The sequence below is a fragment of the Protomyctophum bolini genome (assembly GCF_963924005.1).
Source record: "Protomyctophum bolini genome assembly, chromosome: 19".
Taxonomy (NCBI): domain Eukaryota; kingdom Metazoa; phylum Chordata; class Actinopteri; order Myctophiformes; family Myctophidae; genus Protomyctophum; species Protomyctophum bolini.
Genome location: NC_137880.1, coordinates 21,124,270 through 21,196,358, shown reverse-complemented (window position 1 = coordinate 21,196,358; position 72,089 = coordinate 21,124,270). Strand labels below are relative to the sequence as shown.

General features: G+C 41.4%; 6 protein-coding genes across 8 annotated transcripts in view; 2 read left to right on the top strand and 4 right to left on the bottom strand.

The window, feature by feature from the left end:
* dcbld1 (discoidin, CUB and LCCL domain containing 1) overlaps nt 1-17,676 on the bottom strand; it is a 34,564-nt gene extending 16,888 nt beyond the window's left edge. The window contains exons 1-6 of the mRNA XM_080790938.1: nt 17,446-17,676; nt 11,017-11,235; nt 7,780-7,920; nt 6,967-7,018; nt 6,298-6,370; nt 1,875-2,008 (exon numbers count right to left, since the gene is read on the bottom strand). Coding sequence (XP_080647064.1) covers nt 1,875-2,008; nt 6,298-6,370; nt 6,967-7,018; nt 7,780-7,920; nt 11,017-11,235; nt 17,446-17,518 — 692 coding nt within the window. The 5' untranslated portion in view covers nt 17,519-17,676. The remainder of the gene's footprint in view (nt 1-1,874; nt 2,009-6,297; nt 6,371-6,966; nt 7,019-7,779; nt 7,921-11,016; nt 11,236-17,445) is intronic.
* Nucleotides 17,677-19,244: 1,568 nt separating this feature from the next.
* gopc (golgi-associated PDZ and coiled-coil motif containing) lies at nt 19,245-33,732 on the bottom strand. 3 transcript variants are annotated; one of them, XR_013965876.1, is made up of 10 exons: nt 33,173-33,732; nt 30,543-30,707; nt 28,582-28,605; nt 27,509-27,684; nt 26,339-26,504; nt 25,934-26,029; nt 25,141-25,305; nt 24,038-24,212; nt 19,622-23,252; nt 19,245-19,575 (listed from the first exon to the last, which is right to left on the bottom strand). XR_013965876.1 is itself a non-coding variant. In XM_080790939.1 (9 exons), exons 1-9 carry the CDS (start codon nt 33,449-33,451, stop codon nt 23,134-23,136), a joined length of 1,365 nt encoding a protein of 454 aa, XP_080647065.1. In that variant the 5' UTR covers nt 33,452-33,732; the 3' UTR covers nt 19,245-23,133. The 3 variants fall into 3 exon arrangements, 1 of the variants encoding a protein (XP_080647065.1); XR_013965877.1 differs by lacking the exon at nt 28,582-28,605; XM_080790939.1 differs by having other exon boundaries at nt 19,245-23,252.
* A 129-nt stretch (nt 33,733-33,861) lies between these two features.
* On the top strand, nt 33,862-38,878 carry LOC308334611 (nephrocan-like; the record flags this gene model as incomplete). The annotated part of the gene is made up of 6 exons (XM_080791413.1): nt 33,862-33,892; nt 34,622-34,644; nt 36,395-36,480; nt 37,192-37,282; nt 37,388-38,112; nt 38,449-38,878. The coding sequence occupies 6 exons, from the start codon at nt 33,862-33,864 to the stop codon at nt 38,876-38,878; spliced, it is 1,386 nt and encodes a 461-aa protein (XP_080647539.1).
* A 1,793-nt stretch (nt 38,879-40,671) lies between these two features.
* Nucleotides 40,672-46,361, bottom strand: LOC308334610 (adenylate kinase 7-like; the record flags this gene model as incomplete). The annotated part of the gene is made up of 18 exons (XM_080791412.1): nt 40,672-40,707; nt 40,844-41,002; nt 41,267-41,484; nt 42,073-42,270; nt 42,489-42,554; nt 42,643-42,771; nt 43,241-43,346; nt 43,554-43,682; nt 43,870-44,019; nt 44,259-44,336; nt 44,625-44,715; nt 44,807-44,895; nt 44,996-45,079; nt 45,204-45,305; nt 45,417-45,511; nt 45,807-45,921; nt 46,025-46,189; nt 46,281-46,361. 18 exons carry the CDS (start codon nt 46,359-46,361, stop codon nt 40,672-40,674), a joined length of 2,091 nt encoding a protein of 696 aa, XP_080647538.1.
* Nucleotides 46,362-48,595: 2,234 nt separating this feature from the next.
* Nucleotides 48,596-48,811, top strand: LOC308334609 (26S proteasome complex subunit SEM1-like; the record flags this gene model as incomplete). The annotated part of the gene is made up of 1 exon (XM_080791411.1): nt 48,596-48,811. One exon carries the CDS (start codon nt 48,596-48,598, stop codon nt 48,809-48,811), a length of 216 nt encoding a protein of 71 aa, XP_080647537.1.
* A 1,880-nt stretch (nt 48,812-50,691) lies between these two features.
* tmem214 (transmembrane protein 214) lies at nt 50,692-68,590 on the bottom strand. Its single transcript, XM_080791086.1, has 17 exons — nt 68,321-68,590; nt 63,112-63,305; nt 62,472-62,622; nt 62,055-62,186; nt 61,095-61,174; nt 60,548-60,653; nt 59,377-59,458; nt 59,178-59,279; nt 57,997-58,138; nt 57,522-57,613; nt 56,900-56,948; nt 56,662-56,769; nt 54,374-54,491; nt 53,756-53,852; nt 53,466-53,634; nt 52,600-52,751; nt 50,692-52,151 (listed from the first exon to the last, which is right to left on the bottom strand). Exons 1-17 carry the CDS (start codon nt 68,505-68,507, stop codon nt 52,022-52,024), a joined length of 2,091 nt encoding a protein of 696 aa, XP_080647212.1. The 5' UTR covers nt 68,508-68,590; the 3' UTR covers nt 50,692-52,021.
* Nucleotides 68,591-72,089: the final 3,499 nt, after the last annotated feature.

Sequence of the window (72,089 nt, the reverse complement as noted above, 5' to 3'; positions counted from 1 at the left end):
TTTGTACCGATTATGATTGCATGATTCCTCGGCTACATTGTAAATGAAGGCCTGCCCCTTAGTTGTACCCCCAGTTTAAATAAAGGTTATGATGATGACGATTGTTAGATAGAAATAAAGGTTATGATGATGACGATTGTTAGATGTACCCAGGTTTGGCTACAATACATCATTAATATTCAGACAATATTTTTGACAGTTACATTTATTACGCTGTGTAAATTAAAAGTGGCACATAGTTAGTCTTGAAAATATCATCCTTTTGTTAGATGATGGCAGCAGCTGTAAAACGTATAATTTATGGAGGAAAACAAACCCTCTCTAGTCACAGCTCCCACTTGTGAAATGTATTTATGAGAGGAAGTCTCGCGTTGATGTGATTATCTTCAAAAATGCAGCAGCACTGACAGCTCTGAGATTAATAACTCCAAGTTCATTGAGGTTAATGCAATGAAACAATGAAGAGGCATTCTCCTTGCATAGACAACAGCAGCTGACATGAACTCACTTATAGAGGGCCAGATTAATGAGAGTAAGTGATTAATGGCTGATTAATGAGCAACATCTTTGTGCCCAGGGGGTTACCAGTGGAAACCAGACACTCCCATGTGACAGTGCAAGTGAGCGTGACAGTAATTGGTTGGTGGTCTTTGGCTTCTTGTGGAATAAACCTTTTCCCCTTCAGGCGGCAACACAAAAATGAAATGGAAAGGATTTAAATCAAGGTTATGCGGGTAACCACACATCATAATGACTCCAGGCTTCTTCTTTTTTTCAAAATCATGTCACAACTGTACAGAGTCAGAATGATTTGTCATATGACCTTCCATGACATCTGAGGCCATGGTTTGATATCCATCACTTATTAACTTACATTTGCATATATAAATACTAATGTGCTTAAAAAGACCTCCCCCATTGAACTGCAGAGACAGTTTGAGTGATGCTCTTTGAGGTTTGAAACCAATTACGTCTCTGGTACGTTGTCATGTAACTGCCGTGTGCCTTCATTACACCAACAACGGGCACATGTGCACAGTATCACACACAGTACACAGTCAATAAAAAAGGAAGAGCTGCAGAAATCGATTCCTTTACCATCCTAATGTCTGTCTTAGATATAAATCGTGGTCATTACAGGCCAGACAGGCCTGTGGTGGAATGCTCACCCTAGTGTTGTAAAGGACTTTGGGGACAGAGACAGAGGGACCGCTGACCATGACCCTGAGACACACAACAAAACCAACAGGGCATGATAGATGATGTCTGCAGTGCTACTTAAGGCCCATGTAGGAAATGCATTGCTTTATAAGGTCCTATTCTTCTCATTGAAGAGACTTACTTTTTTCCTTCTTTAAGATCACTGCCACAAAAGGATTGGACCTTGGGCTACAAAATAAAACTTGAGTATGAAAGTAAATCAAATATTCTTATTTTAAAAGCACACGTGACAATGTCAGTGAAATATATATCCCTGCACAATTTGTTTGTTGATTCATCTTGATCCTGACTATGGGTCCAACAGAATGTAATTTATTTGGTTTATTTATTCCATTAATTTAGTGGCGTATATATTTTTTATTTTAGGTTATACTTGTACATGTAACTAACAACTTCTGTCAATGTATAAATGTAAAATAAATCTGCTGTCGGGAGAAACCACCTTTCCTGAAAATGCAGAAAACCTTATATTTTTTTAAATGATGCAATACTGCCTCATCAAAGTTGGTATTTGTGACTTTATATATTGTCAATTTCTTGCATGAGACAGTTTGAGGGTCCAATGGAATTAAGGTTTTGTCCAAAGCACTTTATAATACTTTCATCCGGTTTTTTTAACCAACACACAGGCATAAAGGGTGTTCAATACTCACTCTTTGGACTGGACACCGTTGGCTTTGGTGGCGGGGTAGTGGCTCTGGCCTTTGTGTGTCTCCACAGACACCCATCCGCCTGTCTCATCCTGAATCACCCCAGCATGGACCGCTGCCTTGCACAGCACAGAGGTCTGCAAGACAGACAGAGACAAAGGTGAGGACAGCGGGTGGAACAGGCAGATAGGAATATACACAAGGCGAACACTACACAACCTCATTTGAGCTTGTTTGAAAGATTCAAATCTGACATTATGCATTCTGAATTGGGTACACTTTTGCGTGGAAAAAGGCACACTGCTATCTCATTCATCCAGGCCGACAATGACTATAATTACAATGTCAAGAAAGAATGCCAGACATTCTGTCTTGCTGGTGTGCTGTGAAGGAAGGCAGTGCTTAGTTGGGGAACATGGGATCTTTGCACTAACTACCTCCAGGAAAATCAGTCTAGGGCTAGGCCCACCCTGTAGGCCAAATAAAGAGTCTTCAGTGTCTGCAGGAGGTAGGGGAGGGGATACTTTGGACAGATTTTTAAAAGCCAAGAGGTCTTTCATACCACATATGCCTGTACCTGCTTTAAGCCTTGACCTGGAATTTTACCAATGCTCATCCAACAGATATTGCACTTTTAGCACTTTCTTGTGTGATCCTACAACACAAATGTCTTTCTGGTGTCTGTCTACTGAACTCAGATCAATGATTTCCAAAGGTGGACAATCAAGTTTGGAGTTGTAAAAAACAACAACATTGTTTGAATGTATTAATTGTCTATTCCATTAACCCAACTGTTATTGTTTAGCATTCTTTGTTTGAGCTCTATCATTAAATAATGAAAAGTGAAAAGTAGTATACTGCGGGTCTTCAGCCAAAAACGGTTCAAGACATTTTCTGTATGCCTTGCATAACTCCTTCACACATCTGCAGATTGCTGGTGGGACATGAGGATGCTAGTTTATAGTCATAAATGTTTACAATTAGCCATAAATGTTTACAAAACCGGAAGTGAAGTGGCCGGCGCAGATTATTTAATTAATAGGACAGAGAAATCTCATTGCACTTGGAACTTGGAATGCTTTTTCGAGTTTGTATTTCTGATAAGTACAGTGTATATAGAGAAGTTCACTGTAAAGAGATGGGAAACACAGAAAGAGAGTACAGGAGGGACATGCAGAAAATGGTCCAGCCGGCTGGGTATCGAGGAACCTGGGACTCGCTATCAGGTATTACAGCCCATGTGGTATGCCCCAATTGCCCCATAGCCATGTGGCTATCGGGTCGCCCCAGGGGATGCATTTATGGTAGGTGGAATCTGGTGAAATCACTCTTTAGGCTAGGATTAGGTTTAATGGTCTAGACCTCAATATTTCACAGGTCACAAAATAATTATCCACCATCCACCAATTTGATTGCAAGCAGGGGCAGAAAATGTGTGAGCAAGAGGGTTAAGGACAGAGAGGTTCAAGATAGTCAGAACAAACAGGCAGGCTGGACGTGAAGAGATCTAGATCATCCACTTCTTCATGGTTTTTACATTTATGTAATTTCTTAAATTTGCTTTTGAAAATTTATGAAATTCCTTAGATTTTTCTTCTGAAAAACAAATCTTTTGAAATAAACAAAATAAGTAGCTACTTACTAGCGACCCACAAAAATGTGTCTGTGACCCAAAATAGGGTCCCGACCCATTGTTTAGGAAACTGTGCACCAGACTCATTAACGGAAGCCACAGACAGACAGAGGGCCCCGCCGCCCCAGGTCTCAGACCAGCCTATAAAAGAGTTATCATCGCTAACAGTTGGGCTTACATTTTTATGCAACGTCTGTAAACAGGGCCCCTGTGCTTTATCTGGGGCAGCAGCTGTACTCGGGTCAGACTTAACATGCTGACCTCCCGTTTTATCTGGACCGACAGCTGGCTTGGGGTCAAAATTAACTGCCTCGTTAACTTGATCATTTATCCACGGAATGGCAGACACGAATATACAGCAGTTTAATTACTGGTTGTCTGGCTGGTGGACCACTGCCTTTTACACCGGAAAGCTTGAGTGTGTGATTCCATGTTCCTGATCATGGCCCAACGCCATTGGCTGGACCTACACTAATATATCGATATGAGATATGAGACTAGATATCTTGGATTTTGGATATCAAAATATCTTGATATGTCTTTTCCTGCTTTTAATCAATTAAGAAAGCTCATAATAAAGGTATTTATTAGTCAAAAACATTGTGATATTTGATTTTGTCTATTATCGCCCATCCTATATGACTGAGTAAAATTGATATTGAGTAATATGAAATTAGTAAGTAATATTACTCACTATTTCAGACAGAACGACAGCTGACTGATTGAGAACATGTGACTGCATTTCAATTAACAGTTGAATTCACACTTACTACTAGTACTGATACATGTTCACTGCATATGCCAGTGGTATACTGTAATGATTCAATCATTATGTTGTAGTTACTTAAACAATGGTTTTATTCCACAATACAATACCCATTTCTTGATTACTTCTACACCATTTGATTACAGTTATCTACAGTTGCACAATGTATTCTTGTTTCACTGATTGCATCGTCCGTGTTTGTACTGCACCAGGAATAGCAGTAAAGTGCTTTTGTATTTGCCCTGTAAAGTAGGTTGAAAGAAATGCTTGAACGTTTTGTCTAACGCCATATGCTATTGATTGAGTGCAGATTAACACCTTCTGTTGGTCTAGCAGTAATCTGGGTCAGACCCAAAAGCCTGGACCTTCTAGACAGTACAATAGCCCTTCATCAAAGCCTGGACTGATTGGTGTATAATAGCCACATGCCTCGACAATGGCTGACCCAGCTAGCCAAAGCCCATATGTAAAATATCAAAAGCCTATGGGCAATGGCCATGCTAGTGGCTAAACAATAGCAAAGCTGGAAAATCAATATAGGCCAAGATCATAGCTCTATATAGCCATATGTCAGTGGCTAGATTCCATGGACTCTCTCTCTCTGGGGCTATTGATGAAGAATTCATTAATATTCTTTGCAATAATACCAGAGGGGCTTTTATCGCATTCTCATATCCTTTGGTGTATTTTTACTTAGCCTGGTATCAAAATAACTTACAATACAGTGAAGCATCCATCACATCCCAAGTGTTAAGATTGTTTTAGTCAACAAATCAGTGAAGAGTGTGTGTCCAACGCAAAATATGATTTTCTCTTCACATTTGTCTTTGAATTGATAGGGGGAAAAGTCTGTGGTTTACCCACTTTATTCCTATCAACAAGACCTGAATGTTTTCTATACCAGAACACATTTATCTTTTTCTTTATTTTTTCAATCTGATTACTGTGTACTGCAAACCAAAAAGAGTTGCCCACCCCTGGCCTAGATGTTAGGCATTTGGCTGACTCTCACATGCAACCATACAATGAGCTTCCGTTACCAGGACACCAAAATATAGAAAGTGGGGGCAGTGCCAGTATAACAATAGGGAGAAGAAGAAGAGGTGGCTGACATGCAGGGCGCGCACACACACACACACACACACACACACACACACACACACACACACACAAACGACAATTTCATAGCATGCTCGCAATGTACATTGTGCTGTATTGTCTGTATGTTGTCGTAACAGTGGATTAGTTATAAAATAAGTGACTGCTAAAGACGGTGATTTACGTCGTCCCATGGTCTTTTCAGTGGTTTACGATACATGGCGCTCTTCTCCAACGTATGAATGGTTCTAGGTTTCTAAGCAACGGATACAACCGGAAAGAATTAGCCGGAAGTGAAAAGGCCGTCTGTCTCCATTTGCCTCAATGTAAATAGATTGCATTTATCTCGGATTCTTTTCCCAGTCATGCATTTTTGGTCAAAACAAGCTTTATTCATGGAACAAAACAGATGATCGCGGTTACAGTATCTATTTTCCGGTGGGAAAAAAACGATTGCGCGTAACTGGTTACTTATTTACTTAAATAAGGGTCTTAAATAGAATTCCATGCTAGAAGGCTTTCTTACTTTTATTTGTAGTTGTTACGTCCCCACCAAAGAGGTCCAGGTGTTATTTTGCGCAAAAGTGCATTATTGGCCATATCCCCTAATATAAGCCCTCAATGGGGGATTCGTTTTTGTGCTAATTCGATTGATTTTTGAGCGATTAGCACAACACCCCAATGCCCCATTCAATTCAATGCAATTCAATTCATGTGTTGAAAAATAACATTTTTTGAGGGGTTCTAGCCCATCCTATGCCCAGCTTTGTGTGTCTGTGTGTACCATAATTGTGACGATTAGATTTTTAGAATTCGCCTCAATTCGACACATTTTTAAGATTTTTCAAAAATATATGAGCTTGTAGATCTGCTATTTTTGATATCGTTTGAATAATGAGTTATAAGATTAAGTGAAAATGCAAACTTACATGACGGTATCCCTTAGAAATGTCCCCGGACACGTCCCCTGCCACTCCACGGCATCCTGCTGGACAGTACTTCCTGTTGTTGGAGACAACAATAGTAGCAGAGAGGAGCTGAGAGGGAAGCCCCATCCTGTCATGACTATCATGACATAGTACAGCTGCTAAATTCTAAACCACTTAAGCCCCACCATGTACTTTGTTCTGTGATGATAAGCAAAATCTCAGATCTAAGATTCATTGTGAGCGTTCAAAAATTTGGGAAATTGTTGAAAATGTTTAAAATAAATAATAATAAGCTTAAGACCGTTTTGTTCTACGTAAATTACACCCACTCATATCTCGACAGGCGTGAACTTAATTTTAAAAAATTACCTTTATAAATTACATGTGTGGTTTATTGTATGTTGATTTGTGAGATTATCTTGTTGAATAACAGAGGTTATTTTTCTTAATTTATCCAACACTCCTCAACTCCATTGAGAATCCACATTAGAAATCCGTGACGGAGGTAACTTCCGGGGGTGGCCTACAGAAATCCCAGATGATCCTGTAGCCCTTTAGTCTGGGCAATTTCCATGTATTTCACTTGGCAGTGCAGACACGGTGAGCCCAGCTGCCCTGATTTTGAGGAAGGTTGATCTTGCGCGTCAAGAACCTCAACAATTATCTCACCTATACTTTGGCGCTGAGAAGTGGGCCCCTTTATCCAGACATGTGAGGAGATCTGTGGGAAGAAGAGACAATAGGGGTTAAAAATAGTCTGGCTGCCAGACGTGACAGACAGAAATGACCACATCACAACAACAGGACACCAGCCACAACAGGATAACTACCCTGCTTCCTTCACTCCCTCTGGGACACACGCACGCGCACAGTATGTGTGCAAAGGACCACTGCTCTACTCTTTCAACTGATGAATGTGAGAGTGAACAGGGTGAACAGTGGCCACTATTGTTTTTTGTTGTTTCTTTTTTACTTTGAGATTTAAATTTGATCCTTTACTGTGGAAGATTGTGTGGCCCTTACATCAAGTTGAATGTATTGAAAGTCGATGATAACAGATTCAAGATTATCTGTGAGTTTCTTTGAAAAGGATGGAATCTTTTGGCTTTCGCCTTTATGTTTTTATAGAGGGATAGACAGTAGGCTGACAGGAAATGGGGAGAGAAGGGGGGGGTGATATGCAGTAAAGGCCGTGGGGATCGGGAGTCGAACCCGCGGCACACTGCCAGACTGGATTACCAGCCAAGATGCCTGGACTGCTGAGCCGCGGCCCAGGTCCTGATGACAATTTTGATCAACATTACAAACTTTAGTGCTTACATTTCTACGGCACAGTCACTGTATACAGCGGGTTAAAATTTCCCTGGAACGTCGCACAAAATATCCTTCAAAATGATGTGCGGCTAAACTGGGCTGATCATAGAACACATGCAGTACAGTAGTCAAACAAGAGGCGGGGGGTCTGTAGGAACAGACACACACCTCGGTTCTGGACCGTTGAGTAGGAGAGTAGAAAGCCTCTTCCAGATATGTGGGTCCCGCTGCGAAACTGGACGATGAGCTGGTTGGTATCTACGTTCAGGTCTATGGGGGGCTTCCGGCTGCCACAGAACGTATCGAACCCTGGAACCCAAGAGAAACCACCATCAAGGACAATGACAAACACTTGCTTTACTGAATAGGACAAGACTCTTGATTACATATGAACTATAAATGTCCCTAATGTCATCCCCTGGGCATGTCAAAATAGTATTGTCACTTGTGCCAGAGACCACCATAAAAGATTACGATTTTTCCAGAATGTTTCGAAAACAGCTGATGTACATGTTGTGATACGTCCCATTTTGAGCTTGTAGAGCGGCTACTGTATATTCGAATAGTATAAAACATGGTTAAAGTGGTTAAACTGTGATGTGGTCCCCGGACCCTACTTTGAGAACCAGTGGATTAGAGCTCACAGAGAGCTAAACAAGCTTGATCTGCCCCTGGGAGACCTTCTCCTGAAGCCCCCTCCCCCCAAACACCCTTCCTCTTCCATCTCCCCCTCGGGCAGAACTGCTACTTCACAGTTCACACATCACCTGCCACACTACACTGTGTGTGTGTGTGTGTGTGTGTGTGTGTGTGTGTGTGTGTGTGTGTGTGTGTGTGTGTGTGTGTGTGTGTGTGTGTGTGTGTGGTGTCAGGGCAGTCAGGCTCCTCTTCCTGCAGTGAAACCTGCCTGTAAATAATAATCAGTGAGGACAAGACAAAAGCATTAGAAGAGAAAAGAGCTGTGACCTGCGTCAAAGCCTCAGCCTGACAAGAGGTCCTGTATCATATTTCCATGTCCAGACAATAGGAAAGAGGCCAAGAGGGCTTAAAATGCAGTTTGTTGGATCTTTCTAGTTTTTTCACATCTTTGCTCACAAGCAGTTTGGTTCCATTTTAAGAGTAGAAAGTGTGCTAGCCTTAAAGAGAAGACTATCATGCTTTTAATGTGCATTTTAGTTAATAGCTTATGATGATTATAATGTATTATTATTATAATGAAGGTTATTGTTGTAACAAAAATACTTAAGTTCCCCTTCCTGGTTGTTTAAGCCTACTTCTCTCTGAGTTACTAACATTCCCATGATGTATTTTGAAGGGAAGCACAGGCCTGGCACATCCTTAACCTATATTTTCTGAGGTCAAGAGTGCCATTATGCCACAAGCGTAGTGAACAAGGACAATGCCACGACCACCGAAGACTGCAGTTAAAAACCAGGGAAGCAGGGTTGTAGTTTTCATGGCTTTCACTCCAGTGACAATTTTGGGGTATTTCAGAGTACTGCTCAGTATAATGGCTGCTAGTAATGGAACATTAACCCTAACACAAATGCTGTATACAGAGATAATGTAGAGTAGACTATAGAGATATATTATAAAAAACAGAATAATATTGTTATTTCAAGGCTAATAAGCTGGGCTGGGGGAGCAATCTGTCACTGCACTGTACTCCTACGGTCTGGGGTGGCACGTCCCAGTAGGGAAAGCCCTCCCGGTGGTACTCCTCACTGGCAGTAGGGTACAACAGAAAGTCTAAATGGGGATAAAATAAATAATTGGCTATTCGAAATAAATGTTATGTTCCTTGAATGATTGCATTGCAAGAAAAGTGCGAGTATAGGAAAAGGACCTGAAGCTTTTTTACATTACATTTGAAGTGAGTTAAAAAGTTAAATATGTGGAAATGGATCTGATTCACTGGATAGAAAATGTGAGGTACCCACACTAGTTACCCAGATCACATACTATGACTATGAGATTATTTAGGATTCCACCGCAAATGTGTTTGTAGAACGGATGTATGGTCCTGACTCATGTCTAGTCACTGTTATGTGTGGTAATAGGGCAGATTTACACTACTTACATTAGGTAATCACATTCGGGGGGGAAAGTGCGGCATAAACCCAACCCCCCAGTGGTCAGTGATAATATTGACTACATGAAAGTGGCCCTTGGTGCAAAAATGTTGGGGACCCCTTCTGTAGAACCATTAAGACTGGGGCAGCTGTGGCTCAGCAGGTGTCGTTTCTATAATCCATAGAACGCCCATTAAAACCTACCACATAATCACGACAACCTGGATTCAAGTTTGGCTCATGCCCTGTGTTGCATGTCAGCTTCTTTCTCTGCCCGCGCTTTCCTGTCTCTGACTGTACCGTCTTAAAACAATACCTTTACAAGTTTTTGAAAGAACCCCCCCCCCCCACAAAAAGCTAATTTTACTTTCAATGAACATAACATGAATCCTCAGGAGGAGGTGGGGTGTTGAGAGATATTCTGAAGACATGGTCAAGTCCTAACATCAAAGGCAGAATCTAGTCAAACATGCTGACCTTGAGGTTGAGACATTGCTTGTGGCCGGCAACTGGGTGGGCAGAGAGTTGCTTCGTCAGACACTGTGAGACCACCAAAGCCACTCATGCTTCCTCAGAGCAGAGCGAGAGAGGTTCAGAATCAGGGTTCGCATCCGCCCGTTACTGTGGTTAACCCCTTGTCCACCCCCAGCCCCGTACTTCAGTCCAGTCAGACAATTTTGAAGGGCCAGACCAAAAGTACAGTATATTATAACAGTAAATGAAAAGCTAGTATTACAACACCCTATTGAGCTCAAAACGAACCTTAGCTGACAACTTTAACCCCATTCTTTTGACCAGACGGCGCGCATACCTGTACCTCTTCCTCTGTGTGTTGTGTTACACACTTTTGTTATGCATGGTTTCTGTTCCAAAAAAACCAAAACCAATAAACCATACTTCTGCTTAGAGTTGAGAACCACTGACATGGTCTTAATTTAGTCAACACGTGGCATAAATTTACATCCCCATTGATTTTGTTGGCTCATGGCACACTGGAATTGCATAGAACAGAGCTAAGCCAATACAGTATAATCCTCTGCTCTAATTAAGTATTGAACGGAGAATTCACACCAGCACCGCATTCAGCTATCGCATTCTGAGAATGCAGAATTTCTCAGGTCGATTCTACAAATGTCTTCTAAACCTTAACAGTTTTCTGAAAAACGTACGTTTCTATTTTCATATCAAGATTATATGAATTTGGCCGCAGAAACCCATCTCGAAATATTTTGTTCCCATCTCGAAATAATTCAATCCTTTACTGAAGCAAAGGATTAAATTAAAAACGTTTGCCTCAAGAAAATATATCTATCTAGCTCTCTCTCCCTCTCACCTTGCTCTCCTCCGTATCCCCCCTTTTGGATCCTGACATAGCTGTACTGGCAGCTCTGTGCCTCCACATCCAGATCACCAAACTTCAGTCCCACTCGCCTGCCCACAGGCACTTGGATTCGCCACTGACACCAGGTGTGGTTGGGGTAAGTGCGGGGGTAGTTCTTAGAAGACAGGACCCCACTCTCAGGACCCAGCACAGCGTGGCCACAGCCATCACCTACAGGAGGCAGAAAAAACATGTGAATGTTAACAGATTATGAAAAATCCATTTAAAGAAATATATATATATTGATTTTACGGAGAAATGTTTGACCAGCTGCTGTGTAAACACAGCTGAGCTGGTCAATATCCTCTTGCCGGTCTAGTTGAGACCTGTTTTTCTCATTGGCTGCCTCGTCTCTAGGCAACCACACACTTCTCTAGCCGACCTCTAAGCCAATGGGACGGCATTGTAGCCAACAATGGGGCGGCAGTGGCTCAGGGGTAGAGTGCCTGGATGGGAACCGCAAGGTTGCCAGTTCAAACCCGGGCTCCCCCAGAGTTACTGTCGAAGTGTCCTTGAGCAAGACACTGAACCCCTAATTGCTCCCGATGTGCTAGTTGGTGCCTTGCATGGTTTCCGCTGCCATCGGTGTATGAATGGGTGAATGTAATGCACAATCTATGTAAAGCGCCTTGGATGAAGGCGCTATATAAATGCACCATTTACCATTTACCATTTAACAACATCATTAGAGGCAGCAACCCATCGTCTAGACTCTAGACTAGTACTCTATGGCTCTGGTTGTTTCCACGCACACACAAATACAGATCAATACAGATATTTACATTTCATAGCACAATTCTGCAAATATAATGAGAGTAAACGGCCAGGAACATACTGTAGATAGCGTTATGAAATATTTAGAAATACAGCAGATAAGTACACAAGTCCCAACAAACTAAAATACTAAAATGGGTACAGATATACAGCAGGTGTACAAAGTCTAAAAAGTTAATGCTTCGATGGTTAAAATTCGAAGACGGTTTTATCCTATTATATCTTAGGATAGTTAGGCCAGCTTTCTCATAGCAATAATTGAGACAAAAGGCTTTGTCTCCTTCTGTCTATTTGCTGCTGGTGTGCGTGTGACATCCCAAATTAGAGTTTGGTTTGGCTTCAATGACTACCAATGATTTGATTATTCCAAGCCATTGGAGCAACTGGCCAAATTCCTGAAATGAGTGGTATTCCATTGTTTCCCCATTGAATTCTTCCGTCATTTGAGCGCAAAGCATTGCATGTCAAATGCCTGCCAGTGACCAATGGCTATAATACACATGCAAGAAAGACACTGATCAAATCCGACAAGGCCCTGAGAGTGTGTGTGTGTGTGTGTGTGTGTGTGTGTGTGTGTGTGTGTGTGTGTGTGTTGGGGGGTATTGTGCGTTCATAAAACTCTATGAATAAAGTATGAAAAATCAGCACCTATTACTGATGAGATGCCCTGGAGTAAGATTCACCACGTGTCACCAGCTTCCATGTATCCAGCTGCTAGCATGATTTACAACATGGAAATAAATATAGACCCCCTGGGGGACCCCGGTCAACAATTTATATAGTGTTTATTAAGTGGATAAATGAAACCAGACCAGAGCATGTTGACAGGGCATCTGCAATACATACAGTACATATAATCCCAATTCTGCTAATTGGTTCTGCACCCCTTGCCCACACTAGGTTCCAATATTAAATAGCAAATTTATGGATAATTGCCATCATACATTTGCACTGGCCTGGTGAATATTCCATAGGTCTTCTCCACTGAGCCGAGAAAAACAAAAAAGAGCCCTGTAATGCCACAAGATTATGACTTAAAAAGATAAATGTGCAGGTTTTCTCTAAGCATCGCTAATAATTCATTCAACAATGTCTTGTTTCCCCTTACATGATTAAAGGATACAATGGAAATAATAATAACGGTCTTCAGTCAATATTGACTTCTATATCATTCACTGCATAGTTCCTAGAAAACAGATGGGCATATGCCACAATGCCACATACATTTCCCACTATGCCCAGATCTAAACAGATGTGAGAGGCAGCACTGAGAGAGCATATTAGACATTTCTGTGGGAAGACAACATGTCCAGGCGGGTTCCAGCCGACAAGCGCAAAATGTGTTTCATATGCAGAGACCCTCAGGGCCCAGTGAAAACCACGTTAACGGTGAATGACATCAGTTAGAAGCTGTACACACTACAGTAGGTGAGCTAGCATCTTCCAAAACCACAGGCCACAAGCTAAATGTACTAGCGGCTCTCCATTACTACAACATGAGATCTGCCTGCTTCTTTGGGTTCACAAAGGAAACTAATCAGAAATGTGCAATAAACGTGACCATAAGTGTGATAAGTGTGACCATAATAAATGCATCCTTCATTAAACACATGTACCCTAGCATCCCAATTCTGGGTAGAATATTTGAAAATAACTGTACAAGCTACGAAATTTACGAAAGTACTACTGTCTACTGTCTGTAACATAGCTAACCTCAACTGCCCTGCCACTCTGCAACTTAATTGGGAGGCAGTGAACTCTCCCACAACAGGTTAACTGCCAAGTACATAAAAGATTTTGCCCAATCAAGAATTGGACAGGGCACACATTTGAAGGGTTGTGCGGGGAGAACTTGGCATCAGGAAAAAATTCCAACTGTGTTACCGTTACGTTGTCGTAGACAATCTAATGTTAGCATTCTTTCTATTTCCTAACATGTCCTTGACAATTGGCTGGCTCCCATTTATTACACATCAGCCCTCTGCGATACTAACTACAGCCTTCCATTACACCCAGGTTAAGCACTCACCTGGGTGTGGCGTCTACATCAGTAGAGTGAGAGTGTGTGTGTGTGTGTGTGTGTGTGTGTGTGTGTGTGTGTGTGTTCAATAGTCAGCACTTAATGGCATGTTTCCCATAGCATAGCTTTGACACATGTGACATCACAAATATGTGTGTGTGTGTGTGTGTGTGTGTGTGTGTGTGTGTGTGTGTGTGTGTGTGTGTGTGTGTGTGTGTGTGTGTGTGTGTGCACTGTGCAGCACTAGCAGGCATCCTTGGCTCTCTCATAGCAGCTGTGATAACAGGCTGGATTCCAAGTCCTTTAAAGAGAGACCCATCCACTTCGTAGACGCTACATTCTAACCCCTATAAACTCTATTCACTGACACACCTCCAGCTGTTATCAGCTTGTTGCTTCAGTCCATCACTCACTGGACCTGACCAAATTTTCTATCACAAACCTCCATTTTTTGTGGAAAACATGTACCGTATAACTAGTTTTGCCTATATGACATGCCCAAAACAGGGACACCAGGGTGAAAGTGAGTTAGTACCACTTTAACTTATGCTCTTATCCAAAGTGATATTGTGCAAGCAGGCAGGTATGCAACTCTGACACCTTGGACAGAATAAAACCTTTTACATGATTCACTCAGAAGGAAGGTACATGAAAACAACAGATGATTAAGCATCTCCACACATGTAAACAAGCACGTGCACACAGAGCACACAATGGCCATCGCACCTGTGTGTGTCATCGCAGAAAGACACACAACTGGGCAGGGCAGGCCAGGGAATCAACTTTGTCTACAAGCCTAAAGATTACAAAACTTCACAAGCATGTGTTACTGTTTTCTTTTTCCATGCCATATATAAAATATAACTAGAGGTGTTGGTGCTCCAAATGACTTGATCTGTGATCTGCAATTTACCCGATCTGGAGAAACCAATCTTTTATATGCCATTTAAGTGGTATAAAAGTCAATCACATATACGTATAATAACGTTTTGCATTTTGTGACAGGCCTAAACATTCCCGCCTTCCTCCCCACACACAGTAACAGTTTTGACATATATTAATTTTGGAAATATTCAAATTTCCCCCTTACACAATACGCACAAGATTGGTATCGGTATCGTGATTGTGAGAAAAATAATCTGTGATCAGAATCGTTCCCCAAAAACCTGATCGGAGCACCTCTAAATATAACACTTCTCAATGATGGATGGTTTCCATCTAAGGCTGGGCAATAACGATTGTGCAGATGTGAGATCTGCATCTTTGGGCAACACAGTGAAAAAGCTAGAAGAGGCAGGAATTCAAATCCATGATGTTGAGCATACATGTGCACTAGACTACGGTAGTATTGTGTTTTTCTTTTTTTATTGAAGCGCATTCTTCTATCAAGTTACAGTAGTACTCAACCACATTGACAAAGTAGTGTAACTTGACAGCATCTACAGTCTACAGTATATGCCGTTTGTTCACTGAAATGTATACCTGGTACACCAGGTGAATGTACAACCTGGTGTACAAACTGTGTCTACCAATGTGAGTTGGGACTCACATTGATGTGCGCTCACACAAGCAATGGGAGGAAATGGTTTGTTTGGACTAATAACTCTCTCCCACACTCTGTCTGTCTCCCAGGTCCCACCCTATCACCCACATCCACACTATCCACAGCAGTGAGTGTATTTATGCAACAATTAAACAGGATGGACTGGTTTATAATCACACTGAAACCTAAACAGAGCGGCCCATCACAGTAGGCTACCTGTTATGGGAAGCAGATGGATGCTCAACTTTGGAGACAAAAGTGGAAACGGACATATAGGAAAAATACGAAATAATAAATCAAGCAATTTGTATGCATACAGAGAAGCTCTCAGGTGACATCTCTAAGTATTTATTAGCCTTGCAAGAACAATAAATACAACAGTCCCTTCCTTGACAGACAAGCAGAGGAAAAGACACAGCTCTACCAGGCAGACCCAAACTGGCATCCTGTTAATTGATTTCTGTTTAGTGCTGGTGCTTACTGCTTAGGACTTGAGAAGTGAGATATATTTATGGATGAAATGTTGATATTCTATGTCACGATATTGGCACTTTCTCTCAAAATTCCACAAGTTTGAACTTGCACCTACTTGTTAAATGTGTCTTTACTTAATAAAATCTGAATTCTGATTAACAAAGAATATATTGGACTCAACTGAGAATAGTCATATAGACTATAAATGATTGTTCATTTACATACATAGGCCTAATATCAAAGAATTCTGTATATTTTCCAATGTTTACCAGCCGATGCGTGTCCAGAACAGTTTTATCAACAGTGTGGCTTGAACGTGAACCTAATTAAACTTGTGACTAATCAATGCCATAACTGAGCTAATATATCAATATTATACCAATATTGTGATAGAAGACTAGCGATCATCTGGGATATTGTAATATTTATCTTATGACTAACCAATCTATACTTAATCATTATCTTGTTGTCATATTGAATTGTTAGCACAGTCTTGTGGCACTTTTGCTGCTCATGCCTGTATGAGTGACTGACAAATAAGCTCTTGAATCATTTTGTTTAACTCACTCAACTTTTCACTCAACTATGTCAACAACAGTACAACTGATGGTCACTGAGTGACAGACATTCACAATCACATCATCCAGAATGTTGCCCCTGGCCAAGTGGCCATGCTTTCATTCTACCCAGTCCACTCAACAGCAATCAGCATATGACCACCACCACACAACTGTCTGGTCCACACTATCTGCAGAGAGGGTCCAAGCAGCACATTCAGTCATACCAAGGAGTACTTTAGGTTTACTCAAAAACAACACATCAGCCATATTATAGGCTCATTGGGGCCTTCATGTAACCTTACTAGAAGCCTCAGCATCACCTCCATCAAAATAAAATGTCATGTCCCTACTCTTCTTCCTGACTGAACGATGACAGGTAGAAAGAAAAAGGTTTGCTTTGGATTACAAAGCTGCCATGAGGCCAATAGAGTTTGTGCCTAGTACTGACCAGTGAACACACAGTAAAATCCTTATATCATTTATCAAATTGTAACTGTAACTACATTTTGTACACTCGCAGTTAAATGTAATTTGTTGCATTGTGTGCTGTTCTGGTTCTGTTGACAACATGTGTAAAACTCAACTCACAGGTCTGGGTTAGCCTGATTATTGATTGAAGCATAGCATAGGTGATTGCCACCACCTTTTGGGAGGCATACACTCCCACCTTTTGGTACAAAGTAACAAAGATGCCACACATGTAGAACAAGTACTATTCTTGTACAGAGAATGAACGTGTTTTATGATGATGCATACTAAAAGTAGTCAAGACGAAAGTATTCACAGCCAGGAGGACCCGACCCAAGTTTGGTGGACTACATCTACCACTAAATAGCTCAAAGACAAGGCTGCAGTAGCCTACGCCACATCTCATTGGAAATCAAAAAGGCAAATAACTTCATTGCAACAATCTGTGACATTCTTCCATATGACCGAACCATTCGGTTCAAACGGTTGCGTTGGAAACTGCATGGTGGCTGCACTCAATCACAGCGGTTCGTTTTACTTACCTGGTGTTTCACTGTGCGTATAAAGTATCCATAAAAGAACAAAGAATCCATGAAGTTTTTCGTTTCCCGACATCTCGGTTGTATAAATCGAGTGTTTCGTCGCGGAGCCGCGAACGTGAAAACATTAGTAGCTGTTATATATTTTCCGGGATCATTTTCTTTTAGAACTAATAACCCCCGCTGCTACTACTTCCCGATACCAACTCTGTTTCTATCGCTCACGACTCACGCTGCGGCTGTAGGCTCTACTAGGAGAAACGTCTAGCTGCATTCATTGGGCTCACACACCACTGTCAAGTAAACCACACTAAAACCACAAAGCAGGGACGATCACAACTTCAAAATAAAAAAACAGTATTCAGTAATTCGCGTAATTCCGATTTACCGATAACCATCATGTCGATTTCATTACATGGACATAGTTCCGATTTAATATGACAATTATTGTTTTTTTCTTCTAAAGGTTGGCAAATTTAGTAACTTTATTTTGAAGGCAGAATTGCACAAATCCCGGTTTATTATGGACACCTGACTGACTTGACGCAGATCTTCTTCCATCGTTCCATGATGTTTGATGTGGAGGCGCCACCAAGCGATGAAACGACTAGGCTGCTTACACCGTTTACAGCGAACCCGAGCTATCAGTCAATTAATCAATCAACTAACTAACTAACTAACCATAACCAATCAAGTTCAATCAAGACATATAGCCTAAATGAGTAGGCTACCGGCCTACTGTGGAGAAGACTTTAGAACTAGGGTAACAATAATAACTAGGTCACTAGGGTAACCATAATGCTAAAGTTTCGAAGTGTTTAGGCTATATTGAAAATCCCAGTAAGTTTATATGCCCAAAGTCACCTTGTCACAGTCACATTAACAACTAATTGTAAATGTAAATGGTTACTTCTCAACACTTCTCAGCTAGCCTAATGTAACTCTTTTACACTGGTTTTGAACCTAGTTTCCAGCTCAAGTGCTGACATTTTTACATACACAGGGGATAAGTTGAATCGTGACAAAAAGATCCTGTGTCTCACATGACCTTTGACTAAATGACTCAATAGAAGAGCAGAGAGACTAAATATAACCACCCAATTGTACAAGTTATATTGTATTGACATACTCTACCATACAGATTGGTCAAAATTACAAATTTATTCATAAAAGTTACTACATATGGAGGCTTTAATTTCGTTAACAGTGTTCAAAAGTGCCAAATAAGCTTGGAAATGGCAACAAAATAGAATATTTGAATTTAGTTATGGTTTTTGGCATCATGTGTGTGCTTACTGTTAGTGACTATGAAGGATTTGCAATTTGGATCGGAATGCCTTTAGCCTATATTACATAAAGCATAATTTAATGTTCCAAGTAAAATATCAATTCAGTACTTTGTATTGATTCTATAGAATCTTAGAACTACATAAGTTAGAAAGGAAGAAGATACAGCATAGAAATAGTACACTGGTAAAACAAGGGGGATGTACAGAGTTGTAACTACTGAGATATAAAGCTGATGGCATGAAACTTAGGAAGAGCACTGTACATTCTGTGTTATGAACCGGCTATATTCTCTATTATTTGTTCTTTATTAAACATTAATCCTTTTAAGGTACACGTTATGGTGCCTAATGTGAAAGACTTTGGATTACTTTTTTTAAATGTATTAAAAGTAGGTGACATATGCCTTGCCCATCTATCACTGACCTTTAAGAAAAATACAGTTCAATACAACATACAATTACCTCCACCAGCACCCCCCTCCCAGGTCTGAATGAATGAACAAATAAAAACCATTGGGCAAATAAATTGAACTTTATTCAAAGATTGACTCATTCCTATAACTTGTAGGCTATACAGTAACTACAGAGATATATAACACATTTATAAGAAATCGTTGAAGAGTTCTGAAACACGTGACAAAAACAACCTGCAAGTTATACAGTAACAAAAAGAGGGGTAAAACAAAGACAAACAAAAGAACATGAACATGGCAAGGGAAGGTAAACAATCCGGCGTACAAACTATCGAGCCATTGTTCCTGCGTGTGTTGGTAGTTATTAAGGATATGCATGACATGCAGTGTCAGTGGTGGTGGGAGAACAGGCTTAAAGCTTAAGCTATGACCTCAGTGTGTAAACTCAACTAAGCATGTCTTCGTTAAAAACATCACCACTGGGGAAGAAAAAACGATTTTAAGGGATAGTGTTGCGAGGCCACACTTTTAAATGTACAGATTGTCAGACAGTTTGAACGTCCTGCCACATGTGTGGATGAGTAGAAGCTATGTGAGCGACCTTCAAACTGATGACACACTATCCCACATTCAGATTTAAGTCACACTAGGGCCTTCCTGCTCGCAGCCACAAACTCTCTGATGTGCAATTGTGTCTAATCTTTTCTTTAGTACATACAGATGTGTGTGCACTGAAGGAGGGGACACGGTCACTTTATTGCTTCAAAGTTCACCTCTGTTCTTAGGAGGCCCTGAGAAAACAGATTTGACCTGGTGGAAATGCAGTGGGTATGAATTATCACACGTTTTGAACTGTATAGCCAAAAATAAAAAATTACACAAGTGTTTGCATTTATACATTTGATTTGGTTTAACAGTTTTAAACAATCTACGCCGAGTATCCCATGGGAAACTCATTACTGAGAACATCATCTGTCCCACTTCCAATACAAGCCAATGTTAACAGTGACAGTTCTAAATACTTTTAGAGTTTAGACAACCTGCCAGGAAGAACTGTTAGTATTCACATATCACTCACTGGTCTGAATGTGTGATGTGTCGAGAAAACAGTTTTCACTATCTTTGGGTATGGAGAGGTGAGGAAGCCAAAGAGAGGCAAGCAAAGTGCACAGGCTGTTAACTAGCTAAATGTAGAGGAACTAGTTATAAAAAAAGATGTTGATTTAGAAAGGGGTAAAATAAATAAATAGATATTGCACTGGTTTTAATTTCTGTAAAACTGAGCATTTCTTAATACAGTGTGTGACAAGACAACAAGTGTTTGTAAAATTGTACATTGACATTTCTTAATCATCTTATGGGTATGTAGAAGACAGAGATTCACTGTGACCATCACTACTTAATATCACATAACACAATCGTGTAGGGGCTGTCGTGTTTGGACACAGAATGGGTCAAAGCTGTATCAGTAAGCAGTGTAAATAATACTATTGATTGATTCCATGGCACAATTAAAAAATGTAGTTTCATACAGCATGTAAGACTGACAAAAATAAAAACACATATCGAGCAATACACAGATATCAGTAACGTAACCATGTGATGCTCTGCATTAATGGGGCATTTCGCTCATAATAATCCATGTTGACCCAGCCTTCAGTATCACTGATTCTCTGAGAGATAATTGATCTAATTAACTATTTGATATGTCATTTTTGGTTGTTTGACTTGATTTCCAGAAAAAGGTACATAAATAACTCAATGTTTTTGGGTTTTTTTTGGGCATCAATGTTTTTGTTACATGACTGGGTCAAAACTACTATATAAAACTTATAAAACTCCTTTAGTCTTTAGTGCAAGGCTGTTTGTAAGGGGGGGGGGGGGGGGGGCTTTAAATATCAGAAAGAATTTGAGCAGTTCTCCCATCACCCCAGTATATATATGAATTCAGATGGAACCAAACAGTGTACTGCATTTAACACTCAAGGTGGTGTACAGTATGTGTGTACTACACAGGCAAATGATGGGCACATTCCAAACCATAATGTCCATGTGTTACATGTCACCCTCTCCTTCAATGTGGTCTGCAGTGTCTCTTCACTGTACTGTCATATCCTTCAAAGCCAAAAGGACATACTACGCCCAAATTCATATTATACACTGCCTTTACAAAACAGTTTGTTTTACTTTGTTGAAAGATGCATTCTGAGAATTTCTGAGTTGAAGTGTCAACACTGCTTTCGGTTGAAAGTATAGTTTTTGTCGAGGACTGAGACATGAGACTTCATGGACTACACCACTACTGTACCTGGTCAATCATGGTTATGTCTTTGTGTATGAGCTAATTGTCTTAGGCAGCGGTTCCCAAACTGTGGTGCGTGCACCCCTTGTGGTGCATGAGCGCCTTCTAGGGGGTGCGCGACATGAAAAGTCTAATGGTGGTGCTATAGTTTATTTGAACATATTATGCCAATATATGGCATGTAATCCAGAATATAGCCTATGCTGCATTCATTATGCCACATTCAGGTTCATATATGTGGATAAAAAGGAAATATATGTCTCTATATAGCTTATGCAATTTATATTTCCATGTGGGGGGGGTGCATCAGCTTGGTTGGGAGGTAACAGCGGGTACATGGCCAAAAAGGTTTGGGAACCGCTGTCTTAGGTATGAATGTGCTGCAGCTAGAGACTTAACAAACTTGACTGCTTTTAAAACACTTTCTAAAGGAGTACACATTCATAGACAATTCTCTCCATCATTAGAATTGCATGATTGTAGTGTATTTATAATGCATTATAATCACACATTCATAAAAACACATGAAACAGATGTATGATGAGGACGGTTTTCTAAAACGAGATGTAGCATATCATTAAGTCAACAATTCTTGAATTATAAACAAGCATTTATAAAATTTGATAAAGATGGTGTATAATTACTTGTGAATGACTTAACTGTTCTTATAATGAACATGCTTACAGTGTATTAAAACTATGGTATATCATACTATGTCCTGTAGACATGTACTTTTGTCAGGCCTGGCAAATAGAAATTCCTGCCTCCACAAGTTTTCTCAGCTTGTATGTGCCGACATGAACCCCAGAGTGGTCAGTATGGATATCTGACTATTCATGAGGTCTGATAAATGTGGAAGAACATAGGAAAGAGAAAGAAAGAAAAAGGCTCAGCAATGATAAATAGCTCTTTAAACAGAACATGGAGATAAATCCACTTCTGTACTCGCTCAGACCGAGTTGAGGAGCAAACCATTACTGTTCTGATATTAATACATTATTATTGGCATAGACATCAGTACATATTACCCCCATCGAGTATGATAGTCATCCTTAGGCTTGTAAGGAAAGTGTAGTCTTTAGTGTAAGGGAGGAAGCTGTCGGTAACTATACAAAGCAATAAACTTGAAAACGTTGACACCAAGTCAACACTGAAAGCCTCGTGATCCACAGCAATTCTCCATGATAAAACTGCATGTTTCCCATTTGAATGGCGACTCCTTCCTCCTGCCCTCTACCATTTAATTCAGCATGGCCGTGGATTCAGGTCACCCCTTGTAAGAATAATCTCAAAAGTATGAAACAGTGACAACAAAAACAAACATCACACAACGCAGTTTAGTCGTTTTGAGCTCACAGCTCAACACTAGCTTCTTTCTCTGTTTAACAGCATAGCTTTCACCCGAACTGGTCGCTCTTCCGTTATGACTAATTCAGGACCCAAACACATCCCCTGTCAAGCCCTGCCACCCCATCCCAAAAAACAGCGGTCGATGATATCAATCATCCCGAAGGAGAGGAAATTATTTTATACAGAGTGCCTCGTTCCACTTTCCTTGTAGACCAAGCTTTGATATCCAGGTATGGAGAAGGATTTTCCACCAACCGTCCTGTAGCCTGGTCTCTCTGGCTCTGCCCGCCTTCCCTCATTCCATAACCCCAGGGCCTGTAGTTCAACCTCCAAGCCTCTAGGAGGAGCTGTCTGTGGACTCTGCAGCCTTGGAGGGGGTCTCCTCTGAGGGCGTCTCGCTGGAGATCCCTGTGTCACCGTTCTCCGGCCCTTCGCTCATGGACATCTTCTCCAAGGCTATATAGTAGTGGACAGACAAGTGACAGTAAGAGAGACAGATTATTTTTAACATTACTCCTACATAATGCCCAAACTCATTTTAAATAAGGCAACCTTTAGAGGTATGCATAGTTGAGCCACATGGCTGTGTTCCAGCCCAAAATAGTGACATACGGTATGTAGATTCACACATCACTTCATAGTTTTGCACAAAACAATATCCTGTCAAGGGTCAATGTTGTTTGTCTGTAATGATTCATACTGTATAGTGTATAGTTGAGTCAAAGATCCAATACTGAGACTCACAAAGAACATGCATCTTTGTTTTTCCTCTTTCACACAAGTGACGAACAGTGGTGATAATTTTACTGGGGTAAAATGAAATTATTAGTATTATGAAATATTCATATGGCTTGTGAGACGAGTTTGATCTTGCACTTCCTTGACCTGGCTAGACCAACACATTCTACAGAATGGAGACATTGGAGAGACCAGATGGGAGTTGGGTTGCGCATCTGATGGGGTGTGAACTGCCTTTAACCACTATTGTTTTCCTAAGTAGCCTACCAACAACTAATCTACATTTACGTGCATGCACATACTCCTACTCAAAAGACTGGAGGAACACAGCAGTAGTCTCGTGAAGCGAGAACTACAACCCCTGGTGACGAATGTTGGAGAAAAACAGGTATAACACACTGTTAAACCATATCACTCGGGAGTCCGTACCAGATATGAAGGTTAGCGCCAGATTAATGCGTGTACTGAAAGCAAAAAAACAATGTGTCATGTGGTGGTAGTACCCTGCGAGGCTGCATCCGCGTGTCCGTTGTTGCTGCGTGCCGCTGCGCTGCTTTCCTCCAGCTCGTCCAGATAGAGGCGGTAGCGGTGGCCACTCTCGTCCTCGTACTCCACGTTCTCGTCATCGCTGTCCACCTCCGGGGCCACATACACCACCTCAAACTCTATCTCTCCTCTCTGGAGAAGGAGACATCCATATGCACGCACACACCCAATCAACAAGTAAGTGCTGTTTCTGCACCACAGTGTGATACTGTAGTATATTATTTAGTGATGGGTCTGAGCTAGGTCTACTGCAAAAGCCTGAGTGTTTAACTTTGAGAGTGAAAACTTACAGGTATTAACACTGAGGATTTTGTTGTGTGTGTTTCCTTGTACAAACAAATTGATATGCATTCCAACTAAGTAAACAACATTAGAGGTGTAATGGTTTATAAAATTCAATGTTGATTAATTTTCGATACAGATAAATACCAGAGAAATGCCCTTGATTTTGTCTAATTGAACTTGGGAAAGCCTCAGTAGCTAATTTAGGAGGAATGAGTGAGATTGTCGCTAAATTTCTGGTCCATCTTAGTTTCATCCAACCGATGGATTGCTAGGACGTGTTTCATTGATATCCAACGGGAAAAAAAATATTCTAATTGTTTTCTTTTTTTGGGGGGTTGGCCTATCCTTCTGCACCATACTCCTTGCTGTTCGCTTCCCTGTTTAGCGCTCAGAAAGAAAGGCTCGCTACGCGTAATCTAGGGAGCTCTCCGTGGTTTTGACCAGATGGCTATACTTCTGTCTTCATTTCTGACTTCAACATGCCTCTCACCCGGAATATTAACGCTTCTAGAGACTTTATCGTAATCATCGTAAGGTAAGCAAGCAACATTATGCCTCCCAGTTTTTGTACGGAACGGAAGGGGGGGGGGGGGGGGGGGGGGGCTTTCAGAGTACAAGCTGCCATCTTTCAAAATAGGAGCTCGGGGTGCCGGGCGGCGCTGATTGTGTTAAAGAGTCTTAGTATTCATCCTAGTGTTGTTTAGTACCAACTTTCCCGCATATAATTACAACCCATCATAATATTCCTAAAATCTCAAATGTCTCCATATCGTACCTGCTGAGAGAGTATGGTGACAGCCTCCTTGTGCTTGGCGTCTCGGAGGTTGATGCTGTTGACCGCCAGAATGGCGTCCCCCACATGGAGCCCGCCGCAGCGTTCAGCCGGCTGTCCGGGGTGGATCTCTGAGATCAGGATGGGCACACCGTGTTCCTTTCCACCCTGGGTGGAGACAATACAAAGTTAATGCATGCCCTCCGTAGTGGTGGTGCTTAACTCCACACCAGGACCCAAAGGTTTTATTTAAAGACCCTTTGCAACCCTGTCAAATGTTCTTCTGACATTCCTTTGAGATATGCTTTGAGTTATGACCAGCCCATACAAGTCCAAAACACTTGTAAAACTATATAGGAAATGTGTGTGCTGAAGGAATGAAGATATAACTGCTTCTTTTATTAGACAGATAATGATTGACAGGTCATCGACCAGACTTATACTCTAGAAGTTGTGTGTCTAAGCTTAATTGTGCAAGCCCACAATAAGAGACACATAGTATATGTGGAGATTCTGTCAGACAATGTAGTGTAGATTATATATTATGATTGTATATTTACAGTATAAACCCCCACCCACAATTGGTATCCAAATGACTAGGAATATCTAGTAGTTTCCAAATAGTATTTGATTCAGCTCAAAGAAGATAACTCAAAGGTGTGACAAAACAGAAGTCACACAAGCTATGTCTCCAACAGTCAAAAGCAGATAAGTATTTAAGTAGTAAATGAATGGCCTCATAGCAATAGTGATGTGGTTGTGACTGAAGGGCAAGGCAGGTAGACGTTATTTATACCGTTATGGAGATGCCCAAGCCCTCATGGTCTTCTTTGCCCAGCACCACCTTCCTGATGGGGCCCACACCCTGGGTTTTCTTCAGGCAGTCTGGGTCCTGAAATCACATATAGATTAGTGTATTTACATCTATGCCATTGTATCAATGGACATGTAGCCTTAATTAACTTACGGTAATTACTTTGTGTACATGCACTTATTTCAATGGAACTATTCACAGTAAAGAACGAATTGGACTGAATCTGCCGACATCAGGGGTGCTTAGGGAGGTTCCAAGGGGTCCCAGGCAAAATGATTGATACAGTAGCTGGTAGTCCAAACAGGGCGTTACAAGGCTGTAACTCTGGGAGTACAGATTTGTACACTCTAGGTCAGCGGATAATTATTCAGTCTTTCTGACACTCACATGTCCTACAGGAGAGGGTAGAGGTTTCTTTGGGTCGTTGCGCCCCCTGCAGGCTCGGATGACCGTCTTGTGCCGGTGGAGGTGGATCTCGGCTTCCAGTTGGTTCCACAGTTTATCATGGGCGGGCCCTTTCATGTCGCGTCCCAACAGCTGGATCTGCTGCACCCTGAAAGAACAGCCAGCAGTCAGTCAGTACTATGTAGATGCTATGCATGCTATTTAGATATAAACTACGTTTGATGTTTTACCTTGTATCCAATTTATATTGTACTTGTAGCACTTAAAATATATCCATTACAATCTATTTACTTCACCATTTACCCTGCCATTTGTTTTGTATGTAAGTTGGATATGCGTCTGCTGAATGCCTAAATTGTACTACTTTCAAACCAGAAATATGATTGTGTCAAAGGTTGTGCCCAACCTAGACAGAGGATCCCATTGACAATGAATGGAGAAATGTATGTCATAGTGTCTACTCTGAGCAAATCGGCTTAGTGTCTATTTTTGTCCTACACAAACATTAAATTCCCATTGACTATGAATGGAGAATTTTACGTCATAGTGTCTGAGCAAATAGGCATAGGTCATCATATATCAACACAGTGTACACCCAAATTTGGGTGTACACCCGGTGGATAACCATATTTGGGTGTACACCGCGTTGATAAATGAGGGCCATAGTGTCTATTTTACGCCATGATGATGTACGGGATAAGAGCGCCCCTCATGGGTGTGATTTTTAACTTACGCATTGGACAAAATGTTTTCCTATACTTGGACATCATGTCTGTACTTCAAATACAGTAAAGAAGGGTGTTCTCTACTAAGTTTCATAGTAGGGATCCAACGTCTCCCTTGACCATGAAGTGTGTGTATTAAATAACACAATATTTCTCTTTTTAAACTACTAAACATATATACCTCATTGAACGTTCTCTAATCAGGGGTCTATATACTTGGTCCCCTCCTTTTTAACTCTTTGCTGAAAATAGCTGATGTACAAGCTTGTAGAGCACAGCATGTTCCCCCAGAATAGCTACACTAAGGTTCATATGGTTAACATTGGTCTTTGATGGTCTTGCAAGTTAGTTTTAATTTGTGACCCGTTACTTTGACTATCCATTATGTAATGTCATTTTGAATGGTGCGTGGATCTCTGCTACCTACCTGCCAGCCAGCTCCTTATCCAGATATTTAGCAGCCAGTCTGGCCCCGTACACCTCTGCCTGCAGTACTGCAATGTGCCTGCGGAGGGCCTCGTTATCCTTCTTATTGAGCCGCACCTCTGCCTCCAGTTTCACCTCCCGAACCTTCTCCTTCTTACTGGCCTCCAGCTCCCGTTCCTAACACGCACACACATGCACACCACTGAGTTAATCTTTTTGTTATTATCTTGGTACAGAAAAGCTACAGCGATGTCATGGCTTAATCAATTATGCCCTATTTTATACTTTGTTGTCAAATGCGTCGCACGGAAATAGAAAAACGTTTCAATCTAAAAGCTAATAATGCATCACAATGTGATGCGTTGTGCTTCTAGATAAAATATTCTTTACTTTTTAAGTTTTAGAAAATATTCAAAATCTTTCTTCCAAATAGGGACCCCAGATGTAAAGTGGTTAAGACCCCAAGTGGTTCTCAACCAGTGTGTGTGGGGTTGTGTGTGAGAGAGAGAATTAAGATATACTAAAGGCTAATTCGATCTTTGTCAAATGACAACAGCCTCGTACAACATCAAGTCTAAATGTCACTTACAGTGAGCAAGAGCAAGAATGAGATGGTAATAAGAAGAGAGAGAGAGAGAGAGAGGGGGGGGGGGGGGACAAAGAGCAGTAAAGCGCGTTGGAGATATGATGAGAGCGTGTCTATTTTCATTAGCACTACGACCCACTGACTGACACAGCTGCCTGCCTATGTTGTTTCTTAACCCAGGACACGGTCAGGACTGTTGCCCAATGCCCATGAGACATCGTGATACGGTCACAGATAAGGATAAAAAAGAAGAGGGGAGAAATTTTTAAATGGAGGCGGTAGATGCTACAGACGGCAAATGAAAAGGGAAGTCTCTAACTAATGGGTGAGGCTAGCAAAGTATATATATCTGCTGGTACTTTTGGGCAATACTCAAGACAAGACATAATACGTATATACGGCTGTAAACACACACACCAATGGGACACACAGCGATATGTTTGAAACAAACACACATTAAGCGATGGGACACAAACGCGCAAACTCACCATGTCCTCCACTGTTGGTACAGGCTTTGAAGGAGAGAGGAAAAAGGAGTCGAACATTAGAAGAATTCAAACCTCAGTAGGGAAGCAACAGTTAATAGAACTAATCAATTTAATCGATAAGAAAAGTAATAGATTTTGTATTCTTATCTTTTTTTCATTTACTTAATACCCAAAATAGCAGGTCTACAAACTCACAACATGAGATTCAATCAGCTTTGGCTTGAAAGTATAAATTAATTTAGTTTTTTCATGTCCATTTGTGCCGATACCCGATTATTAAAAAAATCAAAAAAGTTGAGTTGGTGAGGTGATAATACAGTATAGCAGATATGGGGGAAATAACAAATATTTGCGACCCGGGCCGCCGGCTTTGGTCCGGGCAACCTAGGTTTCAATTCCAGCCTGACCGTGTCGCGGGTTCGAATCCCGATCCCGACGACATTTGCTGGGTGTGTCACTCCCTATTTCCTGTCAGTCTTCTCTCCTATAAATAAAAGGCATAAAAGCCCCATATATATACAAAAGAGAGAAACCAGGGAACAGAGACTGACAAGTTACTGCATCAACTTATTTATTAGCACGACATGTTTCGCCGTGTGCTTCGTCAGGTGCTATATATATATATATATATATATATAAATAAGAGTTGCATCAGAAGCAAGACATAGTTGCATCAGAAACAAGACCTTCATGAGAAACTAAGAGAGAAAGCAAGTCGTCATTGTGTCTTTGTCCATCATGCTATACTTTCTCAAAGCGCTGCCTGATGGTTTGATAGCATATAGCAGTGTTGCTAAAAAAAAATAGATTGAGACACATTTGCACAAGTAAAAGTGTCCATGGCCATCTAATGACGCCTATGTACTTGATACATCATGTTAATTATTGATACAAGATGCATCTGTTAGATGCCTACACTACAGTAAGGTCATCCTCATTCTTATCCTATTACATTCTGTTCTTTCTATGTATCTTCTGGTCACGTTGTGTCCAACACTATGTGTATTCCCTTTGTGTAATAACGTTTGTGAACCTGTCGCGTAATACTGCTGTCATCTTGTTCTCCCGGGCCCGCTGCTTTACTCGGACCCCCTTTCAACCGGTTGGGAACCGGTTCAGTTCAGAACCAGTTTTTAGTTCAAGAGCCTGACCTCCAAAATTGGAACCATAACTATATTGAATTGTTTTTAGGATCAATATAAGTAAATTAATATATGATAACCCTTCCACAGTAGTAGCTTTTTCATATTTTATTTGTTTTGTATATTTTCCTATATAATGCCTAATTTGCATATTACACTTTTTAAGATTTGTAAAACCATAAATCATTGTCTTTGTGTAAGTAATCAACTTGGGAAGTTTCATGGTGATAACAATTTAATATTAGGTATGGTTTTGCACACTCAATTCATAATTAACGAACCAAGAATAACTATACCGGTTCCCAACCGGTGGAAAAGGGGCCACAGAGAATTACTTCAACACAAGACAACCAGTACCGTTATCACACCAACAGTCTCCTAAATTCACAACACCTAAGATTTTTCAAAATAAATTAGAAGGATTAATCAGTAATCATATCGGCATCGGCCGATGTTGGCCTTAAAATGCAATATCTCTAAATTGAATTCATTACAAGAAATCCATTAATAAAAATGAGGGGGGAGAAAAAGAAGAAAAATATACTTTTAACAAATGGTGAAAATAGCAGATCTACAAGCTCGCAACAACTCACTATGCATTTTGAGCTTGTATATCGTCTATTTTAAATACAAAAAGGGCTTAAGGGGGATAATTCATAATGCATTTTCTAGTAATACATTTGTAAGTCTAGGTGCTGGGGAGACACCACATGTATCTTTTGGGTCGGTCACTGGGTCTCGTGCTGAACAATTATGGGAAGTGGGAAGGGAACCCCTGGCTTATAGGTTAGGTTGTCGCTAGAGTTAATATTGACGTACCAGTCTGTCTTTGATGGCGTCTGAGTCCTCGGTCTGGCCGTGCTTGGCATGGAGCTGCAGCTGAAACGAGTGAAGCTGAAGGAGCTGATCGTGGACCTCCCTCTCCACCACGGCCCTCTCCGCCTGCACATCCGTCAGCTCCGACCGAAGGTCCACCAACTGGGCCTGGGATGGACACAGGTGATGAGCGACAGTAGACCACTGTTTGTTTACATCTTTGTACTGCACCTCCCTGAGCCCAAGTGAAATGGTTTTACGTTCATTTGGACCTTGTTTTGTGTGGATTTCCCTACCTACGTGTAATGGCACATTGAATTTGTCCACTTCGCATTGAATTTGTGACTTCAATTCAGACATGCATGATAGTCCATCACAATACAATACGTAGTGTAGCCTGAAAAACGGGCTTGGTTTGTTGACTAAACAAACCTATGTCAGGAAACACATTGTTAACATGTGCTGGTAATGCCTCCGGGACGTAATTCTCTGCTCTCAGCCATTCTCTTTTTACATTTACTGAATAGTGATGGTCAGCTAAGCACAACAGTGATACTGTACAAAACAACCATTTGACACAAAGTCCTCAGGTAGGCTACCTGACATGTTTAGTACTGCAATAAATTAAATTGTCCATTCACAATACGTGTATCATTGGCTATTCTGCTGTGCTACATAAAGGTAAATACTCTGCATTTATATAGCGCCTTTATCTAAAGCACTTTACAATGTGCATTGCATTCACCCATTCACACACACAAACTCCTAATTGGCCAACATTGGCTTTCAAAGTTTGCAGGTTTGTGTGTGCCCGTCTGTTACCAGCTAATCTCCGGCCCCGGAAACGGCCTGTTATAGCACCACCAGGAGGCCGACCTTTGTAAAACTATTTTTTTTATATTACTCCTCCAGATTGCAACATGCAATTTACGTGAAATCTTTCACAGACTTTTCTATTAGGCTGAGGAATATATCCCATCCTTTTCACATTGGCCTGTTATAGCGCCACCAACAGGTGGATTTTTTGCAAAACACATTTTTGGCACAAAATGGCTCAAATCATCCAACTGCCATCCAAGGCATAAGAAGAAATGGCCCCCTTTTCACATTGGCCTAGGAGACCTGTGCCCCGAGGGGCACTTTATCTAGTTTTAACTGCCCCGCCCCCATTGTAACTTAAACTCCATAGATTCATCAAAAACAGCTAAACTTTTTTTCTGTTGACTGATATTGTCCTACTAATATGTGAGGGGGCCGTGGTTTGTCATTTACTTTACTGTTTTCATTTATTTTTAATAATTATTTTGGAAAAGAACCTCCTCCAGCCCCACCCCTCCTCACAAAATCAAAAATAATTATTAAAAATAATTAAGGGGCGGCGTTGGTAGAGTTGCCGGATGGTAACCGCAAGGTTACCAGTTCGAACCCGGGCTCCCCCAGAGTTAGTGTCGAAGTGTCCTTGAGCAAGACACTGAACCCCTAATTGCTCCTGATGTGCTGGTTGGTGCCTTGCACGGTTTTCCGCCAACAGTGTATGAATGTGTGTGTGAATAGGTGAATCTATGTACAATCTATGTAAAGCGCCTTGGATAAAGGTGCTATATAACTGCACCATTTACAACATATATCAGCTTCCTTTAGCCTGTGGTATATTTAAAACTGTACATTCATGTTACTCAAACTCAAAAGATGTTCATTCCTGAGATAAGAGCTGCTTCAACTGTTATTTTTGTTTTTTTACATCCAGTCTTCTCATGTTTGCATGAAATGCAATCGTAGAAGAAAAAACTACAGGTCTAATGCACAATCATCAAACCATGTTGTCAGCATCAGCAACTCAGCATACAGGTCTTCCATCCAGCCAGCCAGGCTGGATGCACAGTTTGCACACATTAAACAAATAAGGAGCAATTCCCTATTCAAACAGTAACTCAAACAGAAACTAATGACAAGTTAAGAGAGACCACACAAATGGAACTCAGAGGTACAATGTGCAAAGTCAGCTTGCAGTGCTTTCTTCCACTGTGCTCTTCTGTTTTGTGATGGGGGCAGAATGCAATATTAAGTCACAGGAGATATCTTTATGTCGTAAGGATTCATTTTGAATGTAAACTTATATTTGCTTCACAAATACTTCCAAATGAACGTCATCATCTTAGACTTGTCATTTACTGTAGTTCAGTTGGCATTTGGCTGGTAAACGAGGGTGGGTTAGTGAAATCACTCAACCTGTCATATTAGATTAGATTCAGTTCAATATATATTAATATAAAAGCACTGCAGTAACACTAACACACTGCAGAACCCGGTCCCACACAGGAAAATCATTTGTCAATGTATAAATTTCCCCTCACTGTATATGTTTATTTTCCCCTTTTGCTTCCTTTATGATAAATTCCTGTTCTGTTCTTTGACTATATAGAAGTGTCTATTTCTCTAAATGTTTTGATGAAGTGAACATGGTGGACCCTCTTGTAAACAAGTGTAATGCTTAATTGGGTCGTCCACTCACAGTTAACAGTCTTTGTATTGAGTTTGTGCTTGAAATGTACTGTAATTCTGCAAACTCAATCAATCAATACAAATATAAGCAACTGTTATATTTGTACAGTATATCATCTCACGGTTCTCACCTCTAGTTTATGGTTGAGTTGAAAGATGGTCTGTGCTTTGTGACAGAGCTGAGCAAAACATGAGCTCAGGCTGGTCATCTTCTGCCGCCCCTCGTACGTGATGTCGGCTTGGTCCGGGTCGATCTCGCCGAGGAGAAGGTCCACGTCCACGAACGCCTTGTCGAACTCCTTCTCCAGCACCTCCAGCCAGCGGAACATGGACATCCCTTGACTGGGGCCGACCAGGGACGTCGTAGTCTGGGCCGCCGCCGACGGGGAGCCGCAAGCCGAGGCAGACATTTCCAGTAGGGAGTGAGTGAGAGTTAGCCTAGCTTCCTGGCTAACCTGAAATGTTTTCTCTCCACACACACAGAATGGAAAACGATCAGAGCCGTGATCGAATCCAGACAACAACTTCAGATTGTCTGATTTTGGGAAGTTTAAGAGGTCTGCTCGAATATATGTTTATCTTGTTTCCCTTACACAAGCACTAATAATATCACAACCAGGAAATCCGAAATCGGATACCGAACGGATGTGATCATAATGTGATGCATCCATCGACTACAAATGCCTGCCACACAATCAGAGAAAAAGCAATCGATGTGAGAGCCAATAATCAATGCTGAGATTGGAGGATTAGACTAGTACAACCTTTTTACAGTCTATGAGTACAACCTGCTTTTTTGTTTGTTTTTATCCCCGCCAGGATGGAACGACTAAAGAGTCCTGACTGTGACTGTGAGTGTTTGACAGTATGACTTCGCACGAACACTCGGCCAATGAAAAACCTCCACCCCATATCTTACAATAAAGGCAGTGTGTGTGTGTGTGTGTGTGTGTGTGTGTGTGTGTGTGTGTGTGTGTGTGTGCGTGCGTGTGCGTGTGTGTGACGTACGTATACGTCTGTAATCCATGTAACTCGAGAATCGTTCGCCCCACAGCCCCCACCAACTTCAAATTTGACACAAGCGTTCCACACCACCACAGGGAGTGCAGTGCCCGGCCTTGAGTCGGTCGGATACATCATAGACGGTTGTCCAGAACCACCACAATAGGCTCTGGTCAGGTTCTGCCAGTCTACATATTTTGTCGAAACCTCATGAAAATCAGTGAACAACTTAGAGATAATGTGACATTATCTATTGAGTGATGTGATCAAGATGTATCAGCCTGATGGTTCAAATTCCATAACTGGCTCCCATATTTGCGAGTGTTCTGTTTTGCACGGAATGCCACAAGTCATGAATACAGCCTGCTAGCTGCAAAAATGTTGCACACACACTTCCAGTAGGCTGAAGGAAGATTTGCCACCCAAATGTTTCAAATAAACATGACAGTCGTGCTATAAAAGGCTGCAACACAGTCCTGGGTAGGCAACCTGGCCTGGCGGGGATCCATGTGCTCCAAGGAGTGCAGTGCACTTTTCTTTTTTTGTCTGAAGGTTTCCTGTGTCCTGTGTCACTCCAGTTCTTATCCTGTCACTCATCATGGTCAGCAAGCCACGCTTTTGTCTCATGGGAGGACACAGACCATATAATCTTTGTATTCCCTCTTTAGTTTTTTGTTGAAATCTTACTTTACTTTTCTTATACAGTTATATCCTATATCCTATGATTACATTTTTAACATATATTCTTGCATTATTTACCAAGTATTGGACCTCTTTTGAATAGACACTGCCGTGGTGCCTATAATATTAATGAGTTCAGTAAATGTGTGACTACTATAATAATCAATGGACTTCCTTGAGGTCTGAAGTTACTCTGCCATGTCAGTCAACACACAGGCTGTCTACCTCAAAGAATTTCAAGTCACACATGCAGCACTTCAAACACAGAATTCAAACATTGCTGAAAGGAAATTGCATTGGTTTCACAGAATAGGTTGTAAATTGTGTATCAGGGAGTTTCTCACATCCACAAACAGGGCCTGTCGAGCTTTTGGACCCAGCTAAATTCTCTGTCCATGTCAAATGTTGTTTTTCTAACCCCAAGGCAAACATCTCAGCCATTGTTCCAAATGAAGCAAGGAGACCTCTACTCTCACCCTGGGTCATTCTGAGCCTTCTATTTATACTCCCGAAAGCAGAGAACCTCTTCCGTCTTGAAGATACAGAGCAAGAGGACGTAAGACATTTTCCGATTCATTGGGGGTTGCAAGTTTGTCTACAAGGGCCAGGCTGCACAATTAGGTAGTCATCATGTTAGGGGTTGCTTTAGTCCTGCTTCTAGGTATCCTGTTTAATCCACACCTATGGGTCAGCACCAGTGTGTGCCCAAAGAAGTGTGTGTGTGACCACAGTGCAGCAGTTCAGTCCATGCAGTGTTTCAGGGTGCAAGCTATTCCATCGCAGATATCTAGAGACACAAAGATAATAAAGCTGGCTTATAACCACATCAAGGAAGTAAAGGTAAGTGACAATATTGAATTAATCACATTACCTAATTTCAATTCATACATGATATTAGTACATACTTATGTAATGATATAGTACATTTAATATCTCTTTATTGATTTATGCAATACATGTTTTATTGCTTTCCGTTTGTGCTATTTAGTTATAATGATATTCAATGTGATAGATTTAGTTTCTAACACTTTCCAAAAATACAAAAGTATCCAAGTCTCAAATTGCCTTTATCTGTGGTTGTACTGTCCATAATTCCCATGGATTATGTGGAAATGAGAAAACCCCCCCAGAGAAAACCCCCACCATAAATGTATGTTATGTTATGTTATGTTATGTTATGTGCGTGTGTGTGTCTGTGTGTGTGTGTGTGTGTGTGTGTGTGTGTGTGTGTGTGTGTGTGTGTGTGTGTGTGTGTTTTATGACCAACATTCAACTTGTTTTAGTATTACTTTAGTGCATAGTGTAAACATTTGCATATATAAATGCTGAGTCCTCAAGTGCTCAATAATAATAATAATAACTTTATGTCAGACCCATATAAAAGACAGCAGTATATTATAAATATACAAAATATAATAGAAAACAAAACAGATCACTCAAGCACACGCACGCCCGCACGCACGCACGTACGCACGCACGCACGCACGTCGCACACACGCGCACACACACACACACACCCACACACACACACACACACACACCAATACATGTGGTGGCTGCCAAGTCAAAATATTCAGGCAGGTACATTTATTACTAAAAATATAGAGGCTATTTCGCCAAAGCTCTCTGAGCCTGGATATGTATCTATTTAATATACACGTGTCATACAGGTTCAAGACTTGTCAGGACTGACAGTATTGGAGGAGGTGGTGCTTTCCTCAGCTGGGGTGGAGGTGGTGGAGAACAATGCTTTCAGGTAGGGAAATTTTGTTTCCCTTTTCCTGATCTACTGATGTATTGATGTTTTTGAGTGGTGCAACCACTCCAAGGAACAGCTTTGTCCCTATGGGACTATGGGACTATGTTTAGAGTACCAATAGGGGGTGCTGTTTCACCACTCGCTTCAGACTGGTCTGATTTCTTTATATGATATTGTATTACTCGACGATCTACTGATGTATTGTGATGTTTTTTATATGATATTGTATTACTCAACAACACTGAAAATTTGTTTAATTGCTCAGTGTAATTTCGAGAATAGATAAAACTTGAATGAATGAATGGGTCCAAGCACCACTCTGCTAGTTACAGAGATTACATTTTAACATAAGAGAATAGGAGATACAAATTATTTAATATTAAAAGTCTGATTAAATATAGTTTTTTGAGGGGCACTAGCCCCTCCAATGCTCAGCTTTCCGTGTTTGTGTAAACACAAACATTGAAGACAAAAGTGAGGACAGAAAAGTGAAGACGCAAATTGTGATTTGCCGGAATGACATTTGTGATGATTTGATTGGCTGAGTGTTCACGGAATGTGATGTATATGATGTATGATGATAAGAGCGCCCCTCACTTCACACAGGTGTGATTTTTAAATTGCATAATAAAAATGAAAGGAATATTATCGCAATCATCTGTATTCAGTGATTGATTGAGATTTGGCATTCTTTCGGACTGCTTTTAGGGCCCTTAGAAGATTACGACACCTGGACCTCCAGAAGAATAAGCTTCGCTTTGTTCCCCGGGGTCTCCCAACTAACCTGGAAACCCTCAAGGTAGAGTAGAGGCCAACCTTCCAAGAAAGAAGAGATTTCTCACAAATAATAAAATAAATATTGTAGCTACATACAGTATGTTATCAAATACATTTCTTTGTTCAGGTGGGTAACAACCTGATCCACACTCTTCAGGAGTCAACCCTGGAAAACCTGAAGAAGCTGCGTGAGCTAGACCTGCAGAGTAACCACATCACCACACTCCGCGCTAACGTCCTCTCAGGTCTCGTGAAGCTGGAACGCTTGTACCTGGACGGTAACCGCATAGAGACGGTCCAGGGGTCCATGAGGCTGGCCCAGCTTAAACTGTTGAGCACGGGAAGTAACAGAATCACATCTTTCCCCTCTGCTTTTTTCACACAACTCAAATCCCTGAGTGCGCTGCGTCTGGCAGGGAACCTGCTGTCCAGGGTTCCCAACGACCTCCCGGGATCTCTGAAAGTCCTCAATCTGGACCGCAACCAGATCCGAGCTCTGAGGAGCCGGGAGATGGCACAGCTCTGGAACCTCACCTCTCTGTCGGCCGCCCACAACCGACTGGTCTCAGTGGACGGTGCTCTGCGTTTGCCTTACCTTACCTCTCTGGACGTGCCTGGCAACCACCTCAAGGTGCTGCCCGGAAGACTGGCTCCTCGCCTGGAGAGGCTCGACTGTAAACAGAACGCCATCCAGGAGATCTCCTTCCACCATGTATCTGGAATGAGGCAGTTGAGACATCTGTTCCTGGAGAACAACACCATTAAGACCTTTGAGGCCAATGCACTGAGGAACAACGTGCAACTCACCAATCTGGCCCTGGAACAAAATCTGTTGTCTTCAATTCCAGACGGGTATACTGTATAAAGTGTATATGTATAATATATCTATAGAAAACGAGATGTGGGTGTATATCTTTTGTCACCTAAATACAAATAGAGATGTATAGCATTTGCAGGTTCCTTAGCTCATCGGTTCCATTGTCATTGGTGACTTGATGCATACAAAACATCAGTTGTGCGTGCATGTGTGCGTGCGTGTATGTGTGTGTGGGGGGAGTACGGGTTAGAACTCCCCAAAACTAAAACAATACCAGGTGCTGGAAGGTTTGTTTGCTGAACACACATTAACTTTACTCAGCTCTTGTGCTCCATTCCTCTTTTTTGTGACATACACTTCCTGCTTAACAGGCTCCCAGGAAGCCTGGTCCGCTTAGACCTGAAGGCCAACCACATCGCAGTCATCCGGGAGGGGCCGATGCGTACACTGAGACGCCTGCAGGTGCTGAATCTCCGCAGGAACCACCTGACCACGCTCCCCCACACCCTGCCGGACTTCCTGCCCAGGCTCGCCACTCTCTACCTGGACGGCAACCCCTGGAACTGCACCTGCGAGCTCAAGAGGCTGAGCAGGCTGCTAGCAGCTCGCGGGGTGGAGGTGCCTAGCGAGGAACTCTGCAGCGAAGAGCTGGTCAGTGTGCCGTCTATTGGCAGAGATTGGAGGGCTTATCTGACGGATGGCAGATGTGAGGAGGAGGCAGAGGAGGTTACGGAGGGTATGAGTCGTGAGAAACAGGACACAGATCTTACGAGTGATGAGGACTATTATGATTACGATTAAAGCAACAGAAACTAATGAATGCACTTCTAGGGCCCTATTTTGGGCAGAGTGCGCAAAAAATAGGGCAGCCTAATGTCCAAACTATGCTGTGTAAAAGTTTTTTGTTATCAAATGTTTTTTATTTAAGACAAACTAAATAGCACAACCAAACATGTTGCTGTGTAAAAGTTAAGATACATTTTGTAACTCTGAGATGCCTGATGAATGTTTTGATAATTTGATAACGTAGAAGCAATTAATGATTATTCTAAGGCATTACATATGTGTAATTAGGCAGCGCTTTGTTATATAACAGCAGAAGGGAAACTTCCTTCATATTGTCGCTGTTGGGTGGTAACATTGTCCTAAACCATTACTTTCTAGGATTTTACATTGGATCACAAGCACTTACAAAACCCACAGACCCACTTTCACTTTCATCATAGGTGAAAAGTATCAAAACAGATATAAATAGCAGATCTACAAGCTGTTTATCATCCACCATCTTTCCATATTTTGAGGTTTTGAATCATATTATGGCTCTAATTTAAGTGTCAAATAATTGAATGCTGTTTTACCAGTAGATGGCAACTCTTGCCTGCTTTTCTTTTTTTCTTTCCATTTTTGAGCAGTGCCTAACCTAACCAGTTCCTTGCAATTACATCTGTCACTCACAGGTTAATGATGACAAGGCAGCCATAGCTGAACAGCTATAGAGGTGGCCTGGGAAACATGGTCCCTGGTTTTGGGACATTTATTCCCTAACTGCTCTGAGGGCGCTTTAAATGCACATTGTGCAAATATGCAGTGACAAATATACTCCAAAGGAGTGGGGACCACATTGTTATGATGATGATGATTATTATTATTGTTGTGGGCTCGATCGAGAGCAATATATTGTTATCGTACATCAATTTTATTCCCCGGGCCGTTTGCCTTCTGGGCTGTGACATCATGTGTCGCTATTTCGCCTCGCTGTCTCTCGGGATGGAGGCATCATCAGCCCACACGGTTCCTTCAGGAATAGATACTAGTTATTATTATTAGTAGTAGTATTGTTTTTTATTATATGGAACTATAAGTTACATATTAAGAAATACATTTTCATTATTTTGTCCTAAATACTTCAATGCAATAGTATCCTATTTATGAAACTATAGCAATTACATCATGCATCACTAATTGTCAGGATTGCCAACTAAGAATTAAACTGACTTATTTTACTTGACCAACATAAGAACTTAAGAACCTGTCTATTATGAATTAACTGCCATTTTCGTTACACAAAACAGATAAATATTGTATTAAGTAAAGTCATGTATAAGTCAGTCTGCGTAACACTGATTTTAGTAGTAGTAGTAGTAGTAGTTTTAGCGACACCCCTTGTAGCTCCACTGTTATTCCAGCATTATCTATATGGAAAGAAGTAGGAACACTGAAATAGGAATGCTGCAGGGTTCTAGCACCTGAGGATATTTTGGAAAGCAACAATATGCCATCAGAAACAGTATTTATTGTACTGTAAATACATACATGAATACCTACCGGTATATGGGACCTGTCATGACTGGCATGAGTTAATAATAGTGATTATTGTCAAAAAATAAAATAAAGTAAATACAGTATGCAGAATGGTTATTGTGGAAAATATACACAAATATTGAAAAGGTTACACAGTATGACTATACAGTTATGACTTATTGAGTTAATGTCATAATTCACAACATTGTTTTCAAGTATTTGGTTTGGATCAAATTGTATTCAAAGTGACATCTAACTATCATATCTTCAACAAATGTTTGGTACATAGTATTTCAGTCTTGTGAATTGTTCTGCAGAAGATGTTCAGCCTGTGAAAATAAAACACAGGTGTCAAATAACAATTTGAGCTAGCTAAGCTAATACTGACTCATCAAAGTCATAATATACTGCATGTTTAGTTTGGGGATTAGCCAGTGCGTCTAATTTAGAACAATAAAACTGTACCAAAAAGTCAACCGGATCATCTGGTTTGACCTTGCAGCACTCTACCATTGCCTCTGAGAGAGAGGGCATCACATATTTCATCAGATAGTTTCTCAGGGGGATAGATTGAGCTTCCAGAAGCTCGTGCTCCTGTTTCTTCACCTCTGACACATTCTGTTCCTTAGAAAGCAAAACGGGTAATTTTTACATGCTAAACAAGGGTGGGAAATTTGATCAGTATAACTCCATTCTATCCTAGGCAACCAAAACTGAAAATGTGTGAAAACAATCACAGTGATTTGTTTGATTTGTTGAATACACAGGCCACTGTATACTGTAAAGCAAATAATATTTAGATTGTTATATATATATATGTTTTGCAAGCAAAATGTCTGCCCGCCATGTGAATATGGATGCATGTAGTGTATCCATGCTTATGCTTACCCACTCCTCATACTGAGCAGCTAGTTGAGCCAGTGCAGCCCCATCCTGCTTCTTCTTCCTGGCAGCCTCCAGGGCCAGTCTCTGTTGCCTCTCCTCTTCCAGCCTTTGTCGCTCCATCTCCTGCTCTTGCGGGCCGGTGCCATAGTTTCTCGGACGCCCAACCACCTCTGTGATCTTCTTCATTACATCTGTGTACTCGGGGTCATCTGTATTAACCTCTGGGAGAAGACAAGTCCTATGTAACTAAGTGCCACACTTATCATCAGGTCCCTATACTTTTATACTACTTTAGTTACCCAAGCCATGCTGCTCAATACAACTATTGAGTTGGAACTTGGCAGTGCCCGGGATCAAACCCAGAACGTTTCTATTCAAAGTCTGAGCTACCTGGAAAACATTATGAGTTTGTTCAGCTAACCCTTTCTCTTTACATTATGCATATTCTCTCTCTCTCCCTCTCTCTGAATGAATTAGTTTTTTCTTCAACATTTAGAGAAGCCATATATTATATTCTTTTCTTTATTTCTCCCAATTTAGTTGTTATCATTATGCCACTTATCTCCTCCAACATATTGTGTTGCCACAGCTATTTCACCCTGCTGGTTTACCTGTCTTAACCGTCCCCATACATTGTTGTGTTGCTTTTGTGTTGATAAAGATCCTAATTTTACAACTGAGATAAAGAGTATTCTTTTCATCCTTTCAGTTATTTATACTCTTATGTGCAAACAACCTCATTCAAACTTTTGCACATCATAGTCTGTAAACACTAAACAGCTAGGTAAGGAGTTGAACGCCAGCAGTACCAATGTGCTCTGGGTGGATCTCCATCTCATCAAAGTAGTCCAAAACTGTTTCGTCAGCGACACCGACTCTTCTGTATTTGTCTAGGCGGGCGACGAATTCCACCTGGGTGTAACGCATCTTCTCTGCCACGATCTGTGTAAAACCTTGAGCTCTTTCCATGAGAAAGTTGTCTGATGCCTCAAGGCAAAAAACAAATTCTGCAAAACATAGGCAAAGAAAGAATGAGAAATGTTTCCCTAGAGAGTGTGTGTGTGTGTGTGTGTGTGTGTGTGTGTGTGTGTGTGTGTGTGTGTGTGTGTGTGTGTGTGTGTGTGTGTGTGTGTGTGTGTGTGTGTGTGTGTGTGTGTGTGTGTGTGTGTGTGTGTGTGTGTGTGTGTGTGTGTGTGAGAGAGAGAGATAGAAGGGCTATATCAACCTGGAGTGATTCTCCTGTTATACATGGGTATTTTAGGGTTGTAATCCTCACTCTCCGTGTCTTCATCTGCATTGAACACCAAATGAAACACTTTAAAATGAAAAATGTGCATCATTATTTACAAAGCAATTACACAAAACCATGTGGAACTCACCAGAGAAAATGGACTTGGCTTGCTCATAAGTCTTTGGGAAGCCATCAAGAATGAATCCTTGGTTCTTACATGGAGCTGAATTCAGTTTATCTTGCAAAATGTGGAACGCAAGTGGATCAGCAAGCCGACCTATGGGACCGAAATATAGATTTCTTATTTATTTCATAAAACAAAACAACAATTGTTTCTTTCAATTCAGCCATTGTGCCAAATAATCGTCCACAAACATTTCTGTGTTGGGTCACTGCCGTTGTACCTTACTGGCTCACCTGCCAGTGAGGAGCTCCCACTGTGACCATGTAACCTACTTCTCCCATTAAACATCCCCTGCTGACAAGTGCCGCCCCAGCCCTTCTAGGAGTCGCTAGCACAGCAACAAAGACTGCCCTCCACACCTGGCTTCCTTCCCTAAACACGGCCAATTGGGTTTGTATAGACATCCGAGCCAGAGATGCATGATACTGGATTTAAATCTAAACTCTGTGGTGGTGGACAGGTACTTTATCCCTGCCGAGCACCCCCAAAAGTATTGATTTCAATAATGGCAAACTTAAGCGCCTCCGATTTCTGTAACTAATTGCTACTGTATTTGGCTCACCTCCATTCTTTGCCATACTGTCACGAATAGTTTCCAGTTGATCTTGTGCAACAGTCACTGATTCCTCATCGTCATATTCAACGTCACCACCTTTCATGGTTTCTTCCTGAAGCATATGCCATGTATGATAAGTTGGTCTGTCATTTAATATAATATTTCTGTACCAGATATAGCATGAGGAAATGTCCACAAGATGGAAGTACATATTGGAATTTGTATTAAAGTGTATTTGAACTTTGAAGCCTATATGACATATTATTAGCCTACTTAAAAATACAATCAAGTACACAAAAAAGATTTTGAACTTACTGACCAGTTGTGTGATCCTTTCTTCGATTATTTCCTTGAGTTTGATGTGGTGAACTTGATAATACTTGCAGAGCTTCTCTGCAACAGTGGTTTTGCCCACCGCAGGAGGCCCACTGAGGCACATTCTGATTGGCTACAGAAACGAATCATTACACTAGACATCTAGTTTGTGACTTGTGACACGTTTAATTTTATTTAATTAAAAAAAATATATATATATATCAGTAATTAAATACGTTTGGAGTTTAGGATTTCAATAACTAAACTCGTTCCAGTAGCATTCCAATTGTCTTTTCCTGACTGAAGAATTGAACACTCACAAGTAGCTCCCTGGAGTCTTTGTATTCCTTCACAATGTGATTCATATTTTCTACCATTCCAGCTTCATATTTCCAGGGAAAGTTGAAAGAGTTTTTCAGGACAACAGTCTCCAGGTGAAGGTTGATGCTTAGGTACTCCAACTCATCCTCCTGGAATGTGTGAGATAAACTTTGAATACCACTACTACATTATTTGATTAAATACAAGAAAGTAAATGGAAAATGAAGATATCTTCATTAGTGCCAAGGAAAATGCCACTCAATAAATTAAGCTATTCTTATGGATAGTCCAATAAATAGATTGAGGCTCAGAACTGTCACAGAATGTAGTGTTAACATACAATGTTGGATGCTACTATGTGAGATGAATGCAAAATCACATACCGTACCTTCAAATCCTTCATGAACCGAGCTTCCGCTTCAGGTACTTTATTGATTTTGCCTGGTCCAAGTACAGCACTTAACACCTCAAGAGGCAAAATTCACAAAACAAATGAACGAATGTTTTTTTTACCTTCATGTTATTTATTTGTATCAGCCTAATCACTAGTGTGTGCATCTGCAACCTTTTCAGGCTGTGACCCCCAAAAGTAATCATATTTGAACTGGGATCCCCACCCTGACAAGTACATGGAATGTAGGAGTTGAGGCATTACATTTTGTTTGACAACTGACAAATATTGTGAAAATGGCAGATATACAAGCTTACACACCCAAATACCCAAAGGTTTAAAAACTCTGTCCTATGGTGTTACCTTCACAGTGTCCTCTAAGGTATTTTTAGAGTCATCCACAGCGAGGATGTACTGTGACTTAGGCCTGAGATCGATCACATTCTGGATCACCCTGAGGGAGCAAGAGATATTCAGTTCAATACTATCCCACTGAACATTATGAACTGCGGGTAGATTTGGAGACCAGACATTATCAACATCACCCTCCAAGGTCGTATACGTGAATCATGGGAATGTAATCTGTGCCCAATCCGAATACAGGAACTTTGGGAATCTGCATTGACCAAGCTGTCTAGGGGAAAATACAAATAAAAGTAGTAAATAAATGACAAATAGTTCATTGATACACTAGCTTATTTACTGTATATACAAATCATATGGTCTAATTTTACCTTGAAAAAATAGTGAAACAGGCTCTCTCCTTTCCCATACTGAAGACCACCAGCTACAACATAACCAGTAAACTTAGATCTTTTCTGTGAGGAAAGAATAGCAATGATAGAAATAGAATCAATAAGATTCTGGCTTCAGTTCCAGGCTGCATAAAGTTAGTATCCAAACACTGCTCATGCATCTTCTTGGGACAGTTCTGCAACTTACAGCTTTACCCAGTTTGAGTACAAGTTTCTCCAGATTGCAGTGGTTTTTGAAGTTAGGATGGGGCCTTCTCCTCCTGTAATCATCATCTGTCAGAACATCATCCTGAAGAGGAAATGTAATTGCAATGGTTGTGATTTATGTACAATGCAAAAGTATAAAGTACAGTTTAGCTATTATTATTATTATTATTATTATTATTATTTTAAGCCTTACCAGGTCCCTTGGCTTTGTCAATGCCCAAGTCATTACTGTGGAGACCAGAATGAATATTTTCTGAGACCTGAAACGATCCATCTCAGCATGAAGAGCTATTAGAAAGAAAGAAAGAAAAAGAAAGAAAGAAAGAAAGACTTATTTTACACAAGGTGTGAGTATGAAAGGTTTGCCGTTTGCACTAGGCCTACTTGCTTTTTTATTTTCTATTGTGAACATTCTGAATCTGAACAATTGTAAGTATAGGCCTATAGGCTAGCCTACTGTTGTTAAAAAGCGTCTATGTCTACTAATAGGCGAAAACAACAGCGCCTTCTGCTGTGTGTTACCTCCATGGTTTCCTACTTTCCTTATAGCTCGGAATCTGTTCTTGAGAGATTAGTGCCTTACCAGTTACAGCCCAGGTCGCCTCTTCAATTTGCTCTTCAGTCGCATGTTCAGAGATATTATACACCACTGCATCACATTCCACAAGGCGCTCAAGTAACTGCTCACGGTCTGCCGACTGCAAAATGAGCAAATTATGGTATCGTGTTTGTTTGCATATTGGTTGGAAATAAATTATGTTTGTATATTTGCATATTCCATATTGCATTAATTGCACTCACTAAATACTGTTCTCGAAGAAATCTGGCTGTTTCTTCGCTGAAAGAAGACACAGTTCCGACTATTTGAAAAGTCCCCTGATCATATGTGCGTTCTTCTCGGGGCGATACTGTGTTCTCTGCGTCACCATCCTCGGACAATTCTCCAGGTGTACATGTTGACAAAAACTGTTGGAATTTATATAAATTAATTAATAATTACACTGAACCTTGAACGCCATGTCAGCGGTCAAAATAAATACACATTATTTGACTTTACCTTTGCAATGTACTTGGAGGAATATGTGTCAACATTGCTGACAAAAACACGTTTATGAAGAAATTGTTCCCTGTCGTCCATCTTTACGGTTGCTACCGACTCGGTTGCTAAGAAAGATCAACGTCTACTTAGAACAGTGGTTCCCAAAGTGGGGTCCGGGGACCCCCAGGGGTCCTTGAGGGAGTTCCAGGGGGTCCCCAGCTAAATTATAGTTTGGAACCAAATAGACCCTTATGGGTCTGTACTCTGTAGGCCTACAAATCGAACCAAATGGACCCGTTCTCAGAGTTAAATTAACATTGATTTTACAATATACATTGAGGTCTCAAGAGATAGAAATGCCATTAAATGGGGCTCTGTAGACTAATATGCATGGGGTCAGGTTGAGAATCATTGCTAGAGCCATATCTTCCCTTATGGGGGTCCCTGGCATATATTTTCAAAAGGGGGTCCGCGGGCTAATTACAGTGTCAATTTGGGGGTCCTTCAAGGACTCCTTGACATGCAAAAGTTTGGGAACAGCTGCTCTAGTCTATAGAACCTACCATAGAAGTGACACACAATGTGGTGAACGCAAGAGAATTAATGCAGAGCACTTTTGAGTACCAAATCTAGTAACATATTATTTAGCCTATAGTTTAATTAATGTATTAAAGTATAATTATTTTATATAGGATAGGCGTATTAGGATACATATATATATATATATATATATATATATATATATATATATATACATGTATATATATGGCACCATCTTATAATGATGTAGGCTAATTTTATATAAAATTTGCCTACATCATTATAAGATGGTGCCATGATTTTTGTCTACTAATTCTCAGAGGAGAAACTTAAAGCCCTCCCCCTCCATGTAGCTCATAGCACATAGGACGTCATCACTGTCTATGATGTCATTATTTGTATAAATTCCCCAAATCTCTGTGAGTGTTTCTTTAACACCAGTAATTATGTTGAAAAGGTTTCTCCTAATCTTTATTCTGGTTATAGCCAGCAGTTGGTCTGTACACAGGTTGTGGGCAGCGAGCAGGGCTGGCATCGTCGAAGAAGAGGTTGTCCTGGTGCTGAAGACAAGTAACTTTGATGCAGCGCTGAAAGCTCATCCCAACATTCTGGTGGAATTCTATGCCCCATGGTGTGGTCACTGCAAACGTCTGGCCCCGGAGTACGCCAAGGCGGCCAGCATGCTGAGGGAAGAAGGTTCTGAGATCCGCCTGGGAAAGGTGGATGCCACAGAAGAAAAGGAGCTGGCCAAGGAATATGGAGTCCGGGGATTTCCCACTATTAAATTCTTTAAGGGCGGAGAAAGGGAGTCACCCAAACAGTACTCTGCTGGTAGGAAGGCTGATGACATCATTAATTGGCTTAAAGGACAATATTGATCCCAAATGACTTGCCATGGGGTCTATTTTGCAGAATTGCCCCTGTTGTCCAGTTTCCCCCACAGACCCCTGCAGCCCTCATAGCATAAAGCCAAGTCATTGCAACTCAATGAGTTGCATGGTGCAGTTTACCTTAAACACAGTTGTCCCTTTGCCTTTGGTGTGGTTTGCGCTGATTAGACAGGTACTATGATAGGAGTTTTTTTAAGTGATATTTCTATGTGGCCACACCCATCAGTTCATTAAGTATCCCTGGTTTTCAGGTGGGTGGTGATGCACCTGAACTGAACCCACAGCTGTTGTATGATAAAGGGGGAGGGGTTGGGGTGGGGATGATATTGTGACGTCACTAACGTGGTGTATTTCGATTGGGCCTTTTGACTCGAAGGCTTTCAGCTTTCAGGAAGAAACCAAAAATACACTGGGAAGACACTTCAATATTCTAACCACACCTGGGATCTATTAGAGTAATGTTAACATAGACACATACAAAACAGAAAAACCTTTAATTTCCGGGGCTGCCCGGAGTGATGTAGAAACGAGTGCTTCGCCACTGAACTATAGGCCTATACCAACCGGCTTTACTCTGCTTCTCTTCTGCCTGTCTGTTTTTATTTGTCCAAATATGGGCAAATTATGTCATAAAATATGATTTCATAAGCCAAATATGGAGTTACACAGGCTCCTGACTTAGCCTCTGGTCCTAAAGGTCAGAAAGCTTGACATACTTAGCAACAGTAACTACGGGGCTGAGCTCATACGTCATAGGTCTATAGCATATTTAAGGTCTATGAAGGCCCATCCTGTATCATTTCTCAAGCGGTGAACTTGTTAGTTAGATATAACCATTATTTCTCAAGTGATTCATTCATTCAACTAGTTATCCGTACCAGAGAAGCAGAAGAAAAGGCTAAGATGACAGATAAGAAGCAGCCTGTGGATCTGGGATTAGAGGAGGATGATGAGTTTGATGAATTCCCAGTAGAGGATTGGACAGGGCTGGACGAAGACGAAGACGCTCATGTGTGGGAGGATAACTGGGATGATGACAATGTAGAGGATGACTTCTCAAGTCAACTCAGAGCAGAGCTGGAAAAACAGGGTTTCAAGATGGAGACAGGGTCTTCCTAAGACCAAGGGGTCAAGCCAATCAAGAAGAAGAGGGTCTAGCTATATGTGCTGTGTCTGCATCTAATCATGCAAAACAACAGACCATAATTTCTCAACAATTCTGTTTCCACATTTTGTGAAGTCATCTGGAAATGAGCCAGTGTGCTCACACAGAGTAACTGTGGATTATGAGGCTAGACAGCTAGAAGATATATTGCCTCTGTGCCTACATTTGCTGGTCATATTTCGTGCAGGAGATGAACATTCCAGACAACTGAAAATCATAAAACACCTCCACTCTGTGCTTGGGACTTGATGACACTGGCCCCCATTGGTAGGAATGTCACCAGGTCAAGCAACCTGTCACATTCAATAGAAGCTTTCATGGCATGACCTATAATAGGCCTATATCTGCTTCCTTTGCCATTTTGTCTGTAGCTCACTACAGGGCAAAAAGGGATATCTTTTTTTTTATGCCTACTGCAATAGGCCTCTTTTTTCCCCCTTTTTAAACGGTGTGACTCCTGAAAGGGCCATAGCTGAGTCATTCTAATCTAGGCCATTCCAGCAATGTGTCGATGGGTGTCCCTGAGCGAGACTATAAACATCTTAAACCCAGGGCGGTCCAGGAGGGGAAATCAAAAATATTAAGACCAGGGGCAGCGGTGGCCGAACGGTTTGCGGAGCGGTCTTGATATCGGAAGGTCGCTAGTTCGTATCCCCGGACCGGCACGTTAAAATTACCACCGTTGAAGTGCCCTTGAGCAAGGCATTGAACCCCTACCATGAAATGTTCTATGAGCAGGGCCTGGCTGTAAACAAGACAAGTTCCTATAGAGCTTAGTCCAGTTACCCTGGGTAAACATGGTAACTTTGCTTTGCTTACCTTGACCAGCCCCATTTACCCGCTGAGAGCTGTTCATGAGGTGGACAGCCTCACCCCAAGCACCGTAGAATGACTGCTCACTGCTCCTGGTGACTATAGGATAAGTTAATGATTAGTATGAATTGCAAGTCTGTGCATATACTGTATATACATGTACGTAGATATATAGTGACAAAAAACACCCCGAGACTAAATTATTAGTGTAGTTGCCGATAGGCAAACAGACTATTATTGGTCTTTTTGTTTGCTCCTCTGATTGCACGACAATTACACACCCTACCTAATTGAATTAAGGCACCTTTTTGGCCTCATGATTGGACAATATACAGTGACATCACAATATGTGAAATATTGTGTATATTATATATATATATATATATATATATAGGCAACCAGAGTTACACATCCCTAGGATTGCATCTTCCTAGTTTGCATTATTACCATGTGACACATGTGAGACAAACACTGATCACCTCCTTTGACTTACTGTGCATGCTTTAACCCTGACTTATTGCATCACCTTGAATTTAAAATAATGAAACTATGGTCATTAAGTGATGCTATAAAGAGAAACAAAAAACATTAAACTATTTACATTCTGTACTTATTTTTTACAGGAACTAAAAAGGTACTTTATTACTGGACGCCAGGTGGCAGTGTATCCTACACCAGGGCCGTAGCTGACCATTTGGTTGCCCTACTCTTAGGATATTTGTGCTGCCCCCCCTCCTGACGAGAGCACTGCTATTCCTCATATTTTTCACTCTTTGTGAGGATGCACACACGGCCGCTCATTATTAAGCGGCGGAGCCACAGAGAAATGTGTTCTTTTGAGAGTCAGCTTGGCACTTTTTGGCACTGTTGCCCCCCTCGGCGTGTTGCCCTACTCGCAGTGCGTATAGGTAGCGACGGCACTGTCCTACACTAAGGTTTTGAGGTAAGGTGATAGATTAGGAGGAGCGCTTTAGGTGCATGTGAAAAGATACTAGAATGACATTGATTCCAAGGCACTGAATAGGGTTGTATACTTTATTATAAATCATTTACATTACAATGCAACAAATTAACGATTTCTGAATCCATCCAAACATCTCTTTAACCGGGAGGGGTCAGGGAATTAGCTGATCTGAAAGGTTTGCGCCGGCAGTCTGCCGTGTGGAGGTGGGGCCAGAGAGAACGAAACTGTCATACTGTGGCATACAGGTGGAGGTGGGCATGAGGTCGATTACTACCCCAACACCAAAACAAACATGCAGATCCATGCACACACATTTATACACAGAGATCGTAACTAGCCTTCAAGTATGAAGCCCAAATTAGCCATAAAGAAGCAGCAGTAGTAGTCATCCACAATATCAGTCTCCTCTTCAGCCCGGCCTGGCTTCCAGTCAAGAGGTGGAAGAGCAGAGATGAAGTGAGATCAGAAGTGCGGACTGGATGACATGTAGGGCAAAGTGGAGTCCTCTCCACTCACATTCTGAGACACCAACGGTCCTCAAAAGTTTGTTTATTTCTCCCCCGCCCCCAACTCTCCCTTCTGAGGGAGTCTATCAGGCCAGCGGATGTGACCCCCTCCTCCATACTTCAACATATTTCTTCACTGCCTCATGAAGGCTTTGCATTGTTAATGGTCCGCTTTTGTAGAGGGGGGTCCTTTAAGTGGCTTGATGGAGGCTTTGCACATACCTGACTAGAACACAAACAACCACACACAAACATACTGTATCCGATCAGTCTTTCTGGTCGGATAGGTTAAGCTGGGGGAGACGTAGCTCACCCTCAGTGTTATGCAGCCAAAAAATGAAGGAAAAAAAAATGTCTCAGCTGCTTAAAGTAGTCTGGGATATATTCTTAAGTCTTTATGCTGCCCTTCAGCATGTTTTCACAGAAATACATTTTGTTTTAATTATTCATAAATAAAAAATGCTTTATAAATCATCTATAAACCTAAAGCGCTCTAGAAATTCACATAAATCTATAACCCGGAATTTAAAGAGCACAGGCGAAATTTGCAGTAGAAAAGAGAGAGAGAGAAGAGAGAGACAGAAGAGAGAGACAGAGAGAGAAGACCTCTGTGTCCAACCCTGACAAAAATATGTTGGTAGAAAAAGAAAACAACTATAAAATGACAAGCGGATTGATAAAAAGTTTGCCCAAAAACAAGTGAAAAAAAGAGACGTCCTTTGTTTTTGTTTGCGAGTCTTGCTTATTTTGACTCGACGAAGGCAGCCTCGGATTGGGTCGGTGTGTGTATGGAACAGGAAGTGTGTATAAGAACATGTGTGTGTGTGTGTGTGTGTGTGTGCGTGCGTGTGTGCGAGCAATGAGCATCTGTACTCTTAGAATCATGCTGGTGGCGTCCACAGCTCCTGTGCCCAGGTCTTGATGGCAACTGTGGTGTCTTGAAGGAGGTGCCATGTGGTGCTGGTGAAGTTCACAGCGTGGCTCTGTAGACACGACACGGATACTTCCCCACTGCAACACATACACACAGAGGTCACATGACACATTCAAAGACGCATATCAAAAGATAGATGCACTAAAAAATAGGGCAGATACTGTAAATCAGCACGTTGTGCTTGGCAACAAAATGAAAGTGACCAGAAGAAGTAGGTCGGGTGTATCTTATTGTCGGTATCAGCCGGTAACACGCAGGAGTCTGTCCCCGTAACAATGTGCTAGCGGCTAGACCCATGGGAGATGCTGAGGTGGAGTGCCACAGCTCCCAGTACTTCCCCCACAACTTTCCGCACCCGAGCCGTGCTACTCATATGCTGAGTTGGCGGTGCCCGGGATCGAACCAACGAACTTGTGGTCCAAAGGCGAGAGCTCTACCGACTGAGCTACCCAGACACAAATTTATTTACCCGGACCAATTTATTTTATTTCGATTGACAGAAGGCGATGGTTTTTGTGTACTGACTTGCAGGAGTCCTGTAGGCTGCTCCACGCCCGCTGTAGAAGTTCAGACGTGTAGGCCAGCGCAGGCAGTACGTAGTTATCACGGAGGAGGATCAACAGCTCCTTCAGGTACTCCAGCACCTGCCACACACTGTCTGGAGTGTTGGTGTTCACCTGCGGGGGAGGTACGCAAACACATTAACGGAAAATACTGTATTTTCATGACACTTTCATCTTGGTATCCCCATTTTGAGCATGTCATGCTTAAAAATGAATAAATTCCACACACACACACACACACACACACACACACGCACACAGATTCTGAAAAGTTCTATACAAGCTTGTAGATCTGCTATTTTCAATGAGTGGTGCAACACAGCTACAGGTATGCGTGTCCCTGGCTGCCTGGTTGTGTCCCTGGCTGTGTCCGAGCACGAAAATAGCGTTTGGTTGGTTTTCACAACCAAGTGTCACTGTTGCGCAGCCTAACACACACTCCCCTGGGGACCCCCACACGGTAACTGTCATTTCTCAACCATTACGGACATGGGGCGCCCCCCATGGCACGTTCCAGTGGGCCTGGATGTTCCGGGGACCCCCCCACAGTAACTGTCATTTCTCAAACGTTTCGGACGCTGGGCGGCTCACCGGGCCGGCACCCTGGAATTTCCGGAGACCCCTCGGGACCCCCACACGGAATTGCACCACTCACTTCACACCGGTGTGATTTTTTTTAATTGATATAGCATTTCTCACAGAGAGTGCTTTACATAGTACATACAATGGTTAAGGTGAACATTGACACCAATATGAGGTGGAGATTGGTGTGACATGGTTGTTATTTGTTACATGCTAGCAAAATGCAACCTGTGCACACATCCTTACCCATTCTATGAACAGAGGTGTGTTTTCTCTGACCCAGAGGATGAGCTGGGTGCTTTGTTCGGAGACGAAGATGGCAGCGGCCTTGGTCTTTTCTATACCCTGCTCCATGACCGGGCCCATCACACGGACACATTCAGAGTAGTAGTAAGGAGTGTTTGTCTCCAACCAGCTGTGAGGACAGCACACACACATATTTAAACACATTTAAAATGCTTAATTTTGAAGCAGACAGTCTGACAGGAAAGAACATTGAATCTTAAGTTGAGAACTCCAATAAGTCTGTTCAGTACCTAAATCCTTGTTTGGAGTAGAGGGTCACCTTGCTCCAAGCCTGCAGGGACACAGCTGTCACTCCTGAACTGTGCAGATACCCGGCTGTGGTGGAATCTGGAACAAACATGCACATGTCACTCAGCAACACACCAACCCACCACAGAGTGCAAGACAACATCACAGCACCCAGAGGAAATTATTTGTCATTTCTCATGGCTTTTCTGCTTTATTGGCAAAGAGACAGCAAGACCGCAGACAGACAAGTTGGTGAAGGGTTATATGTCTAAATCTATTCTGAGAAACTATCGTAATATACAACAAACATTCATGACTTACAAGCAAATGTCTCACAAATGATGACAGGATACATTATATGCCTTCACACTCATTATTTTGTCGATTTCTGATACCTATGACGACTCCTTGCCAGTGCCACTAGTATTCGATCTAGATAGACCCCTCGGGATTCCGTAATTATGAAATTTACGGCCGATTTCTTGTCCGTCAACAGAATACAAGGCAGAAGGATGGAGATTTGTTGTACATCTACAAGCTCACAACGTATCTAATGAGACATGTTCTAAGCTTATAGATCCTGTTGGGTAATACGATGAGCAAGCAGAACCCATACAGACCTGTGAAGGAGCCATGAGACCTGACATCATGAGCAATGAAACCTGCGGCGAACACCAGTACAGCCATGAGCAGCCTGGACCAGGGGAAGCCGAGACCACGCATTTTCACCTGAAGATTCTGGGAGAAAGAGATCAGGTAATTGATAAAAAGGTTCAATAACTGTACAATACAATATTCAGTCACCCAACCATCTAACTTAGCCTGCGTATTCACATAAGTCTGAAGACATTTATGGGGGTGAAATGTTGTGGCCCAGATATTGTTTTATACACAAAGCACTCGCCCTGACAGATACATCTGGAAAGTTGATGTCCATATAGCCTTTTGTTATACATACATCATGCCAACACTCGTTTTACATCATGTTTGACCCCATAACCAAGTCATATATTCAGCAGCTGATGAAACCCAGCACTGCTAGAAGAAAAGAAATAGCCAAATCATTCGCATACATAAGATGGTAAATCAGGGCGTCATCAATCATACAAACGGCTTTTGGTCAATAAATCATTCATGTACATTTGAAAGAATGCTGGTGAAAGTAGCTTCCCTCTTACTCCATTACCAACGGCAAAGGAGGCAGGAACTCTATTGCCCCATTTGACCTGCATACCCTGGTTGGCATACCAGTATTCCAGGATTCTTAGAATGCTGCACACACCCCCTTTTACTCAATTTCAACTTTTGGCGATCTACTCAGTCAATGGCCTTAGAGACATCAATAAAGCTAGAGCAGTTTAGTTTTCTTCAATTGTCACTGTAACACATGTAAAAGAAAAATGAGTAGAGGTACTTTAAATTAGGTACTTTATAAACAAAAAAATCACTCCCGTGTGAAGTGAGGGGCGCTAAAATTAAAGTCTAACTCATGTTGCTATGATTAGGTGATGTAAAACAAACAGTGACAAAATGAACATTACATTTTCTTTATTGTTAATGGCATTTAATGTTTGTGTCGGGGACAAGATGACGTAAATGTTCCCTTCATTGTTAATGGGGTTTTTAAAACGGACTAAAAACAAACATTAAACCTGTATATAGGAGGGGCTAGAGCCCCTCAAAATGCTAAATTATAAATCTAAATTACATAAGTTTATGCAAAGGCTAAACATATGTAATTTTATTTTTATTTAACCTTTATTTAACCAGTAAAAATCACATTGAGACTGAGTCTCTTTTACTTTTTTAAGTGGGAACTGGCCAAGAGGCAGAAATAAAAATTACACTTCAATACCACATCATCAATGTTACATTTTGAACCAGCAAATACAACATCCATAATACACCTTAAAGTACCTATGCATAAATACAACAAGTCACCTGTCCTACTTTTTTTTAGTAGCAGGGCAAAATACACCATATACACAATCTCCACGATCTGAGCCGATATAATAAATATAGGCATGAACATAGGCTAGTACATATCCATGTGCAAGTGTTGGATTGTACATCAAAGATGATCCTTTTGAAAGTTCTCAAGGGAACTTTCAAAGCCAATTTTAGTCTGGACTGTAGATCATTCCACGACCAAGGGCCAAAGAAGGCCAGACATTTTTTACCCCCCTCAGATTTGAATGCTGGTACTACACACCGCAGCCAAGCATTTGACCTGAGGTTTAGCCCGTTTTGGACCAGATCGAATTTAGATTTATAATTTAGCATTTAATGTAGGCGTAGCACTCTAATGTATACTCATAGCTTCATTGCACAGATAATCTACTGTTAGACAGATACTGTTCTTAGCTTGCTTATGCTTCTTGATTACTATTTCTATGTATTACCTTTTATTGTTCCTGCTTACTGTAAATCGCTCTGGATTAAGAGCGTCTGCTAAATGCCTAAATTATAAATTGTACATTTGTGGCCTACTGACACAAGAAATACGGTGCCGATTGGTTTAGCGATTTGTGTGATCATCTCCAGACACACAAACAGACATAAGTAAAATGACTTTCTTCTTATTTGCCATCAACTGAGGAGGCTGTGCCACTCTTGCCTTAGGAAGTGTCAGGACTTAATTTTGATTACCGTACACCATTTTTAATTTATGAAAAAAAGCTTGTACTGTCTTACATATATTTTGATACCCATTTAACTAAATGAATATGGCCTTGTTCCCCCAGCTGATGCAGGTCAAAGAACTGAATTCTGCACAATGATGTACGTGATTTTAATTTATAGGATTTTAACCGATTCCAATTTTATCAGATTTACATTTGAACCAGATTTGATAACAGATCTGACCCCAGTCTGTTGGATATGGCCATCTCTGTTTGTTAGGTCTTACTTGGCATAGGCTGTTGCACTCCTGGAGGTCCTGAGAGTCTACCGCATCTCTCATCTCCTCGTTGGTCACTCTGAATGACTGGATTGTTTCCTGAAGGTTCTTGCGCAACTAAAATATTCAAGAGGAAACACACCAGTCAAATACTATAATGAAGAATCTAAACTAAGAACACTGTCCTCATCTGCATTTTCCTCACAAAGCATCAGACCTCATAGCAGGGATCGTTAAGGAATCGTACCTTTGGTGGTAAAACATTCCAAGACTTATGTAGATGGTTCAACAGTAGGCTGCAACAGAGAAGGGAACATTAGAATGTAAGGATGTTTTATTCACTTATTACTTCATATACAAATTCCTGAGGTGAAAGTGCAGATTGTGAAATCATAATTACACTCGACATACTCAGTACAATCTAATTTAACTGAGAATGTAGAAAGAGATTAGTTGCAGACCCATTTTAATTCTCAGAGTTGTAGAAAAACCTTCACACACCTATTATATGAAAAAAGTTTAAAATCAGGTGCGTAGGGAGATCTATACGACCGGAACATTGCTTCACATTCAACTTAACTGTGCAAGTGGCAGTGTGCGGTTTTATCTTTTATTGTTGATATTCTGAGTCTCAACATTAACCACTCAAGATTTAGCGTGTGCATGCTCTCCCCATTTAGACAAATAAAGGTAATGCAATACTTTTTATTAAAAAACATTACAGCACAAACACTATTTTGTAATAGTAATGGTTGATATCTCAAATTTGAGTAAAACCATGCAAAGTTTAAAACATAATGAGTTAGCTATGGAAATGGTGTGACAGAGCACTTAAATAGTCATGTGGATCAATGAATGCTATAGCCCACCTGGACTGTGGTAAGTGTTTGGTGTACAGCTGCCTCCACACTCCCAGACTCTGAACATCCACACACAGACACTCGGTCATACTGGTGAGCAGCTAGAAGAATGAGGGGTGGACAGAGTGAAAGAGGATAAACATTATTAATTTCCTTTTACACTGATGGCAGAAACACTAACTATGCTGTCAGAAATACTTTAATAACTATAGCTTCAGATTGAGATAGTTGACATTATTTTGGTGATTCTTCCTACTTCCTCCTAGGCCCAGCCATAATATAACACTTTGAACACTTGATAGAGGATCAATTAGAATTAGTTTTCGCATTGATTCGCTGCTATATACATACATTTTATATAAACATGCTTCTCGATTATTCCATTAATCGTGAAGGTAATCTAATAATTGCTAATAAGATTGACAGTTGCAGCCCCATATTGTACACAAGAACACTACAGAACGACTGACAGACAGAGTCTTACCTCTCTCTTCATGTCGTCAGGGCAGTGTGGGGTTGCTCTGGACAGGAAGGAGGGTAGGTAGGTGTGTAACATGCTCTCAGGCTTGGCCCCGAATGCTAGAACTTTCAGCCGCGGGTACAGTCGTCTTAGCTGCTCCTGGAGACTACACACAAAACGAGAGAACGACTCACAGTGATTTACCTGAAATTACCCTAAAAGACTGGATTCCAGCCAAAAAAAAAGCAGTACAATGGTAACATCACTAGGATTCCGGGTTCCATGTTCCCCGGGTTCTAGAACCCTAATTTAAGCGGGGAACATAGAACCCGTGAACATAGGGATGACCTATGAACTATGCACCACAGACATCCTGCAGGACTCCACAAGAGGGTACGCTGGTGCTTTGAAGTTTTTACACAATTTGGCAACCTATTTTTTTAGTTAGTTAGTTGTTTATTTGTTTTCTCATGCCCCCCATGTAAAGCACATTTGAGTATTCATATAGGCACTTGCTGCACTTGTTTATCTGTTGGATTTGGTTAAGTAGCCTTTGATTTAAAAAATAAAAAACATAATGAAGTGACATTATTCCGGTAGAGTGTCTCAGCCCTGCGGTCGCTATCGCCTTTAAGGTGTCTTACTGGTTGTGGCAGCCAATGTATAGTGGGGGTGGGGAGGGGGCTGGGGTTACGAGACATGGCCAAAGCATTTCCGGGGGTCCCCAGCCAAGAAGGTTGAGAACCCCTGCACTAGGGGAAATGATGAGAACATGCAAACTCCACACAGAAAGGCCCTTTTGCAGACCCCACCCAGGGTATGGGTACAGACCCCCCCCCAGCACCCACAGCGTCCCCAGCAGGTATCGAACCCAGGACCTTCTAGCTGTGAGGCGACAGGGCTACAGACTGAGCCACCATGCGCCCCCAATAGTCAAACATTCCAATTAACAAGCTCACAACTCAACACGTTGCGGCACGTTGTGAGCGTGTAGATTATTATTTTGGATATATATGAGACCTACTCGTGAACAATACAAGTTGGGAAAAATGCAAATAGGGAATGCAAGCCCCACCCCGTAATGCAATTCCCGTTATACATGATATACATGTTACATGTTCCATAACATGAGAAAAACACTTAATCTTTAAGCATAATGTTATCAAATAACTATCATGTCTCAGTGTGCATCAGCATTGCTTTACCTTGGTGACAGTGCGTTCTTGGGCATGAAGGCGAAATCCAGCAGAGGGAAGAACTCCTTTGGTCCCATGATGCCAAATCCCTTCGTCAGGTTAGCATGAAGTCTAAAAAATTATAAACAGAATATCCGCCAAGTTTTCAATATTTTTCTTTTCCCTGAACATTTTCACCTATACTGCTAGGTTTAACACAGACACTTACAAGAGAAGCCTTTCCAGATATGAGATGGCATAGGATGACAGAGACTTCACTCCCAGTACAGGCAGCATGATACCCAGCCAAACTGAAACAAGAAAAAGTATTTTGTCAGAACAAACAAAACTCCATGACACTAGGTTAGTATTCTGCATTTCAAATTAGTACTGGTAGATGCAGTGCTGCTGTATGCCCATGCTTTCCTTTTGCATGTTTATTCATTATTTAAATTATCCAGTGAAACACAAACGGAGTAAAGTCAGCAAATATGCTGAATTATAGCTAATACTACCAGCGGGTGCAGGGTTAATGTGCGTAATAACAAGGAGTTTATTTTGTATAATGTAGTCTTCAGACTTCCCAACTGAGTCCAATTTTGACAACCCCCGCCCACCCCACCAGTCAATAATCAGATCTGTAGACCGACCGTCACCTGTGATCATATCTAAATACAAACCAGACCCGCCCCACTCGTCAAAATAATGGACCCGTTGTCCACCACGTTACCCGTTCGTATCACCACTCGCCATCTTTGACTTTATTTCATCCAATGCTGCATGTGGAGGGGGTGTGTGTCGTTGTCGTTGTGCTGCGGCAGTCTAAAGTTACATAAGTGACGTTGTTTAGGTGGAAACAGTGCTCTCTGATTTTCAAAATAAAGTGTTACCCACCCACCTTTAGTTCAGCATCACCCGTCCCATACACTTATAATAAAAGTATATTTTTCAACCGTTTTCAACCATGAAACGTGGATACCCGTTGCTGTACTACCCAATCCTTGGAAAGGAGATTGCAAATAGGAAACTTAATCTCAATCCCCATAATTTAATGCCATGTTAGAAATGGTTCCATATCTTCACTGAGCGCTTTTTTAAAGCAAGGGGAGTCCCTGTTGACATGTTAGTAACGTGGTGTGGGAGCAGCTGTTTGGCTACGTCAGGGGTGAATTTCATCAACCCGTTGACCCAGAACGCCCACCAGGAGCACTTTCACCACAAAGTGGTTGGGAAAGTGGAGGAGAGGGGAGCAATTGTTAGCAGTAAAAAGATGTATACGGTAAACACTAATATTTGTGAGTGTGTGTGAGAGAGAGAGAGAGAAACGAAAATAAAAGGAACAGCAATTGTACAAGAAGTCTGAATGAATTAAGGGATTTGTTTGATAATGTATGCATCACCTCGTAATCCTTGGCTGAGGTCATAAAATCCAGCCTGCCCCAGAGCCCACATAATGGTCAGACATTTTGCTGGACGATTCTGAACAGACCTCAACAATTCCAGATACTGCAGGGGATGATAGGGGAAGGATTTCAAACGGTTAGAGAGGTCACTGCAGAAGTGAAACACTGATAGCCATAAGATGATAATAAGCATAAGGACTGCAACTAACAATTATTTAGCTATGCGTCTTTCAATTTCTTTATTGATTACTTGATAAATCCATGTAATTATTTCCCACCCAAAAACGGATGATAATAAGGTTACGAAGTACTAGCAATCAAGTATTACTAGCTACCACAACTCATGAAGTTATAAATAGCATATTTTAGAAATGCAGACATGATACCATTACTCGAATCTAATCAATTTCTTTCTTTGATCAATGATACGATTTCTGGCTGAATAACCTCACAGGCACTGCAGATACTGGGAGGGCAGCAGTCAAGCCGGGCAGTGGAGCAGTACCGGATTCACATCAAAAAGCTACAACAAAACAAAACGTACCTCAGGCAGGCTTTGGGTGGCTATTCTGGGCTTGTCCTGTAGGATTGCCTGAATGCAAAGTCTGTAGCCATGCAGTGGCTCTGTGCATGAAGATAAAAGTAAAGGGAAGTGAAAGTTATGCGTATGTGATGTCACATTTTCACAGGTTATTTTTTTTGTTAATTTCTAGTGGCTCTCTGTGATCATTACAGGAGGAGAGGCAGTTTAAAGAGATCATATCTGACAAACGTCATGGACCACATTCGAACATAAGGCTTTTTTGTACCTAAATCCCCCTGCTTGTTTAAGTGCTTGTTTGAGAGGGGACACAACAGTCTATAAACACAACACGAGATATCCGCCTAAATAACTGAATGTGGCTAGAGTGCTCCATCTTCTGGTCTGTGGAATGTAAAATAAGAGCACTGTTTACCTATAATATGCTGTTTTCACTGTTGCTACATTTACAAAGTGTGAACCCATAGTCATAGCTATGTAAGTATTTGGCATACAAATTGAGGTATGCCATTTTTTTTCGCACAGCCCAGAGAGTAAATAAAATAAGTGTTTTACCGTATATTTTATAACGGGCAGTTTACTTTGCGAGCAAGTGGGCATGAACTTTTGGCAAGTAGAACATGACCTGTACTTGCCCAACGGGCTAGGAACAAAATGAAAAGGAAAATACATGATCACGTGACTGGACTGTAAATCTCACACCGGAGGTTCGATGAAATACATGGCAGTGGATGGAGCCGGCTAATAACCAGGGGTTATTGTCTGCTGTGTTGCCGGTGTAATTTTAGAGGTAAGGTCACTTGCAAAACGGCAATGTGGACGGTCGGTTGAGAAGAAAATAAAATCTGATTTGAATCAGATTTGAGTTGATGTGACAGCGGTCTAAATGGAACCTAGTGTCAACCCCTGACAAAGCCACAAAAGCCAAACATTTATACCCCAAATATAATCAATCCCATCTACCTGTTCTGTCCAGCTCCCTGAGCATGGTGTACACACAGTGGTCAAAGAAGTCTGGCAGTGTGTCGCTGCATCGTCCAATGAGGCCCTTGATAACACTTCTTAACTCTTTTCCTGTAAGGCAGTATGGGTAGTCTGGGAACAAAATACAGGAGAATAAGATACAGTAGATGGTAGTATTGACATGCAGCTTATATCATATTTGACTGGACTGCAGTGCATACATGATCGGGGGGTGAGTGTAGCAGTGTTTGGCATTAGTCTAGTGTCCCTTCCTATAGTTCTGTCCCTACCCGGATTAGAATCCTGGGTGTTACATTACATACACTTTGCAAGGATACACTAATTGTACAATGTTGATTGAAAGTGCTGTTGCAAAAACAAATGCATCGATAGGCTCAATAAAAAAACCTTGCTGACCATGAGCATAGCTGCTGAGTGTGGGCTCAGGGTCTGGGGCATTCAGCTTGTTGTTGAGGTATCCTGCCAGGTCTTTAACCCACACCGACGGGTTGTCTGGGAACAACGCCTGACTGCGCACCAATTGCTGCTTCAGCTCCCCGACATCCAGCTAAGAGAGGACATCCAGGGCCACAGGGGAAAATAAAAGATGAGACCGTAAGAGATGGTGAGGAAAGACAAAGCCATGTATTATGCAATGATGACACTGTGATCCAACATGTGATACTCTTCTGTCAAATTGCTTGCAGCATTATTGCTGTATGTGTCTTTTGTGAGTCTCTTGAGTGTGTCTGAGCATTTAAAAGCATTCAATAATAAAGAATGTCCACCTGCCTACCCTTTTACACTCAGAAATGCATAACGATACGGAAGTTAGTACTCTTTAACCGAATCTGTGCCAGAACAAGATAATCTCGTGAATAGCTATTGTATCCAACTGTGCCATTCACGAGATTTGATTAATAAGCAAAGTGCAAGAAGAAGAATGTTCAGCCGACCAACTCGGGGATTATATCTATCAGCTGACATTTATTCTGACATATAAATGACCCAACCTTTACGAAAGAAATCCTCAGCTATTCCTTTGAGAATTACTCACAGCTTTGAATGCCTCCTCCAGGTTCTTGTGAGGTGTGGGGGCGTGTGTGCCGGGGGAGACAGTCTTCTTGGCCGGCTTGTTTGACAGGGGCTTCTTCTGTTGAGGTTCGGCAGGCGGCGGTACCTGCTCCTTGTTCTGCTTTTTTGCCATCTTCTCAAAGCCTTCGTACACCGTCTCTGACGTGATCAGGGGTGCTGGAAAAACCAAACCAAACAAAATGAGTCAGTGGCAAAGAGACTATTGGCACAGGTCTATTGCCTTAATGCCTTGTAGCTTAAAGGCACAAGAGCTTTTTTCAGCTTTTTGTGGGCTTCTATAATCACTCTTTGTGATGATTTGCCCCCCCCACCCATGTCCTGAAAATTCATATTAACTCTGGCATTCCATGCCTCTCTCTCCTCCCCCTCTACTCTTTTCTGCCCTCCTTTCGTAAATGTTGTTGCCCAAGATAACACTTCAACACTTAACTGTTCACCGTCTTGTTACTGACTTACACTACTTACGGTTCAGGCCGTTTACTGGTGCAGTGCAGTCTATACACTCTCGCACATTTACAATTGACTGTTGATAGATGTACATATTCATCATCAATGCTGATATATACAGCATACAGTAAAGTATATATATGATATGATCATATTAATTCCCTGTTGATAGCCTGTTAACCCATTTAGACCCGAGACCAGATTCTACAAATGTCTTCTAAATCCTGACAGTGAAAACCCTATGTTTCTCTGTCAGTGGTGATCAACCTTTTTCATGTCAATTGTTGATTGTCATGTCTGGTTATTTCTTGACTCTTAACCTTTGGGCTTGGCAATACAAATGAATATCACAATTATTTCAAACTTGCCACAATTATGATTAAGCAAAATATCAGATCTGCAACAGATATTTTCACTATTTTTGTACACCATCATTGTACAAAGTAAAATACAAGGCTTCAGTGGTTAATCAGACTAATCGATTTAGACCATAAAATGTTTATTATAACTTTACGTTGTTTCGGTGATAAAAAGCATGATCAAGTAGGTTATTGGTTCTAAATATCAGTTTCAATAATATATGTTAATTGCCCTCCATGAATCAATAAAGGTTCATCTTATGTTAAAACAAGCCCAAATTGATTCAATCAATTAATTACCAGCTGCATTGGAATACGCTCAGGCTCTCCTTCAGTCTCTTGAGCAGGCCTCCAACTGTGTTGGTCTTTATCTCAACGAGACGAAAACTGAATAAGTAAATATATGCAAATCCAACAATAACCGCATTACTTAACAACACTCCTCTGAAACAGGTTGATGACTACAAGTATTTGGGTTCATATATATCTTCTTCCCAAAAGAAACTCAAAACTAGGAAAGGTATGGCCTGGTCAGCCTGCAATGCATAAGATCTGGTCATCCCAGCTTAGTAAGATGTTAAAAGTAAAAATATTTAGGATGACCGTTGAGCCGATTCTAAGGACCGGGAAGTCTGGCGTGTTATTGTGAAATCCACGATCTCGACCGCAGTCGAAAAATGATGATGATAACTGCCTCTGTGACAGTTACTCAGTTTCAGCGCAGTAATGTAGGTAGGAACCAACATTCTCTAAGGCGGAACTATTGTTTTCTGAGTCGTTCGTTTATGCCCGGACATATTTGCGGTGCATCAGCCAATGAGAAACCCAAGCCCCCACTACCTACTGGCGAAAAGAGGAACTGCAGCACTTTCGTGGAGGTGGACGGACGTTCATGACATCATGTGCGGGCGAGTGTGAGTTCCGGGCTTTGAGGTTGAGGCTGATGCTCCGGTTGGGTCTATATCCTTTGATTACTACTGGACTAGCTTGCACATCGATTATACTCAGCTTGCTATTGCATACTTGCATAGTCCACTCACAGTTGACAGTTTTTGTAATAGAGTTGTACTTGAAATTTACTGTAATTCTTCAAACTGTTAATAAATACTTCAATCAAAAAAAAGCTGGTAAAAGGAATACAGTTAAATCCACCACATGACTATAGTACAGACTTAAAAGCTGCAATCGATAACTTTGTGTGTGAAGTATGTTTACAACCAACACAACTGCGGTGGTTGGACGTGGTCTGGTCACCCAGCTCTTCTATTGAGACATTTAGAGTTGGTGGTTGGGTAGGACCACTACTGGTTGACAAGAGGTATTGCATTAAATTCAAATTGAATGTTTTGTCCCAAATTCCAGTGCTTGCACTGAGGGCCTAGGTTCAAATCCCAGGCAGTCATGGAAGTTTATGGATTGCAGCTTTAATACTGTTAAGCAGGAATTGAGGTCTCATGTACTGTAGCAACACCTATGACGTCACATGACTGAACACTCACTCCTGCAAGCTTGAGTAGGTCAGTGACAGTGACTAGCAGTTGTCCGCTGGTCATTCTATATGTTGCTCAGGGCTAAAGCTATATCTGGGAAGCGTGAGTGTTCAAAACAGAGTTTGTGACGCGTGTGGCATAGGGGGCTCTTGCATACACAGACTGACACCAACAAGACAAAACAATGTGGATCACACATTGTGTGCTCCAATTCAAGAATGGAATATATGGGATTTTAAAGCACCATCTCTATGGTTCTCAAGTTATTTTTCCCCATTTAAAGATGGTAGAGGAAAGTGAGGTTGTCGACTAGGCTTTAGCATAATGTGTATGCACAGTTGGACATGACTGTGTCACTTGCCTAAATAACATTTTCTGATGAAATCCTAAAGCACCATGACCATATAACAAAACAAATAACTCAATATGTGTTGTCCCAGAGCTGGAATATAGTATGCGTCAGTGTGATGGGTGTGATGGTGCATGCATGGCATGGCCTATTGTACGACACACTGATCAGTTCTCTAAGTTCACAATTTATATAGCAACAAATAACAATTTCTTTACAGCAAGCTAGAACTGTGGTTCACCTTGAGATTTTAAAGCCTCATCCCAGACACAGCATATTGATCAGAATACACACCGACACATAGCACTTTGGTACAACTAACTACTTTGCATGCTATACCGTATGTTTAGTGGTGAAACCTACAAAGTCAAAATAGAATCATCTCAAAAGGTGTTAGCAGGAGTGAAAAGTAGAACGCTATAACATGAATGCCTGTCATCCTCACTATACAAGGTTAAACTGTTCAAATATAAAAACAAATCTTACAATGATGTGAAGAGGTGGAAGCTTGAATACGTACTAAAGGGGTGTGTTTGTCCTGTTGGCATTGTGGTGATGGACTGCACTGTGTGCATGCGTGTATCTGTAATTTGAGTAGGTGTTCACCCAATGTGGCCCCCCAGCAGAGTAGCCTGGTATGGCTTCTCACACTAGCAGAAAACCTGGTAGAATGGCACACATGTATTATGTATTATAGAACGGACACATCCTTCACAATCATGTAGATTGTAGAACATTAAGAGCCATGCCAATACTTCATCCTCTTCCCATTGCTTTAGCCTGTTTTGCATCAGATGTTTTCAAAACAAATGACCGATCTGAATCTTTACAGTCAAGAGACTCTCACTTGTTTTTCTATTTTAATAGGCTAATCCACACAATGCTTTAAAAGCTCTGGTACAACATTAACAATCCATAAGAAATGTTTACTACTTGTACTTGCAGTTTGACAGAGACAAAGAACATCAACATGGCAGCATCAACATGCTGCCATGAGTTGGTTCAGTAGACAGTGACACAGCCAGTGTGTCCACTATCTTTTAACATGCATGTGCATGTCTTTAACAGTGGCTTCTACACAGTCAAAACTGTGAATTGAATTATATAATATTCAATCAGATATTACTATAGTTTTCCACTTTTAAAGTGTAATAAACACACAGCAGGCTATAGCAGCTTCAGCCTGAGAACGTACAGGGCAGGGACGTAAAGACCTGCGTCTCCCCAAATCTTATTTTTTGTGGTTGATATTTTTATAAGCGTTCTTTTTTCTGAATTCTAGTTGCAGCCTAAATATATTGCCTGAAATTAAAACGACACTGTCCTTAAGCTTCCAGACTATCACACGCAACTGTGCTCCCATATAGCCAAAAGTCGCATAGACTTTGGACCAACTGATTATCTGATAAAGGTGGTGCACAAACAAGTATCAGCCACAGAGATAGGTCTGATCATTATAATCATGAATTAGCTTTTTCCAGGTAATTATCTAGCTGGCAGCCCGTTTACATTACCAGATTTCTCTGACCAGTGAACACATTCTTGACTTGATTGCCATTTATTTTAATAATAGAGGATGTAAGCAATAACCCAAGCCACCTCACCCCATCATCATGTCAATGCATCTATGTGTGTCTCTCTCTCTCTCTCTCTCTCTCTTTCTTGCTGATGTACAATATACATACAAGTCGCTTTCACAGGCCCACTGAAAAACTGACAGCTGTCATTGTGCGTTTCTACGAAATTAGGGTATAGCTGCGTGCAATAATGTAGTTTAGTCCCAGTACAACTACAATAAGGCAAAATGTGACTGGAGCGGCACTAGAAATGGCTACAGTGATAGCTTCTGTCTTTGACATCTAACGTTATTGCTAACTGTGATGACGTTTCATTTGTTGACACATTGCTAGCAAACTCCACATGCTACTGACTAGCTAGGTATTGTTGCGGAGGGGGATTGTGACAGGAGACACTACTAGACACACTAAATGTTATATTTATTCAATTGGAGTTTCAATTAAAACACAGTATAACAACGTTACACTGTAATTAGCTCTGGTCCAGAGACTCCAGACCGTCCATGGTCAGATGTGAACCAGCTGGCAGTTAGCTAAGTGCATCAAGCTAGTGCGAGAGCGAGGAGGCTAACCGGGGCAATTTAAATGTATACTATACAATATAGCGTATTTATTTATTTTATTAAAGTGTCGACACAAATAAGTTAGTAGTTTGTTTCAGTTGAACATGACGTCGTTTTTGTTTTAGTCGAGCGACGAAGTTGAACGCTAAAAAAAAGGAAGCGTTGGTGCTAAAAGCAACGTCAAACATTTCCAGTTGCAATTTAGCCATTTGTAACTCAAAGAGTGTACATTACAAATAAAATCAAAATGAACCATTTGATGTTGATGAAATGTGTGTACTCTCAGGTTATTGATCTGGCATTATGTCTCCTTTAGTGTTGTAATGAATGAAGGGTCGGAAGGGGTGACGGGGGGCCGTTCCACCCATGACCATTAGCCTACTTACGTCGGGACAGTATGTTAGACTCGGTCAGGGCTTTCCTTCCTCCCCCACCGGACTTCTTGTCACCCGAAGGGGCTTTTCCTCCAGAGTTACTGCTCGGCTTCTTGTTGCCCTTGATCTTCACCACCTCCCATTTGCCCGTTGCTGCTGCCGCCGCCGCCGAGCCGCTATTATTAATATTCGAAGACATTTTTGTTCGTTTTTAAAGCCAAAAGGGGGAAGGGAATTAGTTATGAGTGAGTTCTTCCTCGCCTCCTAGCCTACAGTCCTCTGTGTGTGTGTGTGTGTGTGTGTGTGTGTGTGTGTGCGGGCCGGGTACGTGAATGTTAACGCGCACGGTGCGTGGTGGTGATGGTTTAAAAATCCCATGCCACGTCTCCTTGTCGGCTTGACGTCACCACCCTGTGATCTCTGAATGATGCCGCAGCGTATATCTATGCCGCACGGTGCACCGTTGTTTTCGGAAATCTTTACAATATTTGAAATGTGTTTAAAAATAAGAAATGAAACTACGAATTATTTGGTGGTCTTTCTGAAATGAATTTCTGGCTATCGCTATCCCTTACTTATTTCAATCCTAGATCTCTTTTTATATTTTTTTTAACTTTGTCAATATCGTTTTCTTATTTATTTTTTTGTCTCATATCATCTTCACATTTGTTTTCCAGGTTGAATTGACAGTTCGAATTTAAAACCAGTTGGACCAGTCAGGCAGTCTCTGAGAGGGAGAGAGAGAGAGAGAGAGAGAGAGAGAGAGAGAGAGAGAGAGAGAGAGAGAGAGAGAGAGAGAGAGAGAGAGAGAGAGAGAGAGAGAGAGAGAGAGAGAGAGAGAGAGAGAGAGATTGTGTGTGAGTGTGTGTGTGTGTGTGTGTGTGTGTGTGTGTGTGTGTGTGTGTGTGTGTGTGTGTGTGTGTGTGTGTGTGTGTGTGTGTGTGTGTGGTACCTGCATGCATGGGGGGGGTTCACAATAATATAGAACATTTAAATTACGAAATAAATAACAAATACAAAATTAATCGTTGGCCATAAAAATGCCATATATCGGATCGGTCTCAAAATATAATTTTTTCACCAGCAAAAAAATTAAAAAACATTCTACATTTAATTTGTGTACTCCTCTCATTCAGTCGTGAGTGAGTTTTAAGATCAACTTAACACTTTTTTGTTTTGTTTTTTCAGTACTTTCAGTACCTAGTATGCCAGGATCAAAGTGCAGTCAGGCATAATCAAAATTATATTGACCAAGAGCCCCAGCCAATATTTCAAGAGCACTTTAATTGGCAGAGGCAAGGAAGAAGCAACCATTGTGCTCAGCAGGTATAAAACATGTAAAAATAGTAAAAAGGTGCTCCTGGGATCAATCGGGATGACACATCTATAGAACAAAGCGGAGATCCGGGCACACTTAATGTTAAAAAGGAGGAAAACTTTATTCAACCGACATGTTTCGACCTATATGGTCTTCATCAAGGCTGCATTTGGTTACTAACTCTCCATCATTTAGATGAGGACCACCACCTGGAACCCCCTGAAGTATACCACTGGTTTAAAAACATGTAGAAAAGACTCTGGCAGTGGCCTAGTATTGACTCTTGAGCCAATTGATCGCCATGGCAATTGGCAACCCCAGCCTAGGCCTGTGTGAATTCCCTACACCTGCTAAATCCCCCAACCGTATCTTGATTGGAGTCAGTCTCCACTTTCCACACTCAGGTCTTATGGTATGAGGTCATATTCATGCCATACTTAAGACCTGGAGGCGTGGTCAATGCTGTTTAACTATTTTGAGTGGTTAAACAGCATCAGCAGCAAGTTAAAGACCTGGGCTGGTCACAAAATAGTCACTCTCCAGCCACTCAGTCATGCAGCTACACACACACATCCCAGGGACACTTTGGTAGGCCTATAGCCCTGTCTATTTGGATGACAATATAGCCTTTGCAACAGATATTATTAAAAAAATAATCGATTTTGATCCTATCACTTAAGTCACAAGAGATTCAACTCTGTTTTGCCAAGATGGAGGGACAACAACATGTTATCTTCTAACCATTGATGACAATTCAGGGATCTCCATATATGAGCTTAAATGATGACATAAGAGTTTCTGGACAATATTAATGACATCAGGGATCTCCATATATGGGCATTCCCATACAATATATGGGCTTAAGTTAATATTGAGGACATCCATCCTCGATGCATGACCATATATGGAGGCCTGGGGTAACGGACGGACAGACTGACAGGAATGCGGTGACAATTGCCAAAACTGTAATCCTGGGTGCTCCTCTACCTCTTTCAACCTGGGGAGAGCCCCGAACTAAGCTCACATGCTTCCTTCAATGCATGAGGAGTGAGCAGGCCTATCACTGGCAGATGGGAGTTTCCCCGGTAGGATGTAGCGCATGGAAGGAACATGCTTTGGCGTGTTCCAATCCTTTTATCGCTGCAGGCATCATCATACCTGATTGGCGACTCTAAATAAAATTAAGCTTTGACCCAAAAGTGAATCATCACTTCAGGCAGCCTACTGATCATTCACAACAAGACAAGCATGCATGCTGGCAAGGTTCCAGTCAGTCATTTTCAATCTAAATTAAATATTTTTTGTTTAACCTGATTACAGGTTTCAGCAATGATCTCAACATTTAACACAAATAATCTGAAATCTGTCTGTTATTTCCATCTCTACCATAGCTTTTTTGCCTGGTGAAAGAGATCAGTGAACACAAGACTGGCATTTTGGATCTAACCAAAATTATGAGGGGAAAAAAGGATATTGAAAAGTTCTATTAGATATGCATAGAATGTGTGTGAAATATATGAAAACCTACATTATACAGTTCCATCACCAGCCCTGGGCTTTCCCAATTAGAGTTGGACTGCAAGGTTTTCTCTATGGGAACGAGGTCACCTTCCCGGGGTGTGTTTCCGATTGCTGTTGGCTGCCTAGCCGGACAAATGAAGCAATTAATGTCTGCCTGGCACAAATCTCCTGGATCAAACTCGACATTGTGCCTTCAGATCTTCAGAGTAGAAACTTAAGGCAGCGAATGCTTTGTTCCAATTTAACAAGCCCTAACAAGCCATTATGCAAAATAGGCCCAATTGCAAGGAATATGACTGACCTAAATGTATATACAATTTATTAAAACTGTAGAATGAGTTATTTGGAAACAGGATGGTAGGCACTTGTCTGAAAGTACCCATAGGATGCCCCTCAGCCATGCAAGTTCACAGAGATCAGGTTAGTTTAAAGGATCTTTGCTCTAGCATGAGAAAACCAGTCAAAATTCAGATGTAAAGTCTTGTTTCTGAAAAGAAAAGAGTATACCACTTTCATTCCAACTGGGCTTGAGACGGCCAATCCTTTATTTAATCTCTGCAACAACTCTGAACGATGCAGGTTTATAACATGGCTGCCATGGCAACACACAGTGAGAGAGAGGGATGGATGTTGTGTTCTCTCACGACCGGCCCTGAGCAGCTCAGCCTGGCTGTCAATCACAATAAAGCACACCACCCACTATGTCCTAGGCAGCCGCTGTGGCGTTTTAATGCTAAGCAACATATCAAAACTCTGTCAATTAAATACGGCAACTTAAAAATAGAGATAGCAGCTAAAACTCGAAGGAAAACAAACATTATTTCTCTTTTTCTTTTTTTTACATTTGTTCATTTATATACCGGTAGCTACAACAACTGACATTTCTCTGGCCTTTTCTGATAAATAGGTTTTACACCGATGTCTCTTTGCCCGTAAGCCACT

Bases quoted from the DNA above. Each gene is read 5' to 3' on its own strand.
- gopc (XM_080790939.1), bottom strand. From the start codon at position 33,451: ATGTCTGCCTCGGCTTGCGGCTCCCCGTCGGCGGCGGCCCAGACTACG. The intron at 27,685-28,581 runs GTGAGTTTGCGC...TGTGCGTGTTAG, and splicing joins TACCAACAGTGGAGGACATG to GAACGGGAGCTGGAGGCCAG. The intron at 23,253-24,037 runs GTACTACCACCA...ACTACTATATAG, and splicing joins CGCGGATGCAGCCTCGCAGG to CCTTGGAGAAGATGTCCATG.
- tmem214 (XM_080791086.1), bottom strand. From the start codon at position 68,507: ATGTCTTCGAATATTAATAATAGCGGCTCGGCGGCGGCGGCAGCAGCA. The intron at 56,770-56,899 runs GTACGATTCCTT...TGAATATTTTAG, and splicing joins GGAATGTTTTACCACCAAAG to TTGCGCAAGAACCTTCAGGA. The intron at 53,853-54,373 runs GTCTGTATGGGT...TGTTTGTTCCAG, and splicing joins GTCTCATGGCTCCTTCACAG to ATTCCACCACAGCCGGGTAT.